We start from the raw sequence: 69,282 nt of genomic DNA on the forward strand, positions 1-69,282 counted from the left end.
TTTGGAGAGCGGACTACCGCGCCAAAACTCACGAATCCAAAGTCCTTGATGGGGAGTAGGAATTTGGGATGGATATTGAACCGGCTTATTTCCATTCAAATCTACGCACAACATAATTGTAGAGACCCGTAAATTTCAGGAATTATTAAAAGGATTCAATAAATGAAAAGATAGGAGGGAAATGTTGGGTTTATTTGAATTTGGGATTTATGTGTCAAGATTATAAGATGAGGGGGTGTGTGTGGGGTTTATGGAAATGTTTGTATATATATAGATGTGTATGGGTGTGTGTGAGAATAATATTTCTCCCCCTCTCTCTAAACTCATGTCTCTCTCTCTCCCTCTCCCTCTCCCTCTCCCTCTCCCTCTCTCACGGCTCTCTCCTCTCTCTCACTCTCTCTCTTGAAAACTTCACTCGAGGCTCGAAACCCACAAAGTTCAACCTTCATTCCACACTCTAGACGTTATTTTAAGCTCGGGGTTCATTGGTTGAAGCTCGAAAAGAAGTATCCTTGGAAGAATTCGAATTTCAAGTTCTAGGGCTCGATTGATTGGGCTTGGATCTTCATTTTTGTTCATTGAGGTAGGAATTTCTTACTCTCTCTATGTGTATATGAATTGATTGTGTACTTAGATCGTGTCTTAATTCGTTGTTGTTGTTGGGGTTTTGCCTTTCGAAGTCTAAAAAATCGCTGAAAAATTCTAGGGTATGGATTCCCCAACCTTCTCTGGACAGCAGTCGTCCAGGTATGATACCTCATTTTGGGGTATCGATACCCCCCTTGATTTCTGGATAGTTTTGACACACTTTGCTCTTTTCATACTCGTTTGAACCCCGATCACTTTTAGCACTCTCTAAACATCTTTGAATCACTTTTAGACTTGATTGTTGGTACCTCAAATGGTTCGTTGATCTCTCAAATTCTTTTGGCCCTCGTTGGAAGATAAGAACATGTTGAACTTAATGAACTTGGTTTCCATTGGTCGTTCTTGCTTTAGATTGACTTAGAGAACATATTTGGCATGTTGACATGATCGTATTAGAGTTGATATATGTTGAACTTGAGGTTATTAAAGATTGGGAATGGTTAACATGAATGAATACAAAGGAACGATACGAAGAAAGTCATAGATCCACCGTAAGGTGTGATGCTAGGACGCACGGGGTCCCAAATGCCCGGAAGTGCACAAGAAAGCCACAGATCCACCATAGGGTATGATGCCAAAATGTATATGGGACGCACGGGGTTCCGAATGCCTGGAAATGAGATTCAAACACATAATTTAACGAATATGGTGAACTTTGGAGGTCCTTACGCTACTTGTAGTTGAATGGAGAATTTTTTTTTTCAAGACTCATGTCCTTATTGTCAATCATATGGAAATCTTGTTGTTGCTTGTGTTCCTCTCGATGCATTGATCATCTCATTTGCTTATAGCTTGAGCATAGTAATCTCTACTGGGCTAGTGTAGCTCAACCTATCATCATTTTCAGGTACATCGCAAGGGCATTGATTTCAGAGTGCATGGAGTGCTTGTTTGACATCATAGCTTTTGAAAGCTGACATCGAAGAGTTATTCTAGCATCCTTTGTATACTCCCTTTTGAAAAGATGAAATTGTAAATTCATTTGAACTCTTTTGACTTTGGAGATTGTGTAATCGCTAAATGTATCGTCTTTGACTAATACTGGAAATTTGGCCGAGGTGCCAATATTGTAACTCCTTTTAAACTTGATCTTTTTCTCTCAGATGAATTAGGAGTAGCATTTTGGGGTATTATGATGTATTACAGCGTTAGACTTTTATTGGAAATGCTATTATTATTATGTTAAAAATTCGGGGCGTGACAATGATAAGCCCTACAAGATTCTTTGGTTGGCTTTCGCTTGTATTTTCAGTTCTGGTTTTGTCGTTCACATATGCTTTTTTACACCATTTTGTTCCTTTTTTGTCTTCTTTTGCTGCTTTTAATGGTGGGCAATTTGGTAATTAAAGTTCTGGTGTTTCAAATGTAGTATGCGTGTTCTGGGTTTGTTTCTATAGATGAAAAGAACAAGAAGTTACATACGTTTCTTAAATTTTAAGATATGAACACCACAACATGCACATCTCTTGTCTCACCATTCATATCCACTTTCACACAAAACCACTCTCAAATTAGTTGATGGGTGATATTGACAAGATCATATATGGTGCTTTTATCTCCCTTGATTGTTTTATTTCCATTGCTTTCCAGGACTAATAGTTTGGACCATTAATAGGGGGAAAAATAACATATCTTGAGTTCTACTAGGACACCAGCAACATTTCATTTTTTAAACTCTCTTTCTCTCTTCTTTTCTTTTTTCCATAGCTTTTACTAGCTTGAACTATAATTTGAAAGCTTCTCTTAGGGTGGATGTTCGCAACTGAAAGCATAGTTATTTAGTTTCTCTTTCGTTTTCTTTTCTATTTTTATGTTCATTTTTCTTTTTCCTTTTTTTCTTACTTTGATTTGCATGACTGGTTATATTGATAGATGATGCACTTTCTCATTCTCATGAATATTTTGTTGGCCTTGAAGGATTGAGAATCTTAGAGGGTAAGTTCTTTGTTCCTGCATTTTCTTGATGGATGAGCTTTTCCATCACTTTGAAATTTATCATTAGTACCTACTCCGTTTTGCCAAGTTGGTCGTATTTTCTCTTTACATGCTGACTTTTCAATTTTCATGTCTTGGGCAGGAGGTGATGCGGTTCGCTTTGGTCCTCTGAGTTGCTTGCGATTTATTGCAGGTTGTGCTTCCCGGGAGTATGGCTTTATAGATTGTTTTGTTTTATATTTTAGGAATTTCTAAATGGGTTGGTTGTTAGTTTTTGCCATCGGAGCAGAAGTTGGGAGTTCTGCTATAACTATGGGGCTGTCCAATTGGTTGCTATCATTTTCCTTTTAGCAGGAGTGTGTTAATTGCACACAGCTTTGTTTGGGATCTTAAATTTGTTGGAGGTGCAATTGGTTTGAGTGTTTCAAAAGGTTCGAATCTCTTCAAACTTTAGTGACATCTTATATTTGTTGGTGCCGATTTTCATGATAGACCCTCTCTCTCTCTCTCTCTCTCTCTCTCTCTCTCTCTCTCTCTCTCTCTCTCTGTCTCTCTCTCTCTCTCTCTCTCTCTCTCATTTTTTCAAAACCTTTATATGTGATGTATTTAGTTGTTCCAAACTCAATCCGGTAATTGATTTTGGTCTGGTAATTTAGCAAAGTATTGGTTTTCAATCTATTAACTACACTGATTGGATGAAGAAATCCTCAGTGTTATTCACTTTACAAAATCAATGTTGCATCCATTTGCTTTCATGGCTCCCCTCTACAAATTGGTATTATGCATTAACGAGTGCCTTTTTTTTTCCTATTGAGCAGGTGGATAGGAAAAATCAACCAAATTTTTTGAAGTGCATTATGCTTCTTACAAGACGAACTTTGATCGTCACAAAGCCATGGATACTAAAACAGGTAAGGCTGGAAGGCACATATTAAGATTTTTTCTTGCTTTAATAATTTTTTTTATGATCTCTGCATGCTATTTATGATTGATTGTTGCTTCTTAATACCGTGAGTTAATATTTTTTTTTAATCTTTGTAGTTTCAGATGATTGATTTTCCCTGGTTTTGTATTCTCTGTGTATTTAACGCCACTTTACCTGAAAATACTTCAAAATTAGAATTACACGTAAAGGGATCGAATACTGTTAATAGTTAATGATGGTTAGTAGTAAAGTAGACGGCTAGGATTTGATGAATTTCTAGACCTAACTGTTTGCTGACGCTCAACGAGTAGCAGCGTAGATATATACTTTCAGTAATTGGTTTCCTAATTAAGATGGAATCTCCTTGAGCAATTTGCATCTGTCCAAGGGAAAGTGAATACACAATCCACTCCTCAGTACTCAAGTTCCTCAAATTTCGAAAACTAGGTACGAGAGATGCCAAAAATCAAGCTATGTAGTATACACTTTTTAAAACTGAATTTCCTTTCCCCTTGGCTTTTTATGGTTTACTCTCTTGTCCGTGCAACATTATTTCTCACATTGCCTGCTACATGTGGTTCTATGGGCATGTACTTGGGAAATACTCATATCTTTGCCAATCATAAACAACTATGATCTTTAGGCTATTGGGTACGATTTCGATCTAAAATGTTGTTTTGCAAATTTGCAGCAGATGAATTGTCACCAAAGGTGGGCAATCTAATATCTTCCACTATTGCTTTGGTTTAAGTGATATAGGTTTTCCAGTTTGGTGATGAGCAATGGATGCCTTTTTCCAGTTACGATCCAATTTTAAGGGCATCCCTTTTCCATTTATTTAATTTATTTGAATGCATGTCTATAATTCATTGAAGATAAAAAGGGCTGTATGATCTGCTCTAGATATGCTTTATGGAAGAGTTTAGGCTTACATTATGAGGAGCAAAAATGGGAGGAATTTACAAATTCATATATCAAATTGACACCAATTGGGGACAATCATAATGTAGAAAAACAAATAATTGAGTAGTTTTTAGTCCTTCAACTACATTAGCTGTAGTATTTCCTGGACAAGTGCTCATGTTTTCCACTACGAATGGTAACTATTGCTTATTCTATCTTATCTTCATCCCCTTCTACAGTGGTAAAAGCGTATGTCAATGTAGAACAACTTGCTCGGGGAAAAAATGGAACTTGGGAAATAAACTATTAAACTGCTAAGAAAAGGCATAATGGGGGTGGTGGGGTATGACTGGTGGCTTGTCATTTTGGGAGGATCATTGGCTCTCTTCTTATGCCATGAATAAGATTGTGGCAGCTCCTACTCCCCACTCAATTTATTGATCAAAAGGTGTTTAATCCCTTCCATTCTTTTGTAGCACACCTACTTTCTAATGCAGCGTGGGACAAATTAAGGGTATTGCTATTCTAGGTTGCTCCATTATTTACTTCAATTGGCTTTATCTATATTTTCAGATTTGCCTCCACCATCTGTACCTACATTGCCATGGAATTCCTTAAGGCATTTGAACAAGCCTTTTAGATGCAAGTTCAATAAAATAAGTTTATCATGATATCTATTATATATTCTTGGGACTCTGTAGATTTTACTTTAAGACAATTATCATAGGCATATCTTGTATGAATATGTGATTGTGAACCCTGTTGAAGGTCATTTGCTCAAGATTCAAAAAGACATCAGGCACTTGCAACACTTTATGTTGTGAAGATGCAAGAAGACAAGTCTGTTGCAACTTGAACATCAAAATTTCCTGCAGTTGGTACATTAATAATCAATGTATGCAATATCTGTGGGGTTGTTTGTTTCCCTAACACCAATGTTCTAAAAGTCGCTAGGCGTTAGTCGGGCAGTCGGCCACCTTCGAGCGATTAATCGTTAGTCGGACGTAATCGGATCGCTGTTTAATTCCTTGTTTTAGAGCGCTGCGTAACACTACTAGTACATGGAGTTCATTTGCAATAACAAAGCAAAACAAAGCCCACTGGCAACCCGGCTAGAGAACACTTTATGAGACTGAGATAAAAATCATAGACCTTAAATGTATTGGAGAAAGCATGATAATTTGCAATGTGCATAAGCATGTATACCTTTGCTAGTACGCTCTAAAAGACCCTTTTTGCCCTCGGATTATTTCATATCTACCCTATATAGAAAGGAAATCCTCATGTTGGCTTTCGCGCGTATTTTAAGTTCATGTTTTGTACTTCACTTCACTTTTTATTTTATGCCGTTTTGTTCCTTGTTTTTCTTCACTTGCTGCTTTTAGTTGTGGGCAACTGAGTCATTACAATTTCAGTGGTTCAAATGTATTATGCGTGTCCTTGGCTTGTCGCTATAGATGAAAAGAACGACAATTTAAATACGTTTCTTATTTTTTGAGATATTTTGACAACACCACAACGTGCATGTCTCTTATCTCGCCATTCATCTCCCATTTCACATAAAACCACTCTCTCAACTTAGTTGATGGGTGACAATATCATATATGGTGCTTATATCTCCCATGATTGTTTTATTTCCATTGCTTTGATTGGGTGTGTGGGGGGGGGAACATATCTTGGGTTGTGCTCGGACACCGGCAACATTTCAGTTTTTCAACTCTCTTTTTCTCTTTTTTTATATTTTTCATAGTTTTTTCTAGCTTGAATTATAATTTGAAAGCTTCTCTTTCGGCAACATTTCAGTTTTTCAACTCTCTTTCTCTCTTCTTTTATTTTTTCCATAGTTTTTGCTAGCTTGAATTATAATTTGAAAGCTTCTCTTTGGGGTGGATGTTCACAACTGAAGGCATAGTTTTTCTTTCCTTTTCTTTTCTATTTTTACTTTTATTTGGTTTGCATGGTTGGTAAGTGTGTTGACAGATGATGCACTTTCATGATTTTTTTGTTGGCCTTGAAGGATTGAGAATGTTGGAGGGTAAGTTCTTCATTCCAGCATTTCTAAAGGTTAACTACAATTTTTATATTTGTTGTCATGTGGTTTATAGATTGGTCATGCCCTTTCTTTTCATGATAAACCTGAAAATTCCATGCAAAACTTGATTACTGCATGCACATGCTACACGGATGTTTTATTCTTAGTTGCACAAAGTGGGAGCGGGAGCTGGAGTGGGGGAGCAGAGGTACCCAAAAGCTCCTAAGATTGGGAGCGCCTATGTATATTTTATTTTATATATTTCTTTAAATGATACCATACTTTTTTATTTATATCAACCAGAAAAATATATATTTTCATGCACAATTATTAGAAATAGTAAGAATGCTGGCCCATGCCCACACATGGCCCAAAGCAAAATATAGAATATAACCCTAAAATTATCACATCAGACGAAACAGATCTGAGCAGCAGCTGCTGCTGCAATGCCTCGTCGTCTTCGACTCTGACGGTCAGTACCCTCTCTCTCTCTCTCTCTCTCTCTCTCTCTCTCATAGGAGCACGATCCCGTCTCAATGGGAATGCGCTCCCATTGCGTTTCTCAGTGAGAGCGCCTTCCAAGTAGGCGATTTGTAGAGACCCGGATAATTTTAATTATTGAAATATTTATTAAATGCTTAATTGAGAAAGTGTGGTTTAATTGGGTTAATTGAATTGAGGATTTAAGTGAAAGGATGTAAGATTGTGGGAGTGTGTGTGTGATTAAAAGATATAAGGATATAAATAGTGGGATGTGTGTGTGTGTGTAGAGGATCTTTTTTCTCCATTTTATCTCTCTTTCTCACGTCGTCCCTCTTTCCCTTTCTCGACTCACTCTTTGCTCTCTCTCACAAAACTTCACTCAATCTCTCAAGAACCTCAAGAACCAACTTCCATTTGACCTTCCATTCTTGTTCTTGAACTTAGAATTCATTGGGTCAAGCTCGAAAGAAAGCTCTTGGGTTGATTTCGAAGTCTTTAAAGCTAGGGCTCGCTCTAATCGCTCTGAACTTGGTTATTGTTGCGAGGTAGGGACTTCTTTACCTCTTTTATGTGTTTATAAGTTGATTAAGTGTAGAAATCGTGCCTTGAATCATTGGTTGTTTCGTTGTTGTGGCCTTTGAGTTTTCTGCACAAAATCACTGCTCGTAATGTCCCCATATTGATACAAGTGTTGGTGTATCGATACGCTGAAGAAATATGCATTCCAATAGCTTCAGAAGCTGTTGTAATGGTCCCGTATCGATACAATTATTTTTGTATCGATACTCCATGGCTTTCTGGGTAGTTTCCCATGTTCTGATTCTACCGTTTTGATTCTCGATCACTTTTAAACCCTTTTTGACACCTCCTAACCTATTTCAAGCATGTTTAATTGACTTCCTTCGATTATTTGATGTCATCCTTGATCCGTTGGCCTTTCGTTAGTAAGGAACGAATAGGAATTTTATTGATTACCGCGTTAAAATGTAAATTCCTGATTGATTGATTGCTTGAGAGTGTTTATGGCATAGTGGTAGTATTGTTGGCACAATGTATGATGTTTCTTGCATGAATGTGTTGATGAGAAAGTCCTAGTTTGCATATTGAGTAAGAAAGTAGTTGTTTGGGTCGAAGGTTGAGATGGGGAGTCTCGTAACGCAAGGGGTGGTAATACGGAGACTCAAGCGGGTCTCGTAACGCAAGGGGTGGTAATACGGTGATCCAAGTTGTTAGGGTTCTCTGTAACGCAAGGGGTGGTATTACGGTAACCCTCGTGGTATTATACTGTAACGCAAGGAGTGAAAATACAGATGATGGAGATTGGTAATAGTGAGTCGTGTCGAGTTGTTGGAGTCGCTAATGATTTATGATCTGTAAAGAATATTACATTAATGGCATGTCTTGGTGATAAGCGCGTAAATGTTCATATTAGCGCCCCTTAATTTATCTTTGTTAAGTCCATTTATATTGTTACTCGGAGCTTAATGCGTAATTTATGTGTTGTAGGTATTTCAAGTTTATAACGCGTTAATGGACGACATTGATTACGAACCGATCAAATCACAAGGAATATCAAGACAGGTAGCATAATATCCAATGTACTGGATTGGGCCTTTTTAATATTGGCCATTAGTACAACGTGGTCTTGAAAGTTGGATTAGTAGGAAGCAGTGCAATTGAGGTGGGCCCAAATTAATTGGTTAACTAAGGGATTGGAATAGAGTTGTTTGACTGGGGTGGAAGCATGGCCCACAGTTTTACACATACAAGAAGGGTTTTTAGGTCTGCTCTTCTCATCACTTATAAAAGGATGACGAAAGGACGGGGCTGGATATCTTTTTCTTGGACTCCCGTGCGACTTCCATTATTTTTTTACAGAAGAAAAAGAAACAGAGGAAAATAGGACAGGGAGCCGCGAGGAGAATCGAGGAACGGGGTTGCCATCTTGATTTCTTTGGTTCCGAGTATTGTTTAGTTTTCTTTGGATATTTTGTTCCTTTCAAGTTATTTAAAGTTTTGTTTAATTATTCGCACTTTAATAACTCGTTTTAATTTTTGTTCTTTATTAAAGTTATTCGTTGGTTCTCGTTTGATTTAGATCTTTTAACTATTATTTTTTTCATCTCACGTATTAAAAGCATGATTAATTCTAGGGTTTTATTCCTTTTATTTTTAATAATGAGTGAGTAGTTTTTCTAAGGTTTGGTCGTTGGGTAAAGGCGCATCGCGACCTAATTAGGATTCGTCTCGCAGTGTTTCCGTACATTAATTTTATTAAATAATTTTAGTTGGTAAAAACTACGTCCGTTGGACGAATCCGAGGCATTGTCGGGACTCATGTGAGCGGGAACGGGGGACCAAAATCTGTTCGTCGCTGTGTACGGGACCGACAACCGTAGGATTCGCATTCTTCGGAGTTTCCAATTCTCCCTAAAATTTAACCATTTTAGAACTTTAAAAAGCGAGTGGATTCTGATTGGGTAGCGAGCGCCGGATTCCCTACGACTGTGCCTCTCTTTTTAATTACTTGAGCAAGTTATCTGTTAGTATTAGTTTATTAATCAACTAAAAGACAAAGGGTGGCTACCTAAGAGCTATTTTTAATACTACAACCCGAGTTTTCACAACACACATTTCACCGTCCTTAGTGGATTCGACTCCGGTCTTACCGGATATTGTGCTACGTTGGTCTCCGCCCTACGCTTGGGGCAACCCATTAATTTAGGACTAGGAATCGGTTAAGCATTTTTGGCGCCGTTGCCGGGGACGGTAACGTGTGTTAAAGAATTCGGGTAGTTAGTTTTATTTTTTTTATGTTTTTTTTTATTTTTAGTTTTGTTTGAGCCATCATAGGTAGAGGTGCACAATCCTCCATCGTAGGAAAGCAATCACCTCTAAAGCCTAAGTACTACCGAGACAATACCAGGCGTCTCGTAGCCATTGAGAGAGAGAGAAAGCCGAGAGTAATCGTGGAGGGGGAGTCTTTTAGTGGTGATTCTTTTGATATCGGTGGCCTTTTCGTTGATTTAATAATTGAGCCACCAATAGCAGAGCCACCGATGTCGATGCGTGCACACATGCATCCTGAGAGGACCACTCCTCTCAGTCCAATAGTTCTACCAGCCGAGACGGTGGAAGTACGTAATGCTTTCACCATTAAACCTGGTACGCATAATGCCCTTCCCCTGTTTTATGGGAAGGAGAACGAGGATCCGTATGAGCACGTTCGTCATTTCGAGGGGTTGGTGCGCACCCTGGCCACCACTACTCAATGGGAGAATGCTTGCCTTAATCTTTTCCCAGCCTCGCTCAGGGACAATGCGGATAAGTGGCTGCGGATGCAGAAGCCACAATCTCTCAGGACGTGGGCTGCTATCCGAGATTTATTTTACAAAAAATATTTCTCGAAAAGTAAATCAAAGTACCTGACTCGCCAAGTCCAATCGTATAAGCAGAAAGAGGGCGAGTCATTTTTAAGGTGCTGGGAGCGGTTCAAGGACTTGCTTTTGTCCTTACCGCATCATGGTTTTGTGAAACACCAGTTGGTGTCATTTTTCTATTTGGGCTTGAATGTTGCTACTGTCCAACAAATGGAGTACCTCTGTAAAGAAGAGGATTTTCTAGATAAGTCCTCGGACGATGCATGGGACTTTCTCGATGAGTTGGCCGAGAAACACCGAAGTTGGGAACCTTCTGACCTCGGTGATAGGGCCATGGCTGCACAGGGACCCAGTGGGTCTGGCATTTTTCCTTCTAGTGTGCGAGAGCACAATGTCTAGTCTCAGCTGGACAAGATGGCTAAACAATTAGAGGACTTGAAGCTTAAGCAAGTCCATCAGGCGAATGAGGTGAGAGTCGAAGAGGTGTGTGCGTTATGTGAGTGTCCGGGGCATCTTATCACTGTTTGCCCCGCATTTCCCATTGTCAAAGACACATACCATAGTAACCAGGCTGAGGTGAACGCGTTTAACCAGTGTTGGGATCTTTATTCAAATACCTACAATCCAGGGTGGGCCCAAAACCCACTTTTGAGTTGGAGGGATCAAAAAGCCCCGGTGCAACCCCAAGCACCACCTCAGCCGCAAGTTCAGCAGTTCTGGCCTCCTCAAGGCCAAATGACCCAGTTTCGTTACCCACCTCAGTAGCAGCAGGGGTTCGGTCCTTCATCTTTTGGACCACCCCCAGGCATAAACCATCCCCCGCGGGATAAGCAGACTGATGAGATGATGAAGGCTCTCATGCAGTCTCAGTTAAGTTTCACTGAACAAACCAAACAGGCAATTGGTGACATTATGACCCAATTGACCCAGTTGACGGCGGCAGTTGGACAAGTCCAACAGGAGAAGGGAAAGTTTCCTTCTCAACCTTTAGTCAATGCCGCTGGTACCCATTATGTGGGCGATTCTTTTGGCCCAAGTAATCCGAATCTCAGTCTGAAAGATGCTAAGGCGATCACCACTCTCAGAAGTGGGAAGGTGATTGACAAAGATTTGTCCCCAAAGCAAAAATCGGTGCCACCCCCGGTACCGGTAGCTATTCGAGCAATCATTCCAGATTTGGGAAGTGTTCCTGAGGTAGAAAAAGAGATGGAGTCTCCTGAAGTGGTAGTGCCTACAACTGCGGCCCCCACGACTCCAACGCCACCCGTTGCTCCATATCCAAATCGCTTGGTGGCGAAACCTAAGGTCAATGTGAACTTTCAAATGCTTGAATTATTCAAGAAAGTTCAGTTTCCTATCTCTTTGATGGAAGCCATTGACGCAATTCCTCAGTTTGCTAAGGTCTTGAAGGATCTGTGCACGTCGAAGCGGAGAACCAAGAGTCAGGACAAAGTGCTTCTGACGGAGCAAGTGAGCTCCATTCTCCAAACTGAGATCCCCACCAAGTGTAAGGACCCTGGTTGTCCCATCATCCCTATAGCGATCGTAGGCCAAAAGTTTGATAAGGCTTTACTGGATTTAGGAGCGATTGTCAACCTGCTCCCCTATTCGGTATACTTGAAGCTTGGCTTAGGCGATTTGAAAGCCACACCGGTCACGCTACAGTTGGCTGACCGGAGTGTGAGAATTCCAAAGGGGGTGGTGGAGGATGTTCTAATTCAAGTGGGCGAGTTTCTTTTTCCAGTCGACTTCATTGTCCTAGATACTTGTCCAATACTGGAGGTCTTTGAGAAGACTACTATCATCCTTGGCCGTCCTTTTCTTGCTACTTCCAGTGCTGTTATGAATCGCAAAACTGGACAAGTCCAATTGTCGTTTGGGGACTTGAAAATGGAGGTGAATGTTTTCAATGTGGATAGTCGGGTTGAGGATGATGAGGAAGTATATGAGGTGAGTTTGATCGACACGCTAGTGCAAGAGCATGTCGATAGTGTGTTGAATAAGGATCCTCTGGAGATAGCCTTAACCACCGAAGAGGCGTCATTTTTAGATTCTCCAGAGGTAGGGAGTTTAATGGAGATGCTTGCAGTAGAGGATGTGTGTGGCGCCGCTTGGAACCTAGTTCCTGAGCCGCTAGGCGCCCCATCTCCTAAAGTTCTCCCATCGTCAGTCCAGCCGCCTAAACCAGAGTTAAAGCCTCTGCCGGACACGCTTAAGTATGCCTTCCTTAAAGGCGATGATACTTTTCTGGTAGTGATTTCCTCATATCCCTCGAGGAGGATCAAGAGGCTAAGTTACTTGCCTTGTTGAGAAAGCACGTGGGCGCAATAGGCTGGACAATAGCAAATTTGTAGGGAATTAGTCCAACGGTGTGTACACACTGCATTTTTCTAGATGAGGATGTGAAGCCTTCTAGGCAACCTCAGCATCGTCTGAACCCCAATATGAAAGAGGTGGTTCGAGCTGAGGTGCTGAAGCTTTTAGATGCGGGTATTATTTACCCGATAGCCCATAGTGAGTGGGTAAGCCCAGTGCAGGTGGTGCCTAAGAAGGCAGGAGTGACCGTCGTGAGAAACGGCGAGGGCGAGCTAGTGCCGACCCGTGTTCAAACCGGGTGGCGAGTTTGCATCGATTACCGGAAGCTCAATGCGAGCACCCGGAAAGACCATTTTCCTCTCCCATTCATTGATTAAATTCTGGAGAGAGTGGCTGGCCGGGCGTTTTATTGCTTCCTGGATGGGTACTCTGGCTACAATCAAATTGAGGTAGCCATGGAGGATCAGGAGAAGACCACCTTCACGTGTCCTTATGGTACGTTTGCCTACCGTCGCATGCCCTTTGGCTTGTGCAATGCTCCCGGAACCTTTTCAAGGTGCATGATGGGGAATTTTTAGCGACATGGTAGAGAAGATCGTGGAGGTGTTTATGGATGACTTTTCAGTTTTCGGAGATTCGTTTGACGAATGCCTCGAGAACTTGGGAAAGGTTTTGCAACGGTGCGAGGAGAAACAGCTTGTGCTTAATTGGGAGAAGTGCCACTTCATGGTGACCCAAGGAATTGTGTTGGGACACATTGTCTCATCCAAAGGTATTGAGGTGGACAAGGTGAAGATTGATTTGATTGCGAATTTGCCTTCTCCTAAGACTGTCAAGGATATCCAGTCTTTCTTAGGTCACGCCGGTTTTTACCGGCGTTTTATTAAGGATTTCAGTGCCTTCTCCCGACCGTTGTGTTAGTTGTTGTCGAAGGATACACCCTTTGTGTGGTTCGACGCGTGTGAGGAGGCATTCAATACATTAAAGTGGAGTCTCACTACTCCGCCGATTGTTCAGCCTTCGGATTGGAGTTTGCCCTTTGAGTTGATGTGTGATGCCTCCGACTATGCAGTCGGAGCGGTTTAAGGGCAGAGGCGAGGGAAAGATCCCTGCGTCGTTTATTATGCGAGCAAGACGCTGAATGAGGCGCAGATGAACTATAACACCACCGAGAAGGAATTGCTCGAGGTGGTATTTGCCTTAGACAAGTTTCGGTCCTACTTGGTAGGGTCGCAAATTGTGGTTTTTACTGATCATGCGGCTTTGAAATACTTAATGACCAAGCAGGATGTGAAGGCTCGACTTATCCGGTGGATTCTTTTGCTACAAGAATTTCACATTGTCATTAAGGATAAGAAAGGGGTTGAAAATGTAGTGGCCGACCACCTGTCTCGTCTGGAGTTTGAGGACCCCACCTCTCATCTCCCCTATGTGGATTCATTCCCGGACGAGCAGTTATTTGCTGCTAATGCGTGCCCATGGTTTGCAGATATCGCCAATTATTTGGTGACTGGGCAAATTCCACCCTATTGGTCCACAGCTGAGAAGCAGCGATTTTTGAGAGAGGTCCGGCAATATATCTACGATGATCCATATGTGTTCAAGTATTGCGCGGACCAACTTTTGCGTCGGTGTGTCCCCGACACTGATCAAAGGGGAATTTTAGAGTTTTGTCACACCGAGGCGTGCAGAGGTCATTTCTCCGCAAAGAAGACCGCCGCCAAGGTCAGTGAGTGTGGTTTCTTTTGGCCGAGTCTATTTAAGGATGCGTACGTCTTTTGTAAGTCGTGTGATCGGTGTCAGAAATTAGGTAAAATTGGCTCGCGGAATATGATGCCCCTTCAGAACATTTTTGTGATAGAGGTTTTCGATTGTTGGGGCATTGATTTCATGGGTCCGTTTCCGGGGTCATACGGTTATGAGTACATCCTCTTAGCGGTGGATTATGTTTCCAAGTGGGTTGAGGCAATTCCCACTAAGACCAGTAATTCTAAGGTCGTGCTGGAGTTCTTACGAACTAATATTTTGTCAAGGTTTGGCATGCCACGTGCCATTATCTCTGATCAGGGCACGCATTTTTGCAATAGGTCTTTTGGGGCATTAATGAGTAAGTACGGCATCTCTCATAAGGTGTCTACAGCTTATCACCCCCAAACCAACGGTCAGGCTGAGCTAGCGAATCGCGAGATTAAGGGGATTCTAGAGAAGACCGTGAACCCGAATAGGAAGGATTGGTCACTTCGGTTGACCGATGCTTTGTGGGCCTACCGCACTGCTTACAAGACCGTGTTAGGTGCTTCACCCTACCGGCTCGTTTATGGTAAGGCATGCCACTTGCCTGTTGAGATGGAGCATAAGGCCTATTGGGCCATTAAGTCATTGAACACGCGATTGCCAGAGGCGAGTGCCCATAGGAAGCTCTAGTTGTGTGAGCTTGAGGAGATTAGGAATGACGCGTATGAGAGCGCGAGTATTTGTAAGGCTAAGGTTAAGGCATATCATGATAGGAATATTCAGCGCAAAACCTTTACTATTGGTCAGAAAGTGTTACTGTATAACTCGCGCCTTCATTTATTTCTCGGTAAGTTGAAGTCCCGGTGGGATGGTCCCTACGTTGTGCATAAGGTGTATCCGAATGGTTCGGTAGATGTTTGTGACCCCAAGAATAACAATGTTTCCAAGGTTAATGGGTAGCGTCTAAAGCCATTTTTGGAATATGTGGAAGTAGGTGAACCTGATGAGATTTTGGTCGATCCTGTTTATTCGGACGACCCTGTTGTGTAGTCATTGGGCTACGTTCCGACGTGTAGCTTTCGCGTACCACTGTCTTCACTAAGAAGTGGACCCGGCCCCTAGCAATAGGGGTACCCATCATTGACTTGGGTTTTGGGCACAATATTTGTATACTTGTTCTTTTATTTCTTGTTAAGCATTAAAATTTAAAAAAAAAGAAATTTGGAAAAGGAAAAAAAATTAGCATAATGGTCTGGTATAGCCACCTGGTCGAAGCTATGTATGTAGTACTTAGGAGGTTGGGTCTGACGGCAGGCGCGTAGTTAGCAGCGAGAATTCTGTCTGAACCATCTGATTTCAATGTCCAAACTCTGTGGAGATTGCTTCACAAACGGAGTGGTGGGTAAGGAATCTGGCAGCCCTAGAGGGAGTGACAGCCTATTAGATGATGGTACCACTTCTCAAGATATCGTTGAATCCTATGCATATTATCCTTCCAACAAATAGGGAAACACAGTCTTTGGCCAGGGAGAAAAGTAGTACTCGTGTCTTTCGCGTGAAGAAAGTGGATGATTTTTTGCTTTCCTTTTATTTCTTTATTTATTTATTTCTTTTAGTTATTTTTCTTGCTGTCTTGGAGGCTAACATTTTGCAGGTTGTTCGATCCAAGTTGGGGGGTCTCCCTCTCTCTATAGTTTACTCTGCTTAGCCCCTCCTTTTCGAGGTGATATCTCTCCTCTCTTTTATGTTTCTGTCCTGTATTTATTTTTTTATGCTTTCAATGCGGACATTGAATAGTTCAAGTTGGAGGGGGAGATCACTTTGTTCGTTATTTTGTTAAAAAAATAAAAAATAAATAAAAAATAGTAGGATTCTTTTTGCATGAGACTTGAAGGCTGTTGAGATTGGCTCTTAGTTGATTGAGTTTGTGATGTGATAGTCATTGTTTTGATATTGTGGTGGCATAGTAGTTCTTTTAGTAGCCTGTCGCGAAAAATCTGTCATGGCATGTATTTTTAGCACATTTGCACTTCACGTCTGTTTGGGCTTTGGTTGCTTGTGAGCTGTGACTTGATTATTCTTGATGGCTAGTTTAGTAGAGACTGATGCCCCATGTGAGTTTAGAGCCTTATCTTTTCTTGGAGCGATGTCAAATAAACTCTTGTTTGTCACGAAAAAAGTAAATTCGTTGTTGATCTCATTATTTTTGTCATCAAGTGTTGGAAATGTATTGAATTGCCTACTTATCTCTTGGATTTGGAAAGTTGCATGGTTGTGTTGCCCATTGGAGAGGATTATAGGCCATCTTTGCTATTTAGAGCCAGTTCGTTTCTTCATTCACACATTTATCACTTATGAACCAATTTGAGCCTCATGCATACAGCCTTTTTCTTGTTGAGCTCCACTATCTATATTGTGTCTTGAGAATGGTTAGTTAATGATGTGAAGGTGAATTTTTGAGAAGAGGATGAGTAGAGTTGTGAATTGAGTTTTGATTGACTGGTGATCTTTTCCATTCAAAAAAAAAAAGAGAAAAAAAAAAAGAGCAAAAAGGGAAGACACCATATTATTGTGAAAATAGTACCTGTTCTAAGTGTGAGTTTGTGTTAAAGGTAGGAAAGAGAGATGTGGCGGAGTTGAAAAAAAAAAAGAGAGAAGAAAACGAGGGCACGCATCGTTGTATTTGCCCTATGTGAGTTGTGGTTAGCCTATTCTCGGACACTTGAATTCTCACCTAGCCTTGAAATATTTTCCCTAACCTGATGTTGTAACCCGAATTGAAGTCCTATTTGATCCTATGGGCAATGGGCTGTAAATTGGTGGATAGAGAGAATTTTCAATACTTGACATTCTGTTCATGAGATCGTGTGTCCAATATAAAGAGCTTTCTTTTCGTGTCATTGTGTGCGGAGTATTTTGCTTTCATTTACATGACGTCTGCCCGCACATATTGAGAGTAATATGCACATTGTTTCGAGTGATTTCATTTGTTGAGTGCATGACACGGTGAGATTTGAAGTCGAGACTCGGTCCAGAGAGAACTTTTGGTTATTTTTCACTTGTAACCGAAGCCCTTGTTCACACACGCTGAGTATCGGTGCCATGACTTATTTTTCTGACTTGATAGTATCTAGAACTGCTTATGCCCGTTATCTCTTTGCGATGGCTTCATGTTCTTTGTTTGGGTATCATTGAGCTGTCTTACGGTTTTCGAATTTCATGTGAAAGGATTCTTAGTGTTTTGTGGGTAATCACTGCTGAAAACCCTCACGAGACTTTACTCGTCCTACTGGGGCCACCCAGGGGTTTAAAAGATCTATCCCTTAGTTAGTTGTTTTATTTGTTTTTCTTGTCTTTGCTAGGGACTAGCAAAGTGTAAGTTGGGGGGGGTGTGATAAGCGCGTAAATGTTCACATTAGCGCCCCTTAATTTATCTTTGTTAAGTCCATTTATATTGTTACTCGGAGCTTAATGCGTAATTTATGTGTTGTAGGTATTTCAAGTTTATAACGCGTTAATGGACGACATTGATTACGAACCGATCAAATCACAAGGAACATCAAGACAGGTAGCATAATATCCAATGTACTGGATTGGGCCTTTTTAATATTGGCCATTAGTACAACGTGGTCTTGAAAGTTGGATTAGTAGGAAGTAGTGCAATTGAGGTGGGCCCAAATTAATTGGTTAACTAAGGGATTGGAATAGAGTTGTTTGACTGGGGTGGAAGCATGGCCCACAGTTTTACACGTACAAGAAGGGTTTTTAGGTATGCTCTTCTCATCACTTATAAAAGGACGACGAAAGGACGGGGCTGGATATCTTTTTCTGGGACTCCCGTACGACTTCCATTATTTTTTTACAGAAGAAAAAGAAACAGAGGAAAACAGGACAGGGAGCCGCGAGGAGAATCAAGGAACGGGGCTGCCATCTTGATTTCTTTGGTTCCGAGTATTGTTTAGTTTTCTTTGGATATTTTGTTCCTTTCAAGTTATTTAAAGTTTTGTTTAATTATTCGCACTTTAATAACTCGTTTTAATTTTTGTTCTTTATTAAAGTTATTCGTTGGTTCTCGTTTGATTTAGATCTTTTAATTATTATTTTTTTCATCTCACATATTAAAAAGCATGATTAATTCTAGGGTTTTATTCCTTTTATTTTTAATAATGAGTGAGTAGTTTTTCTGAGATTTGGTCGTTGGGTAAAGGCGCATCGCGACCTAATTAGGATTCGTCTCGCAGTTTTTCCGTACATTAATTTTATTAAATAATTTTAGTTGGTGAAAACTACGTCCGTTGGACGAATCCGAGGCATTGTCGGGACTCATGTGAGCGGGAACGGGGGACCAAAACCTGTTCGTCGTTGTGTATGGGACCGACAACCGTAGGATTCGCATTCTTCGGAGTTTCCAATTCTCCCTAAAATTTAACCATTTTAGAACTTTAAAAAGTGAGTGGATTCTGATTGGGTAGCGAGCGCTGGATTCCCTATGATCGTGCCTCTCTTTTTAATTATTTGAGCAAGTTATCTGTTAGTATTAGTTTATTAATCAACTAAAAGACAAAGGGTGGCTACCTAAGAGCTATTTTTAATTCTACAACCCGAGTTTTCACAGCACACATTTCACCGTCCTTAGTGGATTCGACTCCGGTCTTACCAGATATTGTGCTACGTCGGTCTCCGCCCTACGCTTGGGGCAACCCATTAATTTAGGACTAGGAATCTGTTAAGCACTTGGAAAGATCGTAATGAACGTTGGCATATCTACGAGTTGATTATTATCCATTGGTTGAACTATATCCTCATTTCTTCTTCCTTTTGCACTTGTCATCGTATTTATACATAGAATTAGTAAAGATTTTTCTACTGGGTTTGTGTAGCTCAACCCAATCTTTCTTTTCAGGACAAAATGCTAGACAATAGCTCGCATGCAATGTGTGCTTGGAAATGAAAGGCTTTTTGGAAGTTAACCTCATTTAGTTGCTTAGGCATCTTTGTAATGACTCCTTTTTGACAGAGATGTATTTGTAACTTATCTTTTTAATCCTTTGACTAAATGTTTGCAATATTTTAGACATGTTCATACTTGTATCTAGTTAATTTTGGCCGTGGTGCCAAGGTTGTAATTATCTAATCTTGGGGACTCAGTTTGTAAATTAAACTGGTGGGAAACTCCTTTGGCTAATTATATGAGATATGCGAGGATCTTTTATTGAAATGGCTTATTTATTCATGTTGAAAATTGAGGGCATGACAAATTGGTATCAGAGCAACCAGGTTTGAATACTTTGAGACCGTGGGGAGACTTCTAGTCTCATGGGTTCAAAAAAGTCATGCCTTTTGCATATCACATGTGTGCTTGTGTGCATTGACATTACTTGGCTTACGTGGCATTGCATTTCAATATAGTAGAGTGGCGTAGAGTTGTTTTGACCCGTGTTGGGATAGTTGGGGGCCTAGACCTCATGAAATGATGTTATTGATAAACCTTTCTTTCTTATAACTTGTAGTAAGATGCCTCCGAGAATGCATGCTAGAGCAGGTGAGGCTGAAAGTCGGGGTGATTGTGGTCGTGGCTGAGAGGCGCCAATTGAGGATGAGGTTAGTCAGCATGGGGAGAATCCGAATGGGAATCTGGGGGAAGGGGCCAGACGTGGTCAAAGAGAGGAAGTCCCATTCGTCCAAAATCCTTTCGCTAGGGATTTTGTTGCGGCTCTGGCGGCTGCAAATCTTCTAAACCATGCTGCTAAGGAAAGTGCGAACAGTTGTGCATTGTCAGTAATGAGGGAATTCAGTCGAAGAAATTCACCTACGTTCGACGGGACAAGCAGTGACCCTCTTGTAGCCGACCACTGGCTAGCTCAAATCTGAAAACTTTTCAGGGCACTCAAGATTACGGAGGATGACTTGCGGGTGAATATAGTGGTCGTTCAATTAACAGGGGAAGCAAATGAGTGGTGGGAGTTAGTCTTAGAATCGAGGAAGGATGCTAGGAGAGCGGCAAGGATCGCGGCTCAAGCGAATGAGCCAGATGTTGAGAACATAATTTGGGCCGAGTTCGAGGTGCTCTTCGAGGAGCAATACTTTCCGAAAACTAGTCGTGATCAATTGAGAGATGAATTTGAGAAGCTCGAGCATGGGGATATGATGGTGTCAGAGTATGCTTTAAAATTTCAATCATTGTCCCGTTTCGCACTAGAGTTGGTGGCTACGGAGGAGAGAAAATGTAGGAGGTTCAAGAAGGGTTTGCATGAAACTATGAAGAGGATGGTAATAGCACAACGTAAAGGGAGATTTGCCGATGTTGACGAGTGCGCAAGAAGCATTAAGATACCTAAGGAGGCACCCAAGAATCCTAAGGTTTAGGAACCACGGCAACCAATGGGGGGTATAAGCTCTTCATTAGGGAGTTCTGGTAGTCAGGGGAGGAAGAGACAAAGAGATCAAATGTCGACTTCACAGGGTCCGTCAAACTTTAGGCCACCATCTTCTTTGTTTGGGACTCGGGGAGTTTCCAATAGACCTCCGATCGTATGTCACGAGTGTGGTCAAGTGGGGCACATTTGTGCTTAGTGTCCGCGGCTTTTGGGTACATGCTTTACTTGTGGGAAGGTCGGTCATTTTGCGAGGAATTGCCTGCGTGGGGAAGGGGGCACGAAGCGAGTCTAGTTCGGTGCAGCAGTCGAGGGGGGGACAACGTTCTAGTCGGCAATTGTTTCGGGGTAATCAGAGGCAGCAACAGTCTCACTTTCATCAGACCACGTCAGCTTAGGGATCTCAGGCTGAGAGAGGAGCGAGTTCTTCGACACCTACTTAGGGTTCCGGTCAACGGGATGGACATGTTCAGAGTCAGATGACACAGGGAAGGGCTTTTGCTATCACTTTTGCTATTCCGCCTCCACCACCTCTTGTTACTTCTTAGACCCCAGAAACTTCGGTTGTGAGGGGTACATTTCTATTGTTTAACTCTTTTGCTAGAGTACTCTTTGATTCTGGAGCATCGCATTCATTCATTGCTCCATCTTTTGCTTGTGCTTTGAAATTAGAAATCGAAAATATTAGTCCCCCATTGTTCGTTGAGACACCTATAGGAGGTAGATCACCATTAGATCCTATGTGCCGGGATTGTGAGTTTGTCATCCGAGATTGTCATTTTACCTTTGACTTCATCGTGCTGAATATGTCAAGGTTCGACCTTATTCTGGGAATGGATTGGTTGTCTACATTTCACGCTACCATAGATTGAATCACGCGTCGGGTCCGTATTTATCCGTCTGGGGATACTTGTTTTGAGTTCCTTAGGGAGCGTCGGGAACCGTTAGAACCGTATTTGTGTGGGTCTCGGGAGCAAGAGTCGATGTATGCCTTACTAGCGAGTTTGACCGTAGATGAGGATGTATCCGCACGTTGGGAGTTACCTCTTGTTGTTTGTGATTTTTCGGACGTGTTTCTGAAGGAGTTACCCGGTTTACCACCCGAGAGAGAAATTGAATTTTTTATTGATTTGCTTTCTGGTATTGCTCCTATTTTCGTACCTCCTTATCGCTTCGCGCCTGCCGAGTTGAGAAAATTGAAGACTCAATTGCAAGAATTGGAGGATTTGGGTTTTATCCGTCCGAGTATGTCACCGTGGGGAGCACCGGCATTGTTTTTCTAAGATTGACTTGAGGTCCGGTTACATCAGTTGAGAGTTCGGATGGAAGACATTTCTAAAATCGCTTTTCGTACACTTTATGGCCACTGCGAATTTGTTGTTATGCCCTTTGGATTGACGAACGCACCAGCAACTTTCATGGACTTAATGAACCGTATCTTCCGTGCTTATCTTGATCATTTGTGGTCATTTTTGTGGACGATATTCTTATCTATTCGCCTTCGGAGGAAGAACACCAATCTCACCTTTCTATCATTCTTGAACTCTTGAGAGAACACCGTTTGTATTCTAAGCTTAGCAAGTTGCTTGCGACCTTAAAGTGTGTTCCAATAAGAATGCCCCAAGCATAGGGCTGGGTCGGTTGAAAGCATAATAATACTCGGAAGTCCGGGGTCAAATCCATAGGGAGCGCATCCATAACTTGGTTCAGAGATTAGCTTGCGTAGAGAATTTTGGCATTAGGACCGCCAACCAAACTTTGGCGTTGAGACGGCCAACTGAGAATTTTAGGTGAATGGCTACTTAACTTAACTACGGCTTTTTAACTGGAGATTTAAACTAAAGGCTAGGTTTAGGGATAATCAACACCCATAACACAAAGGTAACCTTATTCTTCTCTTTTTTTTAACGGAGGAGCTAAACATGTCTAAGGTTCTTTTGAGACATTTAAACAAACACATGGAGGGACATAGCTCCAAGCATCAAATGTGACAAGAAGTGTAACCCTTGCCTACATTTGATCAAAGAGATTCACCTCTAAGTTTTGATACATAAAATGAACCCTACTACATGCTTAAACTAGAAAATGAAGATTTACAAGAGAAGAACAAGAAATACCCATGGTTACGGGATGCTAACCATCCCACAACCTAGCCTTGCTACACTACTCACACATATTGCAAGGAGATAGGAAAAGATCAAGGGTAAACATGAGGAAAATACTAAACATGGATTAAATGCAAAATAAACACAAGATCCTCGAAGAGGAGAAAATTCCTTACAACTTTAATGAAGGTGAAATGCTTCGAAATTGAACGGATTGTACCTAAAAACCCTCCTCAAAACTTGAATGAGGAGAGAGGTGGGAGCTTAAGCTTTAATGGAGGTAGAGAGAGAGTGCAAAAATTCCATATGCCTTGGAATCAGGTTTAAGTTGGTATATATACTCCCTTTACAAAATAATTACAAAAATTCCATTAAAAAGTTCGCGCGCAGACAACGGATATTGATACCCCTAAAAGAGGTATCGATACCTCTTCTCTCCCTGGACAGCATGCTTCCTGGTATACCCAGTGTTGGGGATATTGATACCCCATGTTTCACTGGCTGGTTATGGCTATTTTCTTCTTTCTTTCAGTCTTTAAGAGCCTCGAACCTTCCTTCCATGCTTTGATTTCTTCATTTGAGATTTGGGGAGGGATTTCTAATGTGCCACATGTATTCGAATGCTTCTGGATTCCTCCGAGGATTATTGGGAGCCTTGGAAATGTCCTTTTTGCTTCGATTATCTACTTTCCAATAAAAGCACAACTTACGCGCAAAATCAACTAGAAACAAGTATAAAACGCTTGCAAAAGCAAAAAAATGGGATAGATAAGCCCCATTATTTATACTATTTAGGGCTTATCACAAGTGCGTGTTTTGGTTGTCCGAAGTCAAGTTTTTAGGTCACGTTGTGTCAAAGGATGGGGTGTCCGTTAATCCGGGGAAGATAGAGTCCGCAATGAATTGGCAACAACCGAAGAATGTATTCGAGATTCGTAGTTTCTTGGGCTTGGCCGGGTACTACCATCGTTTTGTCCTTGATTTCTCTCGCCTAGCGGCTCCGATAACTTGATTGACTCGTAAGGGACTCGTTTTGTTTGGAGTGACGCGTGTGAGATGACCTTTTGAGGAATTGAAGAGAAGGTTGACTACTGCACCGGTTTTGGTTGTGCCCGAATGAGGAGTCAGTTATTCCATGAATTGTGACGCTTCGAAAGAGGGATTGGTACGCGTGTTGATGCAATTGGGACGAGTGGTGGCGTATGGATCGTGACAACTAAAAACTCACGAACGGAATTACCCTACCCATGACTTTGAAATTGTGGCCGTTGTTTTTGCTTTGAAAAGTTGGTGTCATTATCTTTACGGTGAGAAGTTCAAAGTCTTTTCCGATCATAAGAGTCTAAAATACTTGTTCTCTCAAAAGGAGCTTAATTTGCAACAATGCCACTGGATGGAACACTTAGAAGACTACGATTTTGAGTTTTAATATCATTCGGGTAAGGCGAACGTGGTAGCGGACGCATTAAGTAGAAAGTCGACACACCTTGCGAGTTTAGAAGTCCACGAGTGGAAAATGATTAACGATTTAGGCTCCTATGCGTTGCATTTTGAAGAGGTTCGAGAGGGAGTCACTTTGAGCAACTTGACCATTCAATCAACGTTGTTGACTCAAGTAGTTGAGGCTCAACAACAAGACGAAGAAGCGGGGAAATTTCGCACCAAATTTCTTAGTGGAAATGCTCGAAAGGGGTGGATGATACACACTACAACACGAACAATCTATTGCGAGGAACATATTTCGTCGATAAATCATAAATTTTCTCGTTGAATGTATTAGGGAGGAAAATTTTTGTCGCTAACTTTCCTCGCTAAAACGTTGTCGCAGAAGCTTACAGCGAGGAAAATCAATTTCCTCGTAAATTGTTGACGATTTGAGAGGAAAAAATTCCTCAACAAAAATGGTTTGCTAGAAAAAAGTCCTCACCAACAATGCAAAATTCCTCGCCCAAACCGTATATAGGACATGAATGAAAATACTAGGCAAGGAAAAAAATTCCTCGCCAAAAATGGTATGTGAGGAAAAAAGTTCTCGCCAAAAACGCAAAATTCCTCGCGTAAACACTAGACATGACATGAATGAAAATAATAGGCAAGGAATAAATTCCTCACTGCCAAAGTAATTTCCTCGCAAAAAGCGGCTTATTGTAGGCTTCCAGAGACAAATTTTTTCCTCGCTAATGTTACATATACGCAACAAAATAATTCCTTGCAAGCAATGAATATTTCTCCTTGCAAACATTTTTATATATTCCCTGCTCACATTTAGAATCTATCACCACCTCATACAACCATGGACAATCATAACCATAAATAGCAACATTCTATTAGCTTTCAAGTAAACAAATTGTCATTACTATGAAACATTAGCCAAATTCTTTCAACTACATAATAATGGCATCATTGTTCAAACCATCAAAACAAAGTTTAGCCCCAGAAAAGAAAATATCAAGTTTACCACTACTTATGCTCTAGGATTCTCAAAAAGCATCATGGATCTTTCCAAAATACTACACCACCTCAGGGCCAACTTTTGCAATGTATCGTTCTTTGAATTCCATCTCCCACAGCCACGACCTCCAAAAAGAACATCGATCTTACACGCCGCCAAGAAAAAAAATAGTAAACATATCAAATAAAGTAAGAAGCCATCAAATATGCAGTTATATATTTATATTCACACTTGCACAATATGAACAACACAAAAGATTCATAAGGGAAATTATAATGCCACGATAGATTCTTTTAGGGCTACGAATTTTACTTCCTATTTACTGTTATACCCTCTTTGGTATAGGCACTTTCTATTTTCCCAGATCATGTAGAGACACTTTCTTCTTCTTTTTGATGGAATTGTACAGGCACTTTCACTCGTTTATGCTTCTTCCAATTCTGTTTATGCTTCAGAACTTTTTCCTGTTACTGCACAGTACACATCAAACCCACTTTTCTCTCCTTCTCTCTTTCTCTGTTTTTGTCTCTTTCTCCAAGACTCTAACCAGACAATATCTCTCTCTGTTTCTGTCTCCATGTCCAAGACTCTAACCCAGACAAGAAGAGCCATCTCTTCCAAGATCCAATTTCCAGTATAAATGCATGTAATAGCAGCAAAGTTAAAAATACTTCTGTCATTTTAAAGTAAACTCAAAATCATAACCTTTTCCTCAAACAACAAAAGGAGCAAAACATTACACGGCCCAATTTTCTCACATCTCACTCTAAAATTGATTCCATTCCAAGAACGGCAATGACAATCTTAGATGTCAAGCACCACCAATAAAGTTCTTGATGAGATCTAATATTCCGCGGGTGAAGAGGTTGGATTCAGCCTCTCCATCGGAGAATGGCCATGAATTAAACAAATGCAATCTATCGAAGAGAGAAGAAGAATGTACAAGGAAAGTAATGAGGGACCAGAGGTATGAGAAGTGGGTCTGTAATTGGGGGCAAAGCTATCAGAGATCAAAAAAAAGTCGTGGCATTAAAAGAAAGGGTCGTGGCGTTAGGGGTACCCATTGCATAATCCTAAATAACACCACGAGTAAAGAAACATAGTGAAGAAACTGGCAAGACTCAACCACTGTTCTGCAGTTGCATTCCAAGAATGAGCAAAAAGTGCATAAAAAATACTAAATTGATTGTTATCGAACCACCTTTGTAATATAATTAGCTAGGAAAGGGAAAACAGTGGCATTAAGTCTTTTATCAAAAGCACTTCAATCAAAGCCCAACACGAAGCTGAAAATACCTTCACACAACGGAGTTCCTAGTGCGCCAAAGACATCGAAAATTTTAACTAAGCTTAGTCATCATCAAAACTGAAACTAGTGTAGCTATACGATGCCGGAGAGATTGGCACGCATTTTTTGGCCCCTCACGAAACAACTTAGAATCTTGGGATAAGTAGTGATCTAAGCAGCACAGACACTTCTGAGGTGTCATGTTCATGTCAGACACAAAAACAAAGAAACACCCATTGGACACCCCCAAAAACCAATGGACAAAAGTAAAAAAGTGTCATTATTTTAGAATTAGATCATAGACCTCACTCTTTGGAATTAACTTACAATCTGGATAAGTCAAGGGGATGGCATCACCTAACATAAATGAGATCTCCTCTCTGTAAGATCGCTTCATGGTAAAGGCAATTGTGAACTTACTGTAACCAGATAAGGATGGGTAAGCAAACTGGATTAAGTGATCCATGATCGCAAGATAGAGCAGGTCAATCTCATTAACAAGAGGGTAAGGCTCGGAAAAGTGATGTGAAGCAATGATTAACCTAGGATACGGATTTTGGGCATCAGTGACTTGGGGACAAGGTGTCCACATTTGAATGAGAAATCTACTATACAAGCGAAATACACGTTGAGTAACATTCAACAAACAAATAATAAAAACCAACACCAAAACTATTACTCATACTCATCTCGCCATTGGTCAAATCCAAGAACAAAGAGAAAACCAGGTTGGTAGAGCCAACATACCAATCTGGAAAAGCAGAAACTATAACAGCAAACATGAGGTACAAACTAATACTAAGAACTGCTTAAAACAAGCCCAATGAACTTCTGATGTACGATATCAGCTCAAGCAACACCAACTCTCAGAAAGTAGTTGAAACTTAATAGCTCCTTCATCAAACTTCTTCCCCTTTTGAACTATTGCTACAAGTAGTTAAGAGTTTTGGTTTTTTTTTTTTTTGCTTCAATAGTTCAACCTTACCTTTTCTATCATGAAAAACTAGATAGCTTTAATAAGTTACAAAGTGCGGACATGGACAAAAAACATCTCAATCCTAACACTTCTTGGAAGTTCAACTAAATCCACTAATTGCATGAATATATAAAACAAAAAATTGCACCAAATCTGTCAATCAACCATTCCATTACTTATATATGAGTTTATTGAAAAGAGTTTGAAAAGGATAAATGAATTCTACTAACCAGTCAATCATTAGACAATGTTTTAGCACTCCCAACATGTCCAGTGTACCCTTTTTCAATGAGAAACTTTATCATGCTAGCATTTATCTTCTGCTGCTGCCTATTTGCCTCCAAAAGCTTCTCTATGGTCTCATTTTGTGCCTCTTAACTTCATCTCGAGGCGTGATACATATTCATGGGTCGTGGCAGATTCAGATGTGGTCCTAATAGAGGAAGAAGGCCTCAACCCAAGTGCTTTCACATAACCTGATCTCTTCTTTAGCACCTTGACGGACATTTGCTCCCCTCATAATGGGGTAGCACCTTCCTGATTATGTTTAGCCTCTCCATGTATCATTTCCTCTTGCTATTTTTTATTGATTGAAAAAACACAAGTAAATTGAAACGTATAATGATTTAATATCCATAAAAATTACTTGATATATGACATTATACGTACATAGTTTAGTCTGGCATGCTAGAGCAATCCACTCGCCCGTGTCGCCATTATAGTTAGTGGATTTATAGAAGTCCAGCAATTTCGTAGTTGACCTTTTTCAGTTTGGAAATGGAAGGACCATTGAGTAATAAACGAGAAAGTGTGACTAAAACTTCCAAAACCCAAATCACATTAACCAAGAAAATATTATATCATGATACATATAGCATAGACAAGCATATACTTGGAAAAGATCCCTCCTGCAAGGAAACATAGAAACAACATTCAAATGCTACAATAGGATATCATTCTCTACATTGCGGATCAAACATCCATACAACCATCATGCAAAAATATAATCAACAATACTTAATATAACTTACCGTCGAACTTCTAAGAGCAACCACAAGTAAAATGTAGATGGGCAAAAAAGAATTACCATAACAGCAGGTTCATCAAGGTTCACAAGCTCAATAGACGATTCAATCCAAAAACCCGTCTTAACCTACAGTTGAAGAGCACTCATAAATGTTAATTCAATAAGCATAGATTGCACATACACTTTAGAGCCTATACAGATAAAGTCAAAGAATGTGTAGCTTCTTGAATATTTTCATATGAGCAATAAAGAGGATAAATGAATTTTGAGTTACATCCAACATCCACTCCTGCTTCAAGTTCACTACCAGGATAGAGTTGAGGATGACTACATGCTTCTCGTAATTGCATTACCTGCATAGAAGCATCACATTAGTTGGGTAACGCTAAAAAGCCATTCAAATGGTTCAAATACATTACAGGAACAAGTTAAGAGAAAACGAAGAAAGTCAAAATGCAAAGCAAATGCATAAAAATTGTCCTGGCCCTTTTTTTAAGCTTTTGCCTCAACCAGTTGTAATCCAAATCGAATGTCACAGTCACCTTCAAAAACATGCAAGTTAAAAATTACTTAAATAGAGGACATGTATATTATGTTCATGCACAAGCATAGTCTTCTTCAAATAAAGTGCAAATGCACTAAATTGGACAAAGAGAGTAACCCAACAGGAGGTTGGGCTTGACAATAGTGGTTCCTCCCACCCAACTGTCTAAATACTCTGAAGTCCTACCAAATTAGCATCTCTGAACATATTAACGATAACAAGTTAATAAAGTTAACAAAGTTAGTAGATTCACTGCCCCGTGACCATAAACAGCGAAGTAGAGTCATTAGACCTAATTGCCTATATAACATCAACCCTTATACAGTGAATACAAACACAGATTCAATCCATTAAAGGGACCCAAAACTTGAAAAGAAACGCAATTGACGTTGTTTATGATCCCCAACTAATAGAACTTGAGCATAACCCTCAACCCTCTAATAGGATCGAGAATACTGATTCTGCTTTGTGAAAATCATAAAACACTAATACGCACATGCCAAAATCCACGCCACATACAAAGATTCATACATACTAGTGACCAAAAATGATCAAAAAAATGCGAACCTGAAGTAAAAAAAAACTAGGGTTTATGCACTGGGTTTAGTTCCATGGCAAAATAATTTAGGGTTTACAAATTGGGGGTTGTACACCCGTATGTATAGCTATATGTATCTATACAATACCTATATACATGAATAGAGGTACATACCTGTTCGTCGTATCTTTCGCACGGTGTTGCGAGTCATGGGATCTGGTGCTCGCCTGCCGTTAAGACTGATGGTGCTTTAATGCTTGTTTGCCTCTGTCACGAAAAATCGTGGGAGAAGGAGGAAGGGGGCACTGGGGGATGGAGAGCGAGATAGAGGGAGATGAAGAAGGGAGAGAGAAGTCTCTCCATCGAGAGAGGAGGGATGGATCGATAGTTGGGAAAAACTGTAGTCAGAGACGGAGATTTTTTTAACTTGGGCATAATTATTTTAAACAATCATTCAACGACATATTTCCTCACCTTAGCATCCAAAAAAATCTCGCGGGTTTCTTTTGGCGAGGAAAAATGTAAATTCCTCACCATAAAGGATATTTGGGCAACAAAAATTATTTTCCTCGCCTATTATTATCTCATCATTTGGATTCTGTGAGGAAATTTGGTTTTCCTCGCAAATTGTTATTCTTTAGCGACAAAATCAAATTTCCTCACTACTTTTCCTTGCAATAGGTCATTCGTGTTGTAATGACATGCCGATCAAAGTTTGCGATACCAAGGAAACCTGTTCATACCCATTTCATGTCGAGAGGAAATTTTGAGAGAATTTCACCATTCACCGTTAGTCGTGCATCCGAGGGGAACAAAAATGTACCATGACTTGCGTAGACAGTTTTGGTGGCTAGGAATGAAAAGAGATGTTATTTTTGTGTCCAGATGCCTTACGTGCCGACAAGTGAAAGCCAAACATAAACGACCCATGGGGGAGTTATAACCATTACCAGTGCCCGAATGGAAGTGGGAGAACGTGACAATGGATTTCATTACCGGGTTACCGAAATCGCCGAGGGGGCATGATGCCATTTGGGTGATAGTTGATCGATTGACCAAGTCAGTGCATTTATTACCTATTCAGGTTACAGATTTGATAGATACGCTTAGCCGATTGTATATTCGCGAGATTATCCGTCTTCATGGGATTCCCTTTTCTATCGTGTCAGATTGAGATCCATGATTTACCGCGCACTTTTGGCAAAGCTTACAAGCCACTCTTGGCACCAATCGCTTGTTCAGTACCGCGTATCATCCTCAAACGGATGGGCAATCAGAGAGAATGATCCAAATTCTTAAAGATATGCTTTGGTCTTGTGTTATGGACTTTTGGGGTAGTTGGGAAGATCACCTACCGTTGGGCGAGGCTACGTTAGTAGGGCCGAAATTGATCCAAGAAAACTCTGAAAGTATGAGAGCAATTCGTCAACGTCTTCTTAAGGCACAAAGGAGAACCACCAAGCAAGTCAAAGTGATTCGTGTAGGGAGGTATTACCGAACAAGCTCAAATAGAGCCCGAACAAGTGGTATGTGGGGCCACGAAATAAATACGATAACATAAACCGCCTTGTAAGGCGGCGATCAGCGATATGGACCAATGATATGAGAAGTCATTGGTTCAGGCAGTCTGTTCGGTAGATAAAGGACAAAAGGCATGAGAAGTCATTAGTCCAAGTAATAGATAGAGACTAGTGGCATGTGAAGTCACTGGTCCAGGTGACCTGTTCGGTAATAAGGAGGCTGAACAGGGAAAGAACTCTTGAGAAAGTAGCCTTGAGTGCTAAAGCAGAAGGAACACTCTAGAAGGTTCCAGAATAGTGGTGTTCTGTAAGGAATGAGATCTCGAGAATTTAGGATCCAGAAAAGATACCCAACGGGAATGTTATGTTCGGCCAGTCTTGGAAAGGAGTCCTAAAAAGACTAAGGCAATAAATGGGCAAGGAAACGAGAATCCAGAAGATCCTAGGTTTCCTATACGTGATAGAAAACCTAGGGCAACAGGGATGCTTAGGCAACAAGCATATGCAAATCTATAAATATGAGGTAAACCTAGAAGTAAAAGGTACGCAAAAAGTTGCACTTATTCCACACTTTCCTACTGATAGTTAGGGTTTTCTGCCAGTACGTGATACTAATTTAGGCATCTCAGGGCCTTTGCCACAAAAGGCAAAGGTGCACTCACCTCTTGTCTGTTTTGCAGATTAGAGCTCCAACGATGAACTAGGGTTCTGGTGAGGAGTCATGAGTAGCTATTACACTCTTGTGCAGTTCAAAGCCTCTTTCGTTTTTCTCCACTTACAATTGGCGCCGTCTATGGGAAACGAAAGAGTTCTCTTTGAAAAACGACCATGGTGGAAGAAAATCCAACCACGCCGCTCAACCCAAAGAATTTGCTAGGTGGGGGAGGCGATAAATCCCCACTAGGGGCTCTGAGAAAGCTCGAAGGCAAACATGGGAGGAAGGCAAAAAGCAAGGGTAACCCCCTAACCATCCTGGATGGCTCCAAGAATAGGGAGGGCAAGACGACCACAGAGTCCACACAGAGGAGTAAATCCCACTGTGAAAGGGAATCAATTGCACACTCAAGAAGCGTGCACAACAGTGAAGACATCCTCGACAAAAAGAGGAAGAAAATCGAGGAGTTTGCTCGTTTGATCAAGAAATGAGAGCATGAGATTCAAGAGTTGGAACGGATTCGAGAACATCCTGAGGACTTTGGACTTTCAAGAAGAAATTCCAGGGGAGACAGACATGCTATGGTGAAATACAAGAAGGCTCCTTCACGAGGCAAAAGGAGCAGAAGCAGAAGTCCTACTCCTAGGCGGAATAAAGCTTCTCCACGAAAAAGAAGAAGCAGAAGTAAAAGCCAAACTCCATAATGGCGAAGGGCTTCTTCAAGAAAAAGAAGGAGCAGAAGCCGGAGTCTCACCCCTGAGGAGGGAAAGACTAGGAAACACCACAGGGATAGGTACGAGAGACCTGATTTTGATTGGAAAAAGGAACGCTCCCAATAAAATGAAGGAACGCGAGGAGGGGACCATGTCTGCACGAGAAGCAGCACGAGAAGCCCTCAGTAATATAGCATCCTCCCCCTTTGCAAGGAGGTTGCAAGAGGCGAGACTACTGAACAGGGTGAAGCACGGTGCGTTCATCCTCTATGAAACAAATACAGATCCTGTGGCACACATACAACATTACCAGCAAGCAATGTTTATGCACAACGGGGATGATGCAATCATGTGCAAGATGTTCCCATCGAGTTTGGGAAAGGTGGCTCTGTCCTGGTTCCATAAGCTAGGCCTGCACTCCATACGAGGATGGAGGCAACTGGTCAAGGAATTCACTGCTTGGTTCCTGACAAGCAGAAAAGCACCCAAAACTTTTAAGAGCCTCTCCATCAAGAAGCAGGGAGAGAATGAGCCGATCAGGGACTATGCAAAGAAGTACTAGGAGACTTTCAACAAGATTGAAAGTTGCAGTGAGGAGTATGCAATAGCCACGTTCAAGACTGGGCTGTCTGTTCGGGGGGAGCTGCGCCGATTGTTGAACATGAGTCCGGTAGGAACACTGGCAAAGCTAATGGAACGGATAGAGCAGCATGCCAGGAACGAGGATGACATAGTCCGGGAAGATGGCAAGGTAGTTGCCGAGCAGGCCAAGGGGCCTGCAAAGAAGGCTGATAAGCTAGAACCCAAAACATACCAGGAAAGAAAGGACTATGGGCAGGCTAAGAAAGAACCATACAAGGAGAAGCATCCCTCAGACCCCAAGTCTTTCTTTTCAGTAACTACGGTTTGGAAAGAACCAATCTACTGGATTCTTTATCGAATAAAGAACTACCCATATTTCAAGTGGCCCCCGAGACTGGAAGGAGATAAAGATGCAAAGCGAGCTACGAGCCAGCATTGCAGTTATCACAAGAATTAGGGTCACGTGACGGAAGATTGTGAGATGTTCAAGCAGCACCTCGATGACTTAGTCTCTCGTGGTTATTTGAAGGAATTCATTCAGGAAGAACACAAAGGAGCTGAAAAAGCAATGGAGTTGGATTACGAGTGATGTGATATTTTAATGTACTCGCAAGCGCACGAATCGTACCGAAGTATAGTAATGCAAGAGCGAGGTCGAACCCACAGGGACTTATGATTCTTCTAGGAAAAATAAATAACTTAAACCGATTAAACCCTAACCTAGTTGACAAAAGTTGTGATTGATTTTTTAAACTAAAAGTTAAAAGTAAAAACAATAAACTAAATTATCAAAGACGAGAAAATTAAAGCTTCTTTTTAACCAAAGGAGAAAATACTAAGGTTTCGGAATCCACACCCATTAACTAATATCATTATATATTCATGATCATTAACTTTACCCAAAATTTCTTCATGATAATCTGAAAGCTAATTCTGTTACCATGGAAAATATTATCGTGAAAATTCATCAAAAAGTCTAATGTTTATTCCTCTCCGCTCGCAAGTATAAAACCAAATCATTAAGTGTATCCGCTTTTAACAAATCACAATAAATATCCAGTTTTATAGTTAACAATGAAAATCCAGCGTTCAATGTTAAAGACAATTCCAAATCATGAGAAAAACATGATTGAACTCATATCCAGAATCTATCCCTAACAGTTGATTTGGAGTAAGAACAATTTAATCAAAATCAAACCAAATAATCGGGTAAAATCAAATCTCATGAACATATAAATAATAGTTATTAATAGGGCTTCATCCTCAACCCTAGTTTAAAGGTTTAGCCGCTCATGGAGTACGAACACATATTCATATAATAAAAGAACTCCATAATAAGCTTACGAAAAATATGTAAAGAGTTTTCCTAGCCTTCTTTCTTCGTCGCTGCTGCTCGAGATATGCCGTGATGGTGCGGCTGATGCGTGGTGCTTCTGTTCCTCGAAGAAGTGTCCTCCCTTCTTTCTTTTTGTTTGCTATTAATAAAGCCAAGACTTCCTTTTCAAATGTAATTCCCCTTCCATCAATCTTTCGTTAAATCGGTAAATACCGATTATATAATATTCCTTTCCTTAAACAATTCTTGCCTTAGGAGTTTGAGTAAAAGCCAATAGCTCTTGTCACCCAATTAGCTGTGCAAGGCCATATGCAGAGAATTACCAAAAATCCTTGCAATCCAAATCTTCTTAAATCAATTCCATCGTAGGAAAATTCCGTGAGCTTGATTTTGGCTTTTGCTCTTTTGAATCTTCTAATTTAAATTGGGTTGAGCCCACTTGAATCAGACTTCATCGCATAAGTCTCGGAAGAAATGTTTTTGCGTGATATATCCCAAAATACCTACAAAACATAAATAAATGATAATACCACATAAATAATTATAAAGTCAAGAATAACAATGCAAGTATGAGCGTCTTTTAAGTACTACATTTTATGCTCATCAAATACCTCCAAACCTACATTTTGCTAGTCCTCGAGCAATAGAAATAAAAGAAAACGAAGAAAATGAAAACAACTACCTAATCCTTTTTCGGAGGAGTCCGATTGCATTTAGCATATGCAACATGCCTTTAAACCCCTAGGTTGCCCTAGTGGACGAGCTATAGTCTCGTGAGGGTTTGCCGTGAATATACCCACAAAATTCTTAAGAAGATGACACTAGATTAGAATTCCAAAACATAGTCTATGGCCTCTCAAGTAATAGCGTGAGAATAACACAATTTAGAGGCAAGATATTTCATCCATTAACTAAGTTAAAGAAGTGAACATTCTAATCCGAATTAGCACAAAAACTGTTCCTCCTACATATATCTGGATAGAAAGAAATCACAAGGCATGCGTGTAAAGTGAAAAGTCACACAAAAATGTTCATTAATCTCGAAAACAATACACACACCTTCAATGCCTCAATACTCATCAAAATGCTTATATCAAATTATAGCCCCTCCCCTTTATTCATATTTTTTTTTCAATTTTTTTTTTTTGCTATATTTTTTTTTCTTGTGGTCGTGCAATCCCTTGGTCCCTTAAGCTTTTTAATTGACCCTTGTAGCGAGTTTTAGGCCAGTGACACCCAAACCAGACGGCTTTAGGGCACTAGATGTAGAGAACACCCCAACGGACTTAATCACTCAAGTCAAAAAGGCTACGAACCCAAGCTAACCACACATGACAATCGCGGAACTCTCCACTGTTTGACGCGAACACTCACTGCTTACTGAGGCAAGAGGCCCGGTTACTAAGTGAAAAGCCCGAAAAAGCATACTTTTTATTCTTTTTTTTTTTTTTTTTTTTTTGTTCTTTCTTTTTTTTTTCTTCTTTTTGGGGAAAGGACATTATGCATTTAAATAAGACATCTAACTCATACTGAGGCATCAAGAATATATGTACGGCACTCGAGGTCAATTTCAAATCTAAGTGTGATAGTGCTTGTGCAAAGGCATGTGTACAAGTAATTAATCGCTATCCAAACATAGGTGATACGAACCAGGTAGGTGCCTCTCATCAATGCCTATGTTCACAAGCTTAACTCTATCAATGAATTCATATCAAGACTCCAACTTGGGCAATAATCAAACTAGCACTAATGGAAAACCAACGACATCATCGGAAGTCAAAATCAAGCATCAATAATTTTTTTTTTCAACTTTTACTTTATTTTTCCGTTTTTTTATTAGAGAAAAAAAAAAAAACTATGGAGTCTATGCACAGAACAGACACAAATAATAAGTAAACCCTCCCCCAAACCTAAATATGACAATGTCCTCAATGTCATGAATGCAAATGCTTACAAAATAGATTGTAACATAAAAGTGAAAGAGGATAGGATACACCTGATAAGCGCGATAAGACTGAACTATGTGACTCCTGCAAAAGAAATTATGGGAACACAAGAAAAGAAAAGAAAGCACTAACCAAAAGTAAATAAATTAAGTCAAAACGCTTTTTTTAGCCTACAAAAGTTGAATAATAAAAAATAATAATAATAAGAGACGATAAAATATTACTATAATCGAGTACTATACAGTAGCATACAAAGATGACTAAAGTTGCGCAGACTAAATGGTCAATCTTGATAAACAGGATCCTCCAAAAGGATTTCCTCTACTTCCGGACTTTTCAATTCTATAAACGGTTTCAATCGCTGCCCGTTCACTTTAGACACGGAACCATCTTTAGGATTCTCAATTTCAACTGCCCCATGCGGATAGCTAGTGCGAACGATAAAAGGGCCGGACCATCGAGAACGAAGTTTGCCTGGGAATAAATGCAAACGAGAATTATAAAGAAAGACTTTTTGACCAGAAGTGAAAGATTTTCTTAAAATGTTTTGATCATGAATCCTTTTCATACGGTCCTTGTATGATTTGGCACAGTCGTAAGCATCATCCCGAATTTCCTCTAGCTCAAGAAGTTGAAGCTTTCTACGAACACTTGCCTTGTCAAGATCAAAATTGAGTTTTTTTGGTAGCCCAATATGCCTTGTGTTCTAGTTCTACAGGTAAGTGACATGCCTTGCCATAGACAAGTCGGTAAGGAGACATTCCAATGGGAGTTTTAAATGCCGTACGGTAAGCCCATAATGCATCATTAAGGCGTAAAGACCAATCTTTCCTATTAGGGTTCACTGTTTTTTCAAGTATATTTTTAATCTCCCTATTAGATATCTCAACTTGACCACTGGTCTGGGGGTGATAAGCAGTTGCAACTTTATGCGTTATGATATATTTTTTCATTAAATGCTCAAATACTCGATTGCAAAAATGCTTACCGCCATCGCTAATAATAGCACGTGGTGTCCCAAAACGAGCAAACACATTATCTTTCAAAAACTGGACCACCACTTTGTGATCATTAGTTTTACATGCAATGGCTTCAATCCACTTAGAAACATAATCAACAGCGACAAGGATATATAAATTACCAAAGGAATTAGGGAATGGACCCATAAAATCAATGCCCCATACATCAAATATCTCTACAATCAGAATTGGGTTAAGAGGCATCATATTTCTCCTTGTAATACGACCTAACTTTTGACAACGCTCACAAGCTATACAATATGCATGCGAATCTTGAAAAATAGAAGGCCAATAAAATCCACACTGCAAAATTTTTGCAGCCGTCTTTTTAGCACTAAAATGGCCTCCACATGCATAATCATGACAAAAAGAAATGACACTTCGTTGGTCACTTTCAGGAATGCACCTTCTAATAATCTGATCAGGGCAATATTTAAACAAGTATGGATCATCCCAGAAGAAATACTTAACCTTGGATAAAAATTTAGATTTATCATGTTTGGGCCAATGCAAAGGTATCTCTCCAGTTACAAGATAATTTACAATATCTGCAAACCATGGTGAAGATAATTGAGACACATGCATCAATTGTTCATCAGGAAAAGTTTCAGAGATGGGCAATGAATCCTCGGTGAAGTCTACAATTAATCTAGACAGATGGTCAGCTACCACATTCTCAGAGCCTTTTTTATCTCGAATCTCAATGTCAAATTCTTGCAGTAACAAAATCCATCGAATTAATCTAGATTTAGCATCTTTTTTAGACAACAGATACTTCAATGCAGCATGATCCGAATAGACTACGACCTTAGAACCCAATAAATAAGCTCTAAACTTATCAAGTGCAAAAACAACTGCTAGTAACTCCTTTTCTGTTGTGGAATAGTTGAGTTGTGCATCGTTTAAAGTTTTACTAGCATAATAAATTACATGAGGAAGCTTATCGACACGTTGTCCTAAAACAGCACCTACTGCGTAATCAGAGGCATCACACATAATTTCAAAAGGGACATTCCAATCGGGAGGTCGAATTATAGGGGCGGAGGTCAGCTCACTTTTTAATCTCTCAAAAGCATGAAAGCACTCCTTGTTGAACACAAAGGGAGCATCTTTGGCCAACAAATTACATAGAGGTTTAGCAATTTTACTAAAGTCTTTAATGAACCTCCTATAAAAGCCCGCATGACCCAAAAATGATCTAATCTCCTTTACAGTACGTGGGGGTGGAAGGTTAGATATCAAATCAATTTTAGCTTTATCCACTTCAATACCTTTTTGCGAGATGATATGCCCTAATACAATTCCTTGCTTAACCATAAAGTGACATTTTTCCCAATTAAGCACAAGACTTTTTTCTTTGCATCGCATTAACACTAGGGTCAAATGGTGTAAGCATTCATCAAAAGAAGATCCAAAAACTGAAAAATCATCCATAAACACTTCCAAAAAACGTTCTACCATGTCAGAAAAAATACTAACCATGCATCGCTGAAAGGTGGCTGGTGCATTGCATAGTCCAAATGGCATGCGGCGGTAGGCAAAAGTACCATAAGGGCATGTGAACGTAGTCTTTTCTTGGTCTTCCGGTGCGATGGGAATTTGATTATAACCAGAATAACCATCGAGAAAGCAATAATACTCATGTCCCGCTAGCCTTTCTAACATTTGGTCAATAAATGGTAAAGGAAAATGATCTTTTCGTGTCATGGAATTTAATTTTCGATAGTCTATACAAACACGCCATCCTGTTTGAACACGAGTGGGAACTAATTCATTATCTTCATTTTTTACTACCGTCACACCCGATTTCTTAGGAACAACTTGAACAGGACTCACCCAACTGCTATCAGATATTGGATAAATAACGCCAGCATCTAAAAGCTTAAGAATTTCTGCTCTAACTACTTCTTGCATTGCAGGATTTAGACGCCTTTGTGGCTCACGTGAAGTTTTAGCATTTTCCTCTAAATGGATTCTATGCATGACCAATGAAGGACTAACTCCCTTGATATCATTTATGGACCACCCTATTGCTTCCTTGTGCTCTTTTAGGACATTCAACAATTTTTGTTCTTGTGTATCATCTAAATCAGAAGCTATGATTACTGGTAAAGACTCATAAAGGCCAAGGAATTTGTATTTAAGAGTGTTTGGCAAAGGTTTGAGTTCTAACTTAGGTGGCTCCACTATAGATGGAAGTGCTGGTGATGTAGACAGCGAAAGAGGGTTCACTTTTGGTTGCCATTCATCGATGCTCATTAACGGGGCATTGTCTAATAATGCATTAACCTGCTCAATTGATTCATCTATGTCAAATTGACACCCAAAATGTGCTAGGCAAGCTTCTAAGGGATCCTCATAACTTGACTGAACAAAAGTATTTTCAACCAAAGTGTCTATCATACAAACTGCACTAACCTCATCTTCATCTAATGGTTGCTTACTTGTATTAAAAATATTTAGCTCCACAGTCATATTACCAAATGATAATTTCATTACGCCATTTCTACAATTGATTAAAGCATTAGATGTGGCCAAGAAAGGACGCCCTAAAATAACAGGAATTTGCCCATTAGAGTTTTGGACAGGCTGAGTGTCAAGGACTATGAAGTCCACAGGAAAATAGAATTTGTCAACCTTAATTAGAACATCCTCAATGACTCCTCTAGGAATTTTGACAGATCTATCAGCTAATTGGAGTGTTACTTGAGTGGGTTTTAACTCTCCTAACCCTAATTGTGAGTACACTGAGTAAGGTAATAAATTGACACTCGCCCCCAAATCTAACAAAGCCTGATCGATATGATGGTTACCTATAACGCAAGAAATTGTTGGACAACCAGGGTCTTTATATTTTATTGGAATTTTGCATTGGATAATGGAGCTAACCTGTTCAGTTAAAAATGCCTTCTTTGGAACATTTGTCTTCCTTTTTATAGTGACTAGATCTTTCAAAAATTTAGCGTACGAGGGCACTTGTTGAATGGCATCTAAAAATGGAATATTGATTTGTACTTGCTTGAACACTTCTAGAATGTCTCCAAATTGTGCGCCTTTCTTAGGAGCTACTAGTCGATGAGGATAAGGAGCTTTAGGGACAAAGTTCCTAACAGGTGGCTCTATTATAAGTGGTGGAGAACTAGACTCTTGAACTTTAGTAGGATCAACATGATTCTCTTCTTTTTCAGCTTCAGCTAATTCCTCTGTTGGCATACTAACTTTATTATCAACTTCTTTCCCAGATCTAAGGGTAATGATTGATTGAACATGGTGTTGCTCGTTTGAAGGAGTAGAGGTGTTGCCTATAGAAAACTGCCCTTTTGGATTCACTAGAGTTTGACTCGGAAACTTCCCTTTCTCTCTCTCTGCAAGTTGACTAGCTAATTGACCCATTTGATTTTCAAGTTTAGCAATGGCTTGAGCGTGCAAGTGAGTTGAATTTTCAATTTTAGCATCATTTTTTTCAATTTTAGCCATGATTGCTTTAAGGGTGTCCTCTAAGGATGATTGTTGCTGTGGTGCAACAGATTGGAAGTTCGGTTGAGACACGGGAGTTGGAGCATAAAAAGGCTGAGATTGAGTAGGATATGACTGTGTAGGAGGACGAAAACCTGGGGAAGATTGATTTTGTGAATGGAATGGTTGCCCACCTATATTTGTAGAAGGTTGGTTCTGACGCCATGAAAAGTTTGGATGATTTCGCCAATTTTGGTTGTATGTTTCGGAAAAAGGACTAGCAAATGATTTTCCATAATTATTGAGTGTGTTCGCTTGTTCAACATAGCTGTCAGAATATCCATTAATGGAAGAACATGTTTGTGTTGTGTGCATGTGACTACCGCAAAGAGAACACCCCTCACTTTGAACTTGATTGGCTGACTCCATAGTTTTACTTAAAACTAATGCCTCAACCTTTCGAGTAAGATTATCTAACTTTACTCTCACATCTGAATCCTCTTTCACTTCATATACTCCCCCTCTCTTAGATGTAGAAGATTGTTTGTCTCTATGAGAAGTAAAATCCCACTGTTGAGAGCTCTCAGACAAATTTTCAAGAAATTCATAAGCTGCATCGCCCCTAAGATTTAGAAAACCACCCCCGTTCATTGACTCAAGCATATTGCGGTTAGACTGAGTTAAACCATTATAAAAAAATTGAACTAGTCTCCATGTTTCAAAACCATGAGGGGGACACTTTAAAATAAGATCTTTAAATCTCTCCCAACTCTCATAAAATTTTTCATGTTCTTCTTGACAAAAATCAGTAATCTCCCTCCTTAGAGTAGTTGTTCTTGACATTGAAAAGAATTTTGAAAGAAACTTTTTAACGAGGATGTCCCATGAAGTGATTGAGCCAGAGGGTAGAGAATTTAACCATGCCTTTGCTTTATCTTTCAGTGAAAAGGGAAAAAGACGCAATTTAACAGACTCCTCAGAAAAATTTTGAAACCTAAAGGTAGCACAAATTTCAAGAAAGTCTTTAACATGCATATATGGATCCTCTCGTTCAATCCCATGAAACTGAGGAAGAAGTTGTATTATGTGATGTTTCAACTCAAAATGTGTCGCATTTGTTGTGGGTAACACAATACAAGAAGGAGGATTTGTGGTTACAGGTGAGAACAACTCTCTTAAAGGTTTTGTATCTTCTGCAACTTCTGCCATTTTTATTTGAGTATGTTCCACTCTTTGAATATTTAAACTGCGTCTAAAGGTTCTCTCAATTTCCGGATCAAGAGGTATTAATTCTAATTTTTTCGAACGGCAACCAAACATAAACTTATGAATGAAAGCAAATAAGTGAAACGACCGAAAATAAAAATAAAAATGCAACAGAAGTGAAATGAATTTTTTTTTCGGACAAACAGTCAAGACTTAGGAAGAATGACAGGATGCTCTTTTTTTTTTTTACAGCTTATCAAAATGAAAATCTAAGGTAGCTTACGTCAATTGTCAGAAACACTAACGCGTCAAAGACGTAGAGTAAAGTAAGCTAACAGTTAGCAAAATGATAATTTTTTTTTTTTCTTTACCCGAAAACTGACTCACTAAAACGTTAATAAGAAAACAAAAATGAATAAATAACAAAAGTAAATTAAGACTCTAGTAACTAACCTGTGTTGCTTCTTGATCCCACCACCGTGTGCCTAGAAATTATAGTGGTTCCAAAAGTCCTCACAATCAAACACTTGTAGCTTTAGTGATCTTACTGCTACAGTAATGCCAAGTCACACAGAGACTTAAACAAAAGTGAAACAAGAAAATAAAAGAGGTTCAAATGAATCAGATTAAGGTAAATGCACACTCTCTTTTTTTTTTAAATAAATTTTTTTTTTTTGGTTAACTAAACTAGTAGAAGAGTAAAATCAATTCAAATTAATCTCTAGATTTCCTAAAAATAATTAAGTCCCCGGCAACGGCGCCAAAAACTTGATGTGATATTTTAATGTACTCGCAAGCGCACGAATCGTACCGAAGTATAGTAATGCAAGAGCGAGGTCGAACCCACAGGGACTTATGATTCTTCTAGGAAAAATAAATAACTTAAACCGATTAAACCCTAACCTAGTTGACAAAAGTTGTGATTGATTTTTTAAACTAAAAGTTAAAAGTAAAAACAATAAACTAAATTATCAAAGACGAGAAAATTAAAGCTTCTTTTTAACCAAAGGAGAAAATACTAAGGTTTCGGAATCCACACCCATTAACTAATATCATTATATATTCATGATCATTAACTTTACCCAAAATTTCTTCATGATAATCTGAAAGCTAATTCTGTTACCATGGAAAATATTATCGTGAAAATTCATCAAAAAGTCTAATGTTTATTCCTCTCCGCTCGCAAGTATAAAACCAAATCATTAAGTGTATCCGCTTTTAACAAATCACAATAAATATCCAGTTTTATAGTTAACAATGAAAATCCAGCGTTCAATGTTAAAGACAATTCCAAATCATGAGAAAAACATGATTGAACTCATATCCAGAATCTATCCCTAACAGTTGATTTGGAGTAAGAACAATTTAATCAAAATCAAACCAAATAATCGGGTAAAATCAAATCTCATGAACATATAAATAATAGTTATTAATAGGGCTTCATCCTCAACCCTAGTTTAAAGGTTTAGCCGCTCATGGAGTACGAACACATATTCATATAATAAAAGAACTCCATAATAAGCTTACGAAAAATATGTAAAGAGTTTTCCTAGCCTTCTTTCTTCGTCGCTGCTGCTCGAGATATGCCGTGATGGTGCGGCTGATGCGTGGTGCTTCTGTTCCTCAAAGAAGTGTCCTCCCTTCTTTCTTTTTGTTTGCTATTAATAAAGCCAAGACTTCCTTTTCAAATGTAATTCCCCTTCCATCAATCTTTCGTTAAATCGGTAAATACCGATTATATAATATTCCTTTCCTTAAACAATTCTTGCCTTAGGAGTTTGAGTAAAAGCCAATAGCTCTTGTCACCCAATTAGCTGTGCAAGGCCATATGCAGAGAATTACCAAAAATCCTTGCAATCCAAATCTTCTTAAATCAATTCCATCGTAGGAAAATTCCGTGAGCTTGATTTTGGCTTTTGCTCTTTTGAATCTTCTAATTTAAATTGGGTTGAGCCCACTTGAATCAGACTTCATCGCATAAGTCTCGGAAGAAATGTTTTTGCGTGATATATCCCAAAATACCTACAAAACATAAATAAATGATAATACCACATAAATAATTATAAAGTCAAGAATAACAATGCAAGTATGAGCGTCTTTTAAGTACTACATTTTATGCTCATCAACGAGCAAAGTCCAATAGGTGTAATCCAAATGATACATGGATTGGCCGCACCTTATACGAGAAATGAGGTGAGGTTGCTCTAAAGGCAAGTGATGCATGACCAACACGTGATGCAGTTGGGGAAGAAAAGAGGACGTGAAAAAAAGGTATGCAACGAGGGCATAGTCTTCACAGATGAGGACCTAGGAGGAGTCCAGGTGCCACATAATGATGCCTTTGTCATAACCCTACGAATTGGGGAGTATGACATGGATAGGAACTTGGTGGACTCAGGAAGCTGCATGGAGATGCTGTACTATGATGCGTTCAAGAAGTTGGGACTGACCCAGGCGGATTTGGTGCAGTCAATAACTCCTCTGATAGGATTCGGTGCAGGTGCAGTTTGGCCATTAGGCATGGTAACTCTGCCTATTTGGGCAGGGACAGTAGTGCTACGTACCAACTTCCTAGTTGTGGATGTTTCGTCTTCTTATAACGTGATTATAGGAAGAACCTGGTTGCACAAGATGAGAGCGGTCTCTTCCACCTACCATCAGATGGTAAAATTTCCTAGATTCAATGGAGTTGAAAAGATTAGAGGAAACCAAAAGGTTGCCCAACAGTGCCTGATTTCGATAATCAATAAGGCACCTAAAGCAAAGTTGGTTCAAGCCATTGAGGTACCTGACCAGCTGACCATCGAGGATGTCGGAGGGAACCCCGCCAAGAAAGTTGTGGAAGGCTTGAAGAAGATTCAGATCAATGAGAATGATCCAGAAAGGTATTTCCTGATTGGGGAAAACCTGAATAAGGAAGAAGAAGAAGAGTTGGTAGGATTCCTCAAGGTGCACATTGATGTGTTTGCTTGGGTACCCAAAGAGATGCCTAAGATAGATGCAAACGTGATTTGTCACCACTTGAATGTAGATCCACAGCATAAGCCCGTGATGTAGAAAAAGAGAAGATCAGCCGTACAGCATGTAGACGCTGTTATCGAGGAGGTTGACCTTTTGCTGGAAGCAAAGGCCATATGAGAGGTTTACTACTCAGAATGGTTGTCTTACACTATGGTAGTAAAAAAGAAGAACGGGAAGTGGCGGGTCTGTGTCGACTTTATGGATCTAAACAAGGCATGTCCAAAGGACAGTTTCCCCCTCCCAAGGATAGATCAACTGGTGGATGCAACAGCTAGGTATGGGCGGATGAGTTTCCTCGACGCATATCGAGGATATCACCAGATTGACATGTATAGGCCCGATCAAGAGAAGACTTCTTTTATCATGCCAAGGGGGCTGTATTGTTACAGTGTCATACCTTTTGGTTTGAGGAATGCCGGTGCAACATGCTAGAGGTTGGCAACAATTATGCTAAAGAAATTGCTCGGCAAGACTATGGAGGTGTACATAGACGACATGGTGGTCAAAAGTAAAGAGAAGGAGGACCACATAGCTGACTTAAAGGAAGCCTTTGAGATTCTGAGAGAGTACAAGCTAAAGCTCAATGCCTCGAAGTGTGCATTTGGAGTAAGCTTAGGGAAGTTCTTGGGTCGGGTCACCTTGTGACCATAAAAGGGATAGAGGTAAATCCTGATCAAATAACAGTTTTGCAGAGGCTCTAAAGTCCGAGGTCCACGAAGGAGGTCCAAAGCTAACTGGAATGGCAACAGCCCTTAACAGATTCATCAGCCGGTCCAGTGACAAGTGTAGATCCTTCTTTCAATTGCTGAAAAAGTGAGAAGGATATGAATGGGGAGCAGAATGCAAATAGGCATTCCAAGACCTGAAGAAGTACTAAGCAGCGGCCCCGCTCTTGTCCACTCATGAATGGGGTGAGTCTTTAACTTTGTACTTAGTAGTGTCCGAACATGCTGTCAGTGCGGTGTTATTAAGGGATAAGGGATCCGAGCAAATCACTGTCTACTATGTGAGCAAGACGTTGTTGGATGCAGAAACGAGATACCTGCCTTTAGAAAAGTTGGTCCTGGCATTGAGGACAATAGTAAGAAAATTGCCACATTATTTCCAGAGTCACAGAATTGTGGTTTACAGAGAGTTTCCGTTGAAATCTTTGCTACGAAAGGCAGATATCTCGGGGAGAATCTCAACTTGGTCGGTGGAGCTAAGCCAATACGATATTGATTATCAATCGCGCACTGCAATAAAAGGACAAGTGTTGGCAGATTTTGTGGCAGAATTCTCTCAAATAGTAACTCCCCAACCTACTACGAGAAAGGAGCAAGTAGCTAAGCCACCAACCAGGAAGGGAAAGGCACCTACCGAACAAGATCGTCTAAAGTGGAAATTGTTCGTTGATGGTTCCGCATGTAACACTAGATCAGGGATTGGGGTTGTGCTTTTTCCCCCCAAAGGCGTAATGATGGAGTTGTCCCTGCAACTGGGCTTCAGTGTTTCAAACAATGTGGCGGAATACGAGGCACTTCTAGCAAGTTTGACAAGTGCAAAGACCCTAAAGGTAAAGAGAATACGGGTGTACTATGATTCACAACTTGTGGTGAACCAGTTGTCCGGGGAATATAAGGCTCGGAATGAGAAAATGGCAGCCTACGTGGAGGCCACCAAGGATTTGCTCGGCACTTTTGAGAAGGTGTACAATGAGCATATAAGTTCTGGGCAGAACGCCCATGCAGATTCACTGGCTTAGTTGGCTGCAGCTATGCCAACCGAGTTTAAGAGGAAAATGGCAGTGGATTATCTTGTTGAGCCAAGTATTGGAAGATTTATGGAATTGGTTTTGGACGTGAACCAATGACCAAGTTGGATGGATCCAATTGTGGAGTTTTTACGAGATGGGACACTCTCCACTAATAAAAAGGAGGCTCATAAGATAAAAACAAAGTCTGCACGGTTTTGGCTATCTCTTGAAGGGAAGTTGTACAGGAAGTCCTTCATGGGTCCGTACTTACTTTGTGTGCACCCCAAAATGGTGCAGAAGTTTCTCCATGAGATTCACAAGGGAACATGTGGAAGCCATGCTGGGGGCAGGTCCATTGCCCACTGAGCAATCACCCAAGGTTATTGGTGGCCACACATGCAAGAAGATGCAAAGGTGTATGTGAAAATCTGTGAAAAGTGTCAAAAATTCGCACCAATGATTCGAACACTAGCTGAAGATTTGGTGTCATTAACAAGTCCTTGGCCATTTGCACAATGGGGGATGGACATCGTGGGTCCACTCCACAAGGCAACTGAAAATAGAAAATTTTTGCTAGTAGCAACAGATTATTTCACTAAGTGGATTGAGTCAGAGCCATTGGCCAAGATCACTAAGCCTATGATAGAAAGGTTCATGTGGAGGAGCATTATTACTCGATTTGGGGTCCCTTATTCGTTGATTACGGATAATGGGTCCTAATTTCAAAAGAAGCTTAAGGCTTTCTGTACCCAATATGGCATAAGAAATTATTACTCAACCCCAGCCTACCCTCAGAGAAATGGGCAGGCAGAGGCGTCTAACAAAACCATCCTTGACGGGATCGAGAAGAGGTTAGACAAAGCAAAGGGGAAGTGGCCCAATGAATTGCCACTGGTCTGGTCTCACCGAACAACTCCTAGGAGGTCTACGGGAGAGACCCTCTATTCATTAGCATATGGAACAGAGACTGTTATTCCATTAGAGGTGGGTTTCCCGACCAACAGGACCACTTTGGTTGAAAGTGGAGGCAATGACAGAGCCCTGGAGATTGAGCTAGATCTGGCTGAGGAACGGAGAGAGAGGACTCTGGTTTATTTAGCCTTATATCAGGAGTAGCTGATGAAAAGCTACAACAAGCATGTCCACCCATGAGAATTTGGTGTTGGAGACCTTGTGCTTCGTAAGGTGCTCAGCAATACCAAGGTGGCCAATGAGGGCAAGCTGGGGGCCAATTGGGAAGGTCCATATCGAGTAACTGAAATTGTGGGCATAGGGGCTTATCGATCGATTGGCTGACCTGGACGGGAACCCGGTGCCAAGGCCTTGGAATATCCATAATTTGAGGAAGTTCTTTGTTTGAAAGACATCATTTTATTTTTCATTCTGTTTTAGGATGCACATCGTGATTGTGTGGGAATTACGAATAAATTTTTCTTGTTTTTTATTCTTTGCTAATTGCAAGGGGTACGCCTAATGCCCCCTTGAGTTTTGAATTATGAAATAAAATTCTATTTTGGTGAAATGTTCTATTTTGGCAATTTTTTATTCCACTTCTTTCTAGACGCTTGAATACGAATCCAGGCACTTGTCCTCCCTTCGTATTGGGGAGTAGAGAGTGGGTCCATACATACAAATTTTCTAATAAAATTTTTTTAACAAATTTTCTAAGTACGAAAAACTTTGGAATTTGTCCAAGTACGTGAAAACTTGAAGTGCATACGAGGACATGCAATTAATTAATTTTTCCTAGTACGAGAATACATGGGTTGCATACGAATGCATGCAAAAATTATTCAAGTACGAATACACTTAGAAGTCTATCCGAGTATGTGAAACCAGGGAAGCATACGAGAATATGCAGATTTATCTAAGTATGAATACACTTAGGAGTTTGTCCAAGTATGAAACACTTGGAGTGCATACGAGAACGTGCACAATTTTGCCAAATATATTAATACATTTGGGAACCTATCTAAGTATGGAACACTTAGAAGTAAATAATCCCTAAGTATGAAATACTTAGGTGCATATGACAGACATGCACAAACAGCTAAGTACGAGCACACTTAGTAATTTATTCAAGTATGAACAAACTTGGAAAGTTTATAAGAACATGCAACGAACAAGTTAAGTACGACATACTTAAACGCATACAAGAACATGTAGCATCTCCTAAATATGAAAAACTTAGCAACCAAACATGAAAGTTTGGCCACGAGGGGCCACCAACAGAAGTCTAAAGCAACGAAGGGCTAAACATCCAAGCCTAGCAGAGCCAAGCATGCAAAACAAGAGTTATGCCTCGAAAGGCCAAATACCTATGTTAGATGTTTTAAAATGTACTTGTACCACGTAGGGCAAGATTTACGGCCACGCAGGGCCACTAAACTGTTTTGAGATATTAAAATTGTTCTTGAAAGTTGGAACCAACCTTACTCTTCGGTAGTTAAGTCTTGAATGGCAGAAGGGGAAGCAGCTTGCATGGGTGTGTCTTCCACAACCATGCTACCTTCGTTTTGACCACCACTGGCTTCCTTTTGGCCAGGGTTGCTCACTTCATCACCTTGGTCGGCCGTAGCATCAGGTTGCTCGGAGACATGTCCATTCAGCTCTCTGTCCAAGCTGTCCTCCCCCTCCTCCATAATTTCTTCTTTGTTCAGTGCAGTCATGGAACTGGGAAGATTGTTCTCAATCCAAAGAGCAGAAGACTCAGCTGTACCAGATTTCCTCAAGCATGCTGCCCAAGCAGCAGCCCAGATTTCGTCCTATATGGCAGGCATTTGGGTCTTGTAGCTTTCAGTGGCTGCATTAATCCCTTCGTTATATCCTTACTGGTATGCAGCCTTGGCTTCATTCTTGCTTGTTTCCAGCTCCATGAAAGACTGGTTCAGACTGTCTTCTGCTCCGTCAAGCTTGATCTTCAGCTCGTCCACCACCCCACGAGCTTGGTCTCTTTTTCTTTCGAGCCTGATAATTGTGCATTGAAGTTGGGTGTTCTCGTTAGCCAGCTTGGCACGTTGAGACTCAGACTGGCCCAGCTTTTGAGCCATGGCCACCATCTTTTGCACAGACTAGATAGAATATAACAGAATTGATAACAGGTATTGGGATTCAAGTAAGATTGCAGGATGTTCAAGGGGATCATACCTTGACACTGTTAACCATGAATGAGCTGAGGAGTTTGTTAGGAGAGTTCTCTACTTCCTTTTGCATGTCTCCAGGAAGTAAAAAAGCTTGAGAGAGAGCTAGGGCAGTCTCTTCTGACTTAGCACTATCCCGCACGCTAACGAGAAAATTTTCGTGTGCCAATCGAGGAGTCTAGGCTGGGATGGAGACTGTGGATCTTCGGGCGATAAGGGTGCCATCAGGTGGTGCAGTACCAGTAGAAGATGAGTCGAGGCGTTGGTGCTTATCGCGGTGTGCCATGGCCATCTCACCAGGTGAAAACCCTAGAGGTGCTTCGGTTTGAGTGTGGGCCCGATGACCATGGCCCTGGGAGCTGCTGTGGCATCGAGAAACGTCACGTCCCTGACCAACACCGGGAATGGTTAGAAGGCTCCCAAGGTTGATTGGCTGGTTCAACTCTTGAGTTGGAGGTGGAGGAGAAGGAGTGTAGCCGCTGGATGTGGAAGTTGAAGTTTCCTCGGCAAGTTGGATTGGCTCATCCGGAATAGGAGTTTGAGAATGCCTTTCTTGTTCAGGGTTTGAGGCGAAAGGACCAACGAGAGCTGCGTTATCTGCTGTTCGGGTCCGCCGATCAATGAACCCTCCGTAGGATGCTCTGTAGCTCAAAAGCACTTATGTTGCTCTTGCTCGGCCTGTAAGATAGGGCCCTTGTCCGTTAAAGGCCAGTGCTCGGTTGATGTCGGTTACATGAACCTACGGGGTAATGATATTATACCCCTGATTGACGTTTATGGCTGTAAAGGACAAAATTAGCAGTCAATAAATTAATTGGAAAAAGCAATTCAAAAATATTTCTCGATAGAACAGTTCTATGAGGAGAAAGGAACTAACAAGGAGTGCCAAATCTGTGCGGCGTGTGAAAGCCTATCACCCTACCATCCTCGTCTCGAGGCTCGAAGTTCCTCGTAATGATAAGAAAGTCATCGTCATCTCCCCGAGCAAAGTCAGGAGGCTCAAGGACGAGTTTTTTCCTAGAGTCTCGACTCTTTAGGTAGTATGTAAGGGCATCCTTGGTTCTCGAAATGTTGTACAAATGATGAATGTTGTGCAAACCTAGAGATGTGCCTAGCATATGATTTATAGTGTTTATGCCCATAACAACGCGAAAGAAATTAGCAGAAACCTACATAGGGGAAAAGCCTATAATGCGCTAATATTTGGCGAAGCAGTGATGCTAAGGGGAATCTGACGCCGCCTTCCACGACAGCGACTACCGAAATGTGAAGGGTGTCATTATCAGGACTCTCGCGAATGGCGTCCTCAGGGGCCAGTGCAGTGGCAACGTTGTCAGGTATCGCAGTGGCAACGTTGTTAGGTATCTCATAACAAGATCTGAAAGTAGCCATGGTCTGAGGAATGTCGCAATGGTGCCTAAATCTCCCCATTTGGGAGTAGAAAAATTACAGATGAAAGCGAAGGGGACGATGAAACCTTAAAGAGACTGTAAAAACCCTAAATCAATAAAAGAAATAGTGCAAAGTGAGGAGCGGTGACTTACGGTATAACGATCAGAGTTCCTAAAGTGTAGAAAGGAAGGGGCCTCGAGACGGTGAGCAACACTCTAATGGCGGGTGTATACAAACCTTCTTTCTATAGAAAGAGTTTAGAGAGAGAATGGCTTTCAAAATGCGACGAAAACCCAAATATACCCTAATGAGTGGGGTGGCGTATGAGAAACGTCACCCTAGATGCCGTTTGGGCGTTCCATTCCCAAAGGCGTCCGTCCGCATTTAATGTGAGCAGTACAACGTATGCCACGTGTAAAAGTAAGGGCAGGAAAAACCTGTCCATCCCAAACGACGAGACATTTGGCTTGGCTTATTGATGAGAGTTGCTTCAATTTTGTGGAGCAATGCAATTTTGCTCCACATATTGGGAGCTTTGCTCGTCATTTCGAGTCAAAATAACAAGTAAAGCTGAGGAGCAATTGTAGGGAGGTATTTCTGAACAAGCTCAAATAGAGCCCGAACAAGTGGTATGTGGGCCCATGAAATAAATACGATAACATAAATTGCCGTGTAAGGCGGTGATAGGCGATATGGACCAGTGACATGAGAAGCCATTGGTTCAGGCAGTCTGTTCGGCAGATAAAGGACAAAAGGCATGAGAAGTCGTTGGTCCAAGTAATAGATAGGGACCAGTGGCATGTGAAGTCACTGGTCCAGGTGGCCTGTTCGGCAATAAGGAGGCTGAACATGGAAAGAACTCTTGAGAAAGCAGCCTTGAGTGCTAAAGCGGAAGGAACACTCTAGAAAGTTCCAGAATAGTGGTGTTCTGTAAGGAATGAGATCCCGAGAATGTAGGATCAAGAAAAGATACCCAACGGGAATGGGATGTTCGACCAGTCATGGAAAGGAGTCCTAAAAAGACTAAGGCAATAAATGGGTAAGGGAACGAGAATCCAGAAGATCCTAGGTTTCCTATACGTGATAGGAAACCTAGGGTAACAGGGATGCTTGGGCAGCAAGCATATGCAAATCTATAAATACGAGGTAAACCTAGAAGTAAAAGGTACGCAAAGAGGTGCACTTATTCCACACTTTCCTACTGATAATTAGGGTTTTTTGCCAGTACGTGATACTAACTTAGGCATCAGAGGGCCTTTGCAACGAGAGGCAAAGGTGCATTCACCTCTTGTCTGTTTTGCAGATTAGAGCTCCGACGATGAACTAGGGTTCCAGCGAGGAGTCACGAGTAGTCGTTACACTCTTGTGCAGTTCAAAGCCTCTTTCATTTTTCTCCACTTACAATTCGTCAACGATTGTTAACTGCGCAAAGTAGGCAAAAGAGTTATGTCGATCATCGTCGCCGACCGTTATCGTTTGAAGTAGGGGATCATGTGTTCCTTAAAGTGTCACCGCGTCGGGGTGGCCTTGCCACCGAGGCTATCGGGCGTTCATGGTGTGTTTCATGTATCGATATTGCGGAAGTATGAGCCGGATCTGTCACACGTTCTAGAGTGGTCCGAACTAGAGTTGGAAACCGATGCATCTTATGGGGAGGAACCGACACGTATCCTAGATTCACGCGAACAAGTCTTTAGGGGTAAAACCATTCCATTAGTGCGAGTTCTTTGGAGTAATCTTGGAAAGGAAGAATCGATGTGGGAAAGGGAAGACGAAGTTAGAGAAAAGTATCTGCATTTGTTTCCAAATTAACCAATGTGAGTCTTGAAATTTTAACCTTATGATTGTTAACTTGTTGTTTGGGTTATATGTGTAGTAGCATGAGCATGATTAGTTGATACATGATCTTGGTTGGCTTGAGTTGAAAATTTCGGGATTAAGTTTCTTTAAGGAGGATAGACTGTAGAGATCCGGATAATTTTAATTATTGAAATATTTATTAAATGCTTAATTGAGAAAGTGTGGTTTAATTGGGTTAATTGAATTGAGGATTTAAGTGAAAGGATGGAAGATTGAGGGAGTGTGTGTGTGATTAAAAGATATAAGGATATAAATAATGGGGGGGGGGGGGTGTAGGGGATCCTTTTTCTCCATTCTCTCTCTCACGCCGTCCCTTTCTCCCTCTCTTGGCTCATTCTCTCTCTTGCTCTATCTCACAAATCTTCACCCAATCTCTCAAGAACCAACCTCCATTCGACCTTCCATTCTTGTTCTTGAACTTGGAATTCATTGGGTCAAGCTCGAAGGAAAGCTCTTGGGTTGATTTCAAAGTCTTTAAAGCTAGGGCTCGCTCTAATCGCTCGGATCTTGGTTATTGTTGCGAGGTAGGGACTTCTTTACCTCTTTTACGTGTTTATACGTTGATTAAGTGTAGAAATCGTGCCTTGAATCGTTGGTTGTTTCGTTGTGTTGACCTTTGAGTTTTCTGCACAAAATCGCTGCTTGTAATGTCCCCATATCGATACAAGTGTTGGTGTATCGATACCCTGGAGAAATCTGCATTCTAGTAGCTTCAGAAGCAGCTGTAACGTTCTCGTATCGATACAATTATTTTTGTATCGATACTCCATTGCTTTCTGGGCAATTTCGCCATGTTGTTCCGATTCGACCGTTTTGATTCTTGATCATTTCTAAACCCTTTTTGACACCTCCTAACCTATTTCAAGCATGTTTAATTAACTTCCTTCGATTATTTGATGTCAGCCTTGATCCATTGGCCTTCCGTTAGTAAGGAACGAATAGGAATTTACTTGATTAAAACCGCGTTAAAATGTAACCTTTTGATTGATTGATTGATTGAGAGTGTTTGTGGCATAGTGGTAGTATTGTTGGCATAATGTATGATGTTTCTTGCATGAATGTTATCATGAGAAAGTCCTAGTTTGCATATTGAGTAAGAAAGTAGTTGTTTGGGTCAGAGGTTGAGATAGGGAGTCTCGTAACGCAAAGGGTGGTAGTATGGAGACTCAAGCGGGTCTCGTAACGCAAGGGGTGGTAATACGGTGATCCAAGTTGTTAGGGTTCTCTGTAACGCAATGGGTGGTAATACGGTAACCCTTGTGGTGTTATACTGTAACGCAAGGGGTGGAAATACAAATGATGGAGATTGGTAATAATGAGTCGGGTCGAGTTGTTGGAGTCGTTAATGATTTGTGATCTATAGAGTATATTGCATTGATGACATGTCTTGGAAAGATCGTAATGAACGTTGGCATAACTACAAGTTGATTATTATCCATTGGTTGAACTATATCCTCATGTCTTCTTCCTTTTGCACTTGTTATCATATTTATACATAAAATTGGTAAAGATTTTTCTACTGGGCTAGTATAGCTCAATCCAATATTTGGCTAGTGTAGCTCAATCCAATATTTCTTTTCAGGACAAAATGCTGGACAATAGCTCGCATGCAATGTGTGCTTGGAAATGAAAGGCTTTTTGGAAGTTAACGACATTTAGGTTCTTAGGCATCTTTATAATGACTCCTTTTTTACAGAGATGTATTTGTAAAGACCCGTAAATTTGTAAAATTTATTTAAATGTTTTACAAGAAATAAAAGGAGGAAATTGATTTGGACTATTGGGATTTAGGGTTAAAATATTGAAGTGATATAATTGAGGGGTAAGTGTGTGATGTGTGTATAATGTGTATATATGTATCATATATGTATATATGTATGTTAGGGAATAACTTTCCCATTTCCCCCCTCTCACTCTCCCACTCTCCCTTTCCTCTCTCTCACAACTTCACCCAAACCACCTCAAAACCCACTTAAACCCACCTTCAAACTTTCATTCCTAAGTGTGGTGTAGTCCGTATTTTGCTGGTTTGAGCTTGGTGGAGGTGTATCCCTTTCGATTTCAAGGTTTGGAGCTAGGGCTTGGAGGATCTTTTAAATTCGTTCTTCAATCTTGAGGTAGGGAGTTATAACTCTCAATATAAGTTTATGACTTGTTTCTTGTAGTTTGATTCATGCCTTTGGTCGTTGTTGATGTTGTTGTGGTTGTTGTTGTTGTTGAACCCATGAAAATCTACTCGAAGTGAATTGTTATCAATACCATTTGCATTGTTATCAATACCTTTGTGTTCCACAATCCAGAAAATCACTTGTTATCAATACCATTTGTCCTAGGTATCGATACCCTTGCGTCTGGAATGCTTTTGGTCAAATGGTATCGATACCATTTTCCTTGGTATCGATACATGTTGCTTATCTCCAGTTTTCATTGTTTTGCTTTATTTTTCACCATTTTGGTTTTCAATCACTTCCAACCTACTCAAACACCTCCCAAATGACTCTTTACTTGGTTACTCGTATTTTAATGACTTTGTTGAACGTATCCATGACTTTAATGCTCATTTGGACATGATATCACAAAAATCATTTTTATATATCAAAGTTGGATTTGAATGGTACAAACATGACGGATACATGAATTTGGAACTTTACGAATGCGACGAAAACATTCAGGACTCATCGACGGATGAGTGCCTAACAGAGGACATCGGGGTTCTTTAATTGGCCCAGCAGGAGCTATATGCTCGTATTGGATACTTCAAGATCACCCTATGGGTAATGTGCCTGGCAGAGGACATCGGGGTCCTTTAACTGGCCCGGCAAGAGCTACGGCTCATGACACTTATACGAGACACGTTTTGACACATGGTGCTTTCAAAGGTTATTCCTTAAAACACATGATTGGTTCTGGAAACGAAAGGTTGGAATTGGATTGCTATTATTGTCCACTCACCGGATCTTGTTGTCATTGTTCCTCTTGTGACCATCTCTACATTTTATATGCATACATTGTTAGATTAGAGCTTTCTACTAGGCTAGTGTAGCTCAAACCTTATATTATTTTTCAGGTACTAACCCAAGGCAGTAGCTTCGTGTTTGGAGTGCTTGGATGTGGACATTGTTTTGGAAAGCTAACATTGAGGAGTTACCAAGCCATCTTTGTAAATTATTTTTGAAAGATGTATTTGTAACTCTATTTGTAAATCTTTTGATTTGGGAATATTGTAAGTTCTTAACTCTCTTTGACACTCAGTACTTACGATGACTTGGGCATCGGAGCCAAAGATGCAAACTTTTGGAAATTAATGGAGGACAAAGTGTAATTGTGGAAATGGAAATGTCGAACTATTTTGGGGTATTGTACAGACTAATGTGAGGATTTATTTATGAAAACCCCTTTATATTTATGTTGAAAATCGAGGGCGTGATAGTATTTGTAACTTATCTTTTTAATCCTTTGACTAAACGTTTGTAATAATTTAGACATGTTCGTACTTGTATCTAAGTTAATTTGGGCCGTGTTGCAAGGTTGTAATTCTCTAATCTTGGGGACTCAGTTTGTAAATTAAACTAGTGGGAAACTCTTTTGGCTAATTATATGAGATATGCGAGGATCTTTTATTGAAATGGCTTATTTATTCATGTTGAAAATCGAGAGCTTGACACGATTCCTGCAACTAAGTTTTTATTTCTCCTATCCTATTTTGTTTTAGCTTCTCATTGGAGCACATTTGAAAAGGATGAGGAAGCCATAGAAAAGTGCAGAAATTTGGCAATGGTGCTTTAGTTTTTTAGTAAATCATTGTTGCTTTAATAGCTAAGCCTTTCAAGTTTTGAGCAACTATTAATATGTAATACAAATTTGTATGGGACTTTGATGTGGTGGGATGATTCCATGTGATATTACAAGTCAATTAATAGTACCCTTCCACTGCATGGTACATAGATTTTACATGGCTTTTGGTAATTGATGTGACATTTGTACGTTTTATTGTCCAAGATTATGCAAGTGTTGAGGCTTAGGCTAGGGTCATAGGTGGTCAAGGATTGAGGTTTAGGTGGGGGGTGGTGGAGGACTGAGGTGGCCAAAGGCCTGGTGGTGGCTGTTGGTTCAAGTGGAGAAGGGGGCACCCGATCATAGTTGGGTACAACTGTAATTTGCTAAAAGGATAAAAATAGAGAAGGCAGGGGTGGTGTAGAAGAAAGTAACAAGTACCATAGATACGATTGTACTGCTGTCTTCCTTCATTTCTTTATTAACGCATAGATATTTGGCCATTTCATTGCGTCCAAACAAGATACATATTTTCCATCATTATGTTAGCAGTCTTATTTATGGAACTAAATATTAACATGTTTTCTGGGAGAAGAGGTGCTAAAGCCGAATGTATTCATTACTTCGAGTTTTCTTGCAAAAAGTTGGAACAAGTATTCTTCAAGCAACCTTTTTTTCTTCTTTCTTTTTTTTTTTTTGTTTTTCATTTGTCTACTCGTCTTCCCCATTGGAAAGTTTCTAAGGGGTCTTCTGGTTTTGTTTCTAATTTTCGGTAGCTAAAGGGGCTGGAGAATTGTCAAAGTGAAGATGATGAAGAGTGTACGAGTAGGACAATGGCAGCATGGGTTTATTTCCATTTCACATAGCATCAAAAGCCATAAAAGACCGTCTTTTCCCTTCAATTATTTCATATCTACCCTATATGAAAAAGAAATCCTCAGGTTGGCTTTCGCTTGTATTTTCGGCTCCGATTTCATCCTTTACTTTGCTTTTATATTACGCCATTTTGTTCCTTATTTGCCTTCTTTTGCTGCTTCTAATGGTTGGGCAATTGCGTCATTACAATTCTAGTGGTTTAAATGTAATATATGCATGTGATGGGTTTGTTTATGTGGATAAAAAGCACAGCTAGTTAAATATGTTTCTTAATTGATAAGATATTCTGAGAACAACACAACATGCACGTCTTTTATCTCGCCATTCATCTACCGTTTTACACAAAACCACTCTCTCAACTTTGTTGATGGGTGACATTGACATGATCATTTATGGCGCTATCTCCCATGATTATTTTATTTCCACTTCTTTCCATGACTAATAGTATGGACCATTAATATGGGGAAAATAACATATCTTGAGTTGTACTCGGAACCTAGCAACATTTCATTTTTTCAACTCCCTTTTTCTCTTCTTTTCTTTTTTCCATTGCTTTTGCTAGCATGAATTATAAATTGAAAGCTTCTCTTGGTGTGGACGTTCGCAACTGAAAGCATAGTTAGTTAGTTAGTTAGTTTATCTTTCCTTTTCTTTTCTATTTTTATGTTCTTTTTTCATTTTTCTTTCTTCTTACTTTGGTTTGGATGACTGGTAAGGACTGAGGTGGCCAGAGGCTTAATGCTGGCTGTGGCTCGAAGTGGAGAAAGGGGCACCCAATAATGTTTGGTTGGGATTGTAATTTGCTCCATTTCTTTCTCAGTGAAAAGTGCCTTGTTACGACTTCTAGCAATCCGAAGACTTTTGACCCAGCCCCCCACACTTGAAGCATTTAAAACCTCCACTTTGGAATTGATTTCGCATCCCTGAAATACCAGATTAGTGTTGATTTTGAGCGGGCGTTGAAACCTTATCCACTCGGTTTTGAGTGCCAACCCTGGAAGAAGCACTGTGGTCATCACTAGTGGAAGAACCACGCCTAGAATAAGAGTAAAAAGGCTGCTCAGACTTCGAACTGCCCTGCTATTGCTGCCCGGATCTCGAAAACTTCTTTTTTTCTTTCTTTTTGGCCACCAAGGCCCAATTGTAAGCTTTTGAAATTGTCCACAAAGATTGCATGGCAAAGGTATCTTGTAGGCGTCAACCCACTTATGTACCTCGCAACCATTTCATCTTCACTTTCATTCAATTCAACTCTAGCAACTAGTTAATGGAATGCCTCCATGTACTCATCAATACTTCCAACTTGTTTGAGACTATGCAAATTTTTGTAGAGGTTTTGCATATAGTTGAAAGACAAGAATTAGTCTTTGAGTTTCTTCTTCATATTTTCTCATTCTCTAATCTTTCCCTATCCTTTTCGTTGCCTAGTTTCTTGTAATTTCTCTTAATGAGCAGAAGCTCTTCCTTTGAGACGGATAGCCACTAACTTCACCTTATTTTCCTCGGAGACATCTCCATAATCGAACACTCTTTCAAATAATATTCATCCTGACAACATCCGGGTTAAGGCTTACATTGAACTTGGGAGTTCAATCTTGATGGTATTCACCCACCTATAAGGAGAGTGAGTGGAAGGTGGCCTACGCCAATTCGAATCTCCAAAAGGGTTGTCAAAGTGACTTTGAGAGTCCTCGAACCCTCCAGTACCCACACGTGACACTTGCATGCTTTGCACCATCACCTTTAAGGTAGCAACTTCTTGTCTCAATTTTTGCATCTCATGGTTCTTGTTGCCAAACTCATTCTCTTCACCATTGTTCACTATAAAGCCTCTACCTCTACCTCTATGAGCCATTACAATACAAATAATCAACTCTAAACAAGCAAATCAACCCCAAAGAACTTGCACCGAACTCAGTCAACTCAGTCACCGAACTCAATCAACTCAGTGATTTTAGACCCAAACTCAGTCAACTCTGTACAATAACTCAGCCAACTCAACCAAAATTGATCAAACTTAGAACCCAAACAGCCTAAAAACAACAAAAATCAACACTAATCACAGCAACACTAATCAAACCTAAAAACACATTCGAGTGCCAAAATAGCAGATTGAAGACTCTTACCACTATTACGAGTGTTGAAATGGTGTTTGGCAGGTCAGAGAAAAGGTCCGAAATTGGCACATCGGACCAAGAATCACTGTTTTGACTGCTGAAACAGTGTTGAAATAGTTAAACGAGCACTGAAAGAGATGGAATAGGCTGGGTCGTGTCTGAATCGAGCAGATTGAGCCCTGTTGAGTGTCGAAATGGTTGGAGAAGTATGAGTTGAGCTTCGAAATGATTTAAGTTGTCTGAAATAGGGAAAATAGCTTCGAAAATCATCGACTTGTGTTTTTTAAGGGTCGAAATCGAGTTTTAGGGTCTTGGGTTGCATAGATATATAGATTTCGGTGGGATTGGGGGCTCTAGTGAGGTTTTTCAGTGCCATTTTAGAGTTCTGTCAACGTCCCGACGAGATGAATAGTTGGGATCGAGCTTATAAGTTTTGATACCAAATGATTCAATTCCAATATCATATAGATTAACTTAGAGAAACTCCCAAAAGGGTACAAAAGAGGCTAATTAAGTTCTTGATGGATAATTCTTCAAAAATGATAAAACTACTAAATGAAGAACTCCACACACATATATAGACCCATTACTACTAAGAGCACAAAATGACGTAAATACCCTTGCTACATACTACATCACTTGGAAAAAGGATAAGATTTGAAATCAGACGTTAAGTGGGGCTGTGATAAGTTAGAGTGTGAGAACTACTTTACCATATTACCTTTTCATGATTAGGATTGAGTTTTTTGCCATAATCAGAGAGGAGATATGGAGAGAGGCATTGATGAATCTTTGCAAAATTACAATTCCAGTCGCATTGTTGAAGATTCAGACTTTATCACACTGTAAGTGTTCATAAGATGTGCCCTGTACTCATGTGTGAAAGAATCCAACTTGGGATGAATTGTCATGGTTTTTTAGTTTATGCATATGGAATTGGAGCAACAAGTATCCTGTAAAGGGTATGTAACCAAGATAGTAATGAAATGCAGGAGCACCGTTGAGACATTAAATTTAGTTTGTGAAGGAGCAGTTAGGTTGTGTTTGGTTCACTGGAAAAATTTGCAGTATGAAACTTTACGGCCTTGTTTGTTTTAGGATTTTGGATTGGATTTGTAGGTAATAAGTGTAGAGAGAAATAGGGGTAATGATTAGAGAGAGAGAAAAAAAAATGAGAGTAATGATTGGAGAGAAATAGTATAATGATTAGAATTCAAATCCAAAACCCTTAAACAAATGAGGTCTACTTGTTCATTACTTGGTCTCCTGACGACATGGACCCTGTTGTGACGTACAATGTGTCAATTTGTTGCAAGCCAAATGTCAGAATGATCAGTACTCCAAGGGAATGACCACTGCATTCTGCCTTTATTCCTAAAAACAAAGACTTTATTATTCCTTCGGAGTCCATTAACGAGCTACAATTGGGGTGGGATTATTGTTATATTTTCCATGGTTTCATGCCTCAGTCTTAATGGTTTAACAACCAATTGTGAAAAACTCGGGGTCAGGTTGTCATGTTTCATCTATTCCAAACCTACCATTCAAATTATTGTTATTGTTATTGTTATTGTTTTGTGTAGTAGTTAACTGACTCAAGTCTCTTTTAGGTACTTTGGGGCCCTGGGCATTGTGGATGGTTGTTTTTTTTCTTTGAAGCGTATGGTAAGACACCTTTTAAACAGTTAAGATTTCTGTAATTGCAACTAAATTTCTTATGGGTTTGCAGTAACTACTTCTATGGGATTCAGGTTTTGAAGGAATAGGATGGGTTATCTTCCGTTCATGTTCCTTGTGCTTATGGTTTTGCCATCATTCTTTTTTAAACTGTGCTTGTTAAGGCTTGCCACCTTTCCTTTAACGAATAAACAAGTTTGCTTGTGCTAATTCATACGAAATGTTAGATTAAAGTTTAGTTCTTTGCCATAAGCTGATAAGTCCACATGTAGTTCCCATTAGTCGGGGAATTCTCTAAATTTTCAAGAGATTTTGCGTTGAGTTTCCCAGACGTATACATGCTCATAACCATCCTAAAGATCAAAATACGAATACTTCCAATCAAACGATAAATTCCTATCTTTCAAAATCTGTTCTTTCCTCCTTTGTAGGAAGTTCAAAACAACATATGTTTATTGGAGTAAAAGTTGGTTATTCCACATGTTCATATCGCCATTAGCAAAAATAAGATTATTAACTAACATGCATTTCAAATGTACAAGTAATATACAACTTCTAGTTATACTTAGAGAAGTGAGTAAGGATAATCTACCGTTCTTCTTGGCGGTGGGCGGCTACGGAAAGTAAGTCAACTATGAAATGAAGTGACTTCCTATGGTAAGCTTCCGGTAGCTTCGAAAGAGAAAGGTTTCTCTCGAAACTAATTCTTGACTAAGCTACTAAAATTTTTGGATCGAAAGGGTGGTCGAGTGGTGGTTTAGTGGCAGCCTAGGATGAGTTTCTTGAAGAACTCAAGAACACCAAGAAAAAGGAAGAACAAAGTAAGAACACAAGGATTTCTAGAGAGAGAAGTTGAAGGATGGAAGGTGTGAGTTGAATGGCAAGTGAGGGGTCCTATTTATAGCAAAACATTGAGCTCTCTCCCTCCCTCTCTTGGCCGGCCCTCTCTCTCTCTCTAATTCTCCCATGGATTTGCTCCATTGTGTAGTCAAATCACATCTTTAGGCATGCCATGACTTGTCATCTAATTTTAGGTTCAAAATCTAGGTTATCATGAAGGGTTTTTGGCCTTGTCTTGTCCTAGGATGGTTTGCTTGCAAGAAAGAACAAAATAAAAGGCTATGATTGCGTTTAAAGAAGACTAGAAATGGGTTGTCATGTAGTCATTAGGCTTGAGTGTGAAGTTGGCTATAAGATAGCTTGTGGGAGTGACCAAATACATGCACACACTCACTCTCACTCTCTCTCTCTCTCTCTCTCTCTCTCTCTCTCTCTCTCTCTCCAAGTACTAAATACATATATATAAGTCTATATAACTATACCAAAGACTAAGAGGTCTAGCTTACTAGGTCTAGGAAAAGAGTAAGGACTATGGGCTTTCAAGTGACAACTCAATGAAAAGAAAAATGGTTAAGACTAGGTTTACTTCTTTTGGAAGCAAAATAATGGCTTCCTATGGTCCAAAGATTCTTATATGACTTGTCTTGTCAAATCTAGGTTTTCATTGACAAGACTAACTTCTATTACCCAAGGGATAAAATTTTCCCTAGAAGTTATTGTCCAATGGTTAAAAGGGAAATGATGATCATAGGTATGGCTTGATATGACTAATCATGAAATATAATGATTACTTCCCTAGGTCTAAAAGGTTCAAGTAGGGTTGGAAAGGTTCATAAGGTTCACCTAAGGTTAGGAGAATGCAACTAGGTAAAATGGTAGTTAGATTCCTCTAACTAATCAGTTGGAAACTAATTCTCCTTGCCATGTAGGATTTCTAGCCAAGAAATGTAATTTTAAGACTTAGTTTACCCACTTAGAAAAATAGATAAGTGCTTTTATAAGCATATTTGTCTTTGGAAAATGACCAAATTATCCGGTGCAAAGAGATTAAATTTTAGAAGCCTTAAATCTAATTATGACAGATTATTAGAAATTTAAAACGAATTTTAAAAGCAAATTCAAGTAATAAAAAAATTCATATATTTAACGAAATTTTTATTTACCAAAAATCAGGGTCTTTACAATAACACTCTTCTTGGAATAGAATATTATTCTGTTCATTTTAGAATTCAATAGATCTCAAACAAACAATTGAATTATACATTTCACCATAATAGCCAAATATGTTCATAAACCAATATAATATTGTAGCAAACTAGACATCCATTATTATGAAAAATTATGATTTTTTATGTATCTTGATGAATAAAAATTAGCGATTAATACTTCAAACACGTGTGAATATGTTTAAGAATTTTTGGAAGGATGTATGTATAAATTGCTTTCTATAATTGTGAATATTAAAATTCAATGTTGTATAATTATAGTTTGACTGTTAATTTTTCTAAGGTGCTTAGGCTCTGAACCTCGCCTTCCAATAAGGTTGAAACACCCCAAGCGTAGGGCTAGGTCGTCGATAGCATAATATCCGGAAGTCCGGGATCGTACCCACAGAGAATCGAAATATAGCTAGTTTGGATTGTAGGTTTATATGGTAGAGTGCGGCGTTCAAGACGGCCAACTTGATTTTGCTTTAAAAGTGAAAACTAAGGAAAAGACTAGAAATGAGCTTAATTAACTTAAAAGAGGCAAGTCTAGGGATCGTCCATCCCTTGACAAAGGCCGCTATCGGTTCTCGATTATAACTCAAGCGAGAGTCACGACCGCGTGCTCACGCCCGGAAGATTTAACTTTAATGACTACGTTTATCAAAAGATGTGATTAAACGAAACTAAACAAACCTATTTTTGCTAATGTATCTAACACGTAGGAGGCCACAAGCCCTCGGTACGTCGCTTGCCAAGACCGCTTGACTAAACTTCATTCCAAGGAGTTAACACCCCTCGCTTAGACCAAAATGGCTAGATTAATCCAATTCCGAAAATCATGATTTTAAGACCGAAGTTTCGAGAACCAAATAACCGCCTAGATCTTTAGGATAGATTAGCCCAAGACTTAGCCAAAAGACTACTCACACATAGCTAAAAGACTAGACATGGTAAGAAAATGGAGCGAAAAATTTAACCGAAGAAAACGAAAATAAATTTGATTTATGCAAAGATCCGAAGTGTAGCTACAACATTAATAAACGAGAAATTAACATAAGACAAATACTTGAGTTCTTGAAGAAATTAACACAAATGCTTGAAAAACAACAATGGAGTTCTCTAGGAAAAAAGAAAGACTTAGGCCTAAATCTAACTAAAATGGCCATCCCTTCCATATATGGCATATAAGCTTATTTATAGGGCCCTAAAGTTAAGTTACAAAGGACTAAAAAGTCCCCAAAATATTCCAAAAATATTTCATAAGTGAAAACTTTCCATAAATGGAAGGTTGAAAAAGTAGCAAAAACGTGAATATTTTCTACAGGATGAACCGGTACTGGCCAAATCCCAGTACCGGTACAAGGCCTTCAATAATGCTGAAAAACACCAACTCTGGATAGCATGAACCGGTACTGGGCAATCCCCAGTACCGGTACAAGATTGACAGATTTTTTGGGCAATTTCGCAGGCTCGCTCCGGACACTCCCGAACTCGGATTTAGGCATTCTTTGAACCGTTGGAAAGCTCGTCGAGCCTACTTTCTAACCCAAGTGGTTTGGATCAAAAGTAATTTGTACATCAAAAGTTATGACAATTCTACCCTCAGCACGTCGGAAGATGAGTAGCTTTAGTAAAATCCTCATTTCTTCTTCAATTCTCTTGACTCTTGGGCGACCCGAGCAACCTCCAAACCATCTTTCGAGCACCACAATGGGGTGGCACATAGCCTTGAGTACTTGGGTGCACCTGGAGCATTCCTTGACAATCAAACGCACCTTATTTATACAAATTGCCTGAAATACACAAAAACACACCTTACGTGCAATATCGCATAAAAACGAAAATATATATGTACAAACACAACATACTAGAGGACTTAAGCACTAAGAATATGCATTATTAGGTGCTTATCATAAGGTTATGAATTTATGTGCCTCTACTATATGAAATTTCTGGTCTGCCACTGGCAATTGAGCTTATGTGTTGCAGTAAGTCTATTGGTACAGCAAATAGGAACGGATTTTGTACATAGATTTGTCGTGGGGTTCACTATGAGTTCCACACAACGATCCGAGCCATTCATTAAATGTAAAATATTTTTTCAAGGGCCCCCCTCTATCCGATACTTAGGTGTTCGATTCAATCATCTAACGTTTCATTATCTTGAAATCTAAATGAAAAGTTAGATGATTGGATCGAATACTTATATGTATTAGATTGAGCTGAATTTTCGCAGAGGTCTTTGAAAAAATATTTTACATTTACTGAACGGCTCGAATTTTTTTTTTGGGACCCAGACTGACCCCACAAATTATTTGTGCACAAAATCTGTTCGTATTTGCTGTACCAATAGACTTTACTGTATTTGTTGTGGGTGTTTCATGTTTGCATGTGCTTAGGCTGTTGAACCGTTGGTGGTGTCAGTTTTATAATAATTTTCACCTCACCAGTTGATTGATCTTATGACTATTGGCTAATTAGTTAATTGGCTTTAGTACTTTTTTATTCTGCTAATTAAGCATCTTTCGTAGGGAAGGGAGGAGTCTTTCATTGTTTTAGTACTTCTGACATCTTTATCGGTAATGCTACCCGCACAGCAAATGTGCACAGATTTTGTACACAGATTTTTTGTGGAGCCCACTACGGATTCTACACAAATAATCTGAGCCGTTCATTAAATGTAAAACATTTTTTCAAGGGCCCCCGCAAAAAAATTAGCTCAATCCGATAGCTATAAGTGTTTGATTCAATCATTTAACTTTTCATTATCCTGAGATTCGAATGAAAAGTTAAATGATTGAAGCAAGCATCTATGAGTATCGGATTGAGCTGATTTTTTGCGAGAGCCCTTGAAAAAATGTTTTACATTTAATGAACGGCTCGGATTATTTGTGTGGGATCCGTAGTGGGCCCCACAAAAAATCTGTGCACAAAATCTGTGCTGGTAGCATTACTACATCTTTATATATGTCGTTTGATGCTTACAAGTTTGCACATGACTTGGTGATTTTAGGAACCGGGCACCCTATAATGAAATTTTTAAAAAAGGTGTTCAAAAATTATATATCTTACTCTGCTAGCTTTATCAGTTAATCATACATACACCAAATTTCATACTCACTCAGCCCCAATTTTTTAATTATTTTTGAGAGTTCGTGTCAATTTTCAGTTTATTATATCTTGCAATCTATAACGTTATAGGTGATTTTGAAAACTTTATTAAAAACCTAATTAAGATCTATCAAACAAGATTCATATTGCATATAAAAATAGTACCAAATGAAACATGTAACTTAATTTCTATCCAGTTAGGATAGAATAAGGTACAAAAGAATGGAGATGAAGGGGTATATTAATACAAATAATCGACAAAAAGAAAATACGTAATATGTCACAATTGTTCTCGGCGAATTTTTTTATTTTGAGCCAAGTAAGCCGGTGCATAAATATCCTAACATTCTTTATGTAGGAAATTGTGTGGCAAATAGGTTCAGACTTTTTTTTTTTGCACATGCTCTTGTTTTCGAAAATGAGTTAATTATCATCGGAGAGAAACTAGAGCACTATATCGATATCAGTAGAAATTTTTTTGTCTTCATTTTTCTATTTTTAGTAATAGTATGTACGGGCTAATGTATTAGGTGTTCAATTGTGAGTTACGTGAATTCACGAGTGTTCATTATATAGGATTAATTTATCACGCCCTCAATTTTTAACATAAATAAAATAAAGATAACTTTTCATAAATAAAATCCTTACGATAACATACATAATACCCAATTGGAGTTGCCATACCCATATCACCTAATTATAATTTCAAAAGATTACACTTTTAAGGCACTACGGCCCATTATTCACAAGTACGATTAGGAAAATGAGTTAAGTGTTACAATCGTTCATAGTCAAATAAAATGTAAAATGAAGTTACATCTTCAAAACATGATTTACAAAAGATGTTAAGTAACTCCTCTATATCATCTTTCAAAATATGATCAATGGATGCACATCACTCCATGTTCCTGAAAAATAAAGGGCTGAACATATACTTGTCTAATAGGAGAAAATCTCAACTAACTCTAAATGTGGATGAGATGATAAGTGCGAAGAAAAAGTCAGTTTTAGATCAAATACCACACAACCAAAGAATGAGCAAACGACATCTTTTTAATACACAAAAAATAAGGGACTCACACATAAACATAGTCGAAGGTCCATAACCTAAGGAAGCCTTGATATCACCATCATATAAAAGAATTTAAAGTGTCCACACGTATCTTACTGTATTTTTACCCCTTGCGTTACATTGGATTGCATCGTGCATTGTTAACAGTTGTTTGCAGGCACCCGAAAACACAGTTGTTTAGAAACAAATGTAACTCTCTGATAGGATGTAACATCGCTAGATAAGTAACAAGACCTAATATGATTTTACCTTTTTTCCTATTCATTAAGCTAAACTCCTTGCGTTTCGATCTGTATTTCCACCCATTGTGTACAGTCAAACTCACCCCTTTGTGGGTTTTTGTATCTCCACTCCTTGCGTTACAGTAATTTTCACATTCTAATTTGTTATCAACAATCACATAATCTCGTCAATCAAACATCACTATCATTAATTCATATTCTTGCATCTCAACATATAACTAACACGTCAACAAAAACCAACTTATGGATCACAACAATCAAAAGAGAAAGGTAACCAGTTTACCAAGTCAGTACCGGTACCGAAAAAAGAGAGGTACCGGTACCTCTTGAGTTTTCAGAAAAATGAACTTCGAGTTCAACGGTGTTTCATCCAACCAAAGTACTATGATTTAAACACCAACAACATGCTAAATCACCACATAAACACGTAGAGAGAGAGAGAGAGAGAGAGAGAGAGAGAGAGAGAGAGAGAGAGAGAGAGAGAGAGAGAGAGAGAGAGAGAGATCCCTACCAAAGTGAGTTTTGAGCATAGCCCAAGAATGCCAAGTGCTATAAGCTTAGATGCACTAAGAACCGACTTTCCTCTTATATTACCTATAAGATACTTTTTGAAACCTTGATCATTGATTATAGAAATGAGTGGCTCAGATCACATATTACACACTTGTTGTGCAAGTGCACTACATGGTCCCAGATCCGAGATTTTGATTAGCTTGAGAGAGATTTATGATTGCCGCAATATATGAAGTAAATTCAGATGTGATATTGAATTCAAGTTTTACGTTTATATATTTGATGACCATTTTTGAAAATACCTCTTTTATGGTAACCTAAATACCTAATAAAATGAATCTCTTTTATTTAGTTTTAATATGTTTTGCTTACACTTCCGAGGTATTAGGAGTACAATAGTATGACACAAAACCCTAGTTATTGAGTCTCAGAACTCTTATACCTTGCGAATGAGTATAAGGTTTTTTATTTTATAATATCAAATGCTTGAAGGGTGTGATCGCGCACAGCAGTATGATGCAAACACCAGTTATTGAGTGTCCAAACTCTTACACCTTAAGAATTAAAAATTATTATTATTATTTTTTTTGTAACATTAATAAATCGGTGAA

The 69,282-nt window shown here is 39.7% G+C and overlaps 2 long non-coding RNA genes, 1 other non-coding gene and 1 pseudogene across 3 annotated transcripts; 2 read left to right on the forward strand and 2 right to left on the reverse strand.

The window, feature by feature from the left end:
• The first annotated feature begins 1,857 nt into the window (after positions 1 to 1,857).
• Positions 1,858 to 5,418, forward strand: LOC131316124 (uncharacterized). Its single transcript, XR_009197010.1, has 3 exons — positions 1,858 to 3,014; positions 3,402 to 3,494; positions 5,180 to 5,418. It is a non-coding gene; the product is annotated as an uncharacterized LOC131316124 (long non-coding RNA).
• A 22,311-nt stretch (positions 5,419 to 27,729) lies between these two features.
• LOC131316047 (uncharacterized) lies at positions 27,730 to 29,891 on the reverse strand. Its single transcript, XR_009196983.1, has 3 exons — positions 29,835 to 29,891; positions 28,886 to 28,931; positions 27,730 to 28,704 (listed from the first exon to the last, which is right to left on the reverse strand). It is a non-coding gene; the product is annotated as an uncharacterized LOC131316047 (long non-coding RNA).
• Positions 29,892 to 36,695: 6,804 nt separating this feature from the next.
• On the reverse strand, positions 36,696 to 42,096 carry LOC131317434 (uncharacterized; annotated as a pseudogene).
• LOC131318277 (small nucleolar RNA R71) lies at positions 41,609 to 41,715 on the forward strand. The gene has a single exon (XR_009197604.1). It is a non-coding gene; the product is annotated as a small nucleolar RNA R71 (small nucleolar RNA).
• Positions 42,097 to 69,282: the final 27,186 nt, after the last annotated feature.

The sequence above is a fragment of the Rhododendron vialii genome, chromosome 2a (genome assembly GCF_030253575.1).
Source record: "Rhododendron vialii isolate Sample 1 chromosome 2a, ASM3025357v1".
Lineage (NCBI taxonomy): Eukaryota > Viridiplantae > Streptophyta > Magnoliopsida > Ericales > Ericaceae > Rhododendron > Rhododendron vialii.